The following is a 71,866-nucleotide window of genomic DNA, read 5'->3' on the forward strand; positions in this document are numbered from 1 at the left end:
AATCATATCACCATGGTGAATATGGAGGTTCAAGGCTGCTACTTTGAGGTACAGACTGTCACACAAATCCAGTTATCATTCATACTAAGATAAACACCTATTTTCTGCTGATCAATTATATTTGGGGATAGATTCTGTTAGGATATAGATATTCAGGCCTGTCGGTAAAGGCCTGTACTCGAAGAATTTAGGTGTATTCTTATCACTTGGCTAGTTATAGAGATATAAAAGAAAGAAAGAATCAAAATCACTGTCTGCTGGTATAAGGGCCGTCTCTTACTGTGACAGTCTGAGGCCCTGTTCTTAGGCTAAGGCCTTTGGCTAAGCACTAGAGGCAGCCATAAGCTGGGAAGTGTATGGTCACATCCTCACATTCCAAACTAGTCACATTGAAATAAGGTGCTATTGGGCTGTTAGGAATACAATCCTGTCCTGATAGTGTCTATCGCCTCCAGAGAAAGGGAAAATGTAAAAGGAAACTTAGTTTGATAGCATCCTGTCTGGCAAGAACTCACTTATCAATAGCTGGGATGTGAAATCCTCACTTCTGTATTGTTTTGTCATTATAGATCCCACTTTGGTATTGTTTATCTGTATAATCTCTGTCTGGTTCTGTGATTGTTCCTGTCTGCTGTATAATTAATTTTGCTGGGTGTAAACTAATTAAGGTGGTGGGATATAATTGGTTACAATATGTTAGGATCGGTTAGTTAAATTTCAGGAAAATGATTGGTTAAGGTATAGCAAAGCAGAACTCAAGTTTTACTATATAGTCTGCAGTCAGTCAGGAAGTGTGGGGCGGGAATTGGAATCATGTTTTGCTAAAGGGGGAAATGGGAACAGGGACACAGGTGTAAGGCTCTGTGGTGTCAGAGCTGGGAAGGGGGACAAAATTGGAATCATTGCTTGCTGGAAGTTCACTCCAATAAACATTGAATTGTTTGCACCTTTGGACTTCGGGTATTGTTGCTCTCTGTTCATGCGAGAAGGACCAGGGAAGTAAGCGGGTGAAGGAATAAGCCCCCTAACAGATTCACAAACTAATTTCGGTGTGGCACTGCTCAGGAAGGGGATTCCTTCACTCTCTCATATTGAAGCTGTTCCAGTGTGGATAAACAATGGAAAACTCATGGGGCTAGAGGGAAAACAAGCATAAGAATGACTGAGTAGTCGAGTGCTTGGTACACTCATCGGAAAGGTGGGAGACCTGGGATCCAGACACTCTGCTCCGATGACTTTTTAAATTATTTCTCCACAGTGGCACAGCTTCAATAAGAGTGACTGCGGGCTTTTCCCCAGATAAGGGTATCCTCAAGCCCAGTGGTTACAACACCCATGTGGAGGGTGGCAGATCCTAATTCTCCTCCCCTCTCTCAGATGGAAAGGGGAGTTGAACTGGGGATCTCCCATGCCTTAGGTGAGTACCCTAACCACTGGGCTAAAAGTCACGAGCAAGGGCCTCTGCCCCCCTCCCTGTAGTTGTTTTGTGTTAGCTTGGCTATAGGGGCCTGATCCAGTAGGCGAGCTCTGAGTATGCTGACCAGATCAAACCCCAGGCTAGTTAAGTGGAAGAACTCCTATTTTCCCGGTTCATGCATGGCTCTGGGACTTAGGCATCCAGATGCCTGGCGTGGAGCTGCAGTGCGCGGGCTCAGAAGCAGGAACATAGGTACCTAAGGAATTTTTACTGCAAAAATTCAGGCGCCAGGTGAGTTAAGGCAACTTCAGGGTTCACGAGCAGATGAGCAGAGGTTTGGTGACTCTCAGTGTGATCTGATTCTGGGATTTAGCCGCCTGAAGTGGCAATTAGGTGCCTACGTCCCTTTGTGAATCCAGCCCACATTGATTATCAGTCTCCTTTACTAAGATTGGCTATTGCTGCCAAATACTGAAGAATATTCTTCATTCCTAGTTATTGGTTACTATGGATTACTGTTTACTTACTACCAATTCTGATCAGTTATTATTAATACTGATATCTACAGCTAACTATTATTGCTATTCAGTTATAGATTCATATGCTAATTGCTTTTTGATTATTGTTTACTAACAATTATTTTGATAAGTAATTAAACGATTACTGATTTTTTGTTATTGATTACTGATTATTTATATTGATCACTGCTATTATAACCTAGTAATGATCAATTATTGCTCATTCACTAATAAGCTGGACACTGATTAGTGATTATTATAACGGATTATTAAGATGATTGCTTGCTGATTGCTGTGATGTAATACTGATTATTGTAATTGGTTATTACTATTGCTGATTATTGATGGATGATTGATTACTCCTGACTCTAATTAATAATAGTTACTATTATCAGTCGCTAAGTGGTGTGATGGGGCACATCACTGATTACTCTAGTTAATTATGGATTGCTGTCGATTGCTGGTTGCTTTGATGGTGGCTGATTCTTGATGACTGATTGGTTATTGATGGCTATTATCAATAGCTGCGATGGGGGTTGATTACTGATGGCTCGAATTGATTACTGATTACTACGGATGGCTGATTGCAGTAATGTAGAGCAGATTATTGGTGACCTATAAAGGATCGCAAAAAGAAAAGGAGTACTTGTGGAACCTTAGAGACTAACCAATTTATTTGAGCATAAGCTTTTGTGAGCTACAGCTCACTTCATCGGATGCATAAAGTGAGCTGTAGCTCATGAAAGCTTATGCTCAAATGAATTGGTTAGTCTCTAAGGTGCCACAAGTACTCCTTTTCTTTTTGCGAATACAGACTAACACAGCTGCTACTGTGAAACCTATAAAGGATCGGTTACTGACAGGGGTTGTTAGTGGTTGGTGATTGGTTACTGATTGCTGGGGATTGGCCGTTGGGGTTGTTAGTGGTTGGTGATGGGTTCCTGATTGTTGGGGACTGGCTGTTGGGGCTGTTACGGTTGGTTGTCGGTTACTGATTGCTGGCGGTTAGTTGTCGGTTGCTGATTGTTGGGGACTGGCCACTGGGGTGGTTAGTGGTTGGTTGTTGGTTAGTGATTGCTGGGGACTGTCCGGTGGCACTGTTACACTTGGTTGGTTGTCAGTTGACTGTTTACATGGTTAACATTAACAAGCCATAAGTAAATACATACAATTAGTATTACCTCTAATTCTCTAACAATACAGATTTGCACTTCAAAGCCTTAGTTCATTTAACATGGCTATGTTAACTATTTATAAGGAATAGCCCTAATTACCATTTATATACTTCTCTAACATGTCTCTAAAGGCTGAGTTTGGGTCAATTAGTTTGCTAGTTGTGTAACCCTTTCTGGTCCTGTGTCACAGAGTGGAAGTGACATCATCACTTGGCTTTTCTCCCTCCCAAATCAACACCTGGAAGAATGTCTGTCAGATAAAGCCTTTGAACTGGGGAAGAGTGGTCCCAGGTTGGAAAGGGAATCCGGTCTGTGTATTGAGGAACTGCTTGTACCATCTGTCAGGGTGAGAAAAGCTGTTCAATTCAACTCTTGCTTAGGCTAAAAGTTTAGGATTTAGAAACCATGCTTACTTTTTATGTTCTTAAGGTAACTATCTCCGACCTTTATGCCTAACCCTTATAATCACTTAAAATCTATCTTTCTGCAGTTAATAAACTTATTTTTATGTTTTATCCTTACCAGCGAGTTTGTCTAAAGTGCTTGGGGAATCTGCTCATATTGCAAAGGCTGGTGCATGTCCACTAGCCTTTGATGAAGTGGCAAACTAATTACTGTGCATTGTTTATGGAAAGGTCTTGAGCAATGTAAGATAGTACATTTCTAGGGTGCAAGGCTGTGGCTGGGGGGATTTGTTGGTGTCTTCCTGTGTATAGTTCATGAGGGGCTGTGAGAGCCTGCATGTAACTGTGGGTATGCCTTCGCAGGCTAATGGTTGTGTGAGAATGAAGCCTGAAGGGGTTGCTTGTCACTAGCAGAGCAGTATGAGAGGAACCCTGATCCAGAAAGTAAAAGGGGACATCGTGGTCCCACAGTCCAGGTTGTACCCTGTGGGTGACACAATAGCCTATGCAGGAAACTAGGCTATGGACCTGAAAGAATTGATTGCAGATATCACATGCCCTTTCATTATGTGTGCTGATCTGAGTAGTCACAGCAGATTGTGGGGAAGTAAGGAAAAGGATAACAGTGGAAAATATTTACAGAAATTCCTTGAAGAGAATAACTTTGTGACATTAAAAGATGGAGTACCTACCAGGTTCAATACGGCAGACAGAAATTTCTCATGTCTGGAACTGGGAAGAACTTCTAGCACCATAGCAAGTGAATGCAGCAGGGAAATGTACAGAGAGGAAGGACTGGGTAGTGACCACTTCCTGACATTAACTATAGATCAAGGAAATACTGAAGGCAAGGATAATATCCCCACTAAATAGGCAATTTGGAAATTCTTTAGAAGCAAAAGTGAGGAATATGTGAATGAGCAAATGCATCAGTGAAGATATTGAGGAATTCTGTAGTAATGTTACTAAGGGAATCAGAAAGACGGCCAGCCATGGGTGGTGGGTATAATATAATAATAACATTCCCTGGTGCTGCTGCAGCCGCCAAACCCCCAGTTGCTGGGTTTTGGGGGGGAAGTTTTTGATTTATTATGCCCCATGCAGGTTCCAGGGTGGCTGAGGAGGTGGTATGTGCTATTCAGCTTCAGCACATACCACCTCCTTAGCCACCCCAGAACCTGCATGAGGCTCATCAAAAGCTTCTTCTGGAGGAAAGTCTGGGAGGTGCTTTTCTTCGGGGTCTGGGGAGGGAAGGCACAGCACGATGTGGCTGCAGCTGACCCTGGACTCCTCTGAGCAGGTTGGGAGGTGATGGGATCCCCTCCTGGGGTGCAGCCTGGGCCTGTGGGACTGCTGTGCCCCCTTAACTCTCTCCAGCCTGGGCTGTCTCTCACAGTGTCTTGCTAGTGACCAGTAGCAAACCCCTCCAGGTGCTGTGATCACTCAGCACAACCGCATGTGGAACCCCACACCCAGCTAGATTGCATGAATGCTCCCAGAGCCACTCATGAATCACACAGAGAAAGGCACCAGTCAAATCCCCCCAGCTCCTGGCACTGTACCTCAAGAATATACCATTTTGCACTGCTCAAGATGGGCAGTGCAAATTTATTAATTGGTTCACCACTTCAATAATGGAAAGTGGACATACACCAGCCTTTGTTAAACCTGAGCAGATTTACCCCACGCTTCATACAAACTCACTGGTAAAGATAAACAATTAAATGAATTTATTGACTATAAACGATGGATTTTAAGTGATATTAAGTGGTAGGCAAAAAGTCAGAGTTAGTTACCAAAGGAAATAAAATGTAAGTACACAGTCTAAACTCTCAACCCTATTAGACTGGACAACATCTAGATTAAGCAGTTTTTCTCACCCCACTGGATACTGCAGTCCTTAATATACAGGTTTGTTCCTTAAATCTGGGCCAGTCTCCTCTGTTGGAGTCTTGTTTTCTTCTCAATGTCTTAGGTGCTTGCAGCATAGGTGGGGGCAGGAGAAGGGCCCAGAACATGGCTTCTGTGTCTGTTTTATGCCCTCAGTCCATGTGCTTGGAAAACATAAGTCCAGGAATATCTGGGGCATTGCTGAGTCCCCAGGTAAAGTTGAGCAATTCCCCTGGTGTGGCCTTATGCTGGTGAGTCATTGAATTGCAGCTCCCTTGCTGGATAGTGGCTGTTGATGGTTGTTTGACACCTGCCCAGGCGTTGGTTACTTTCCTTGTTGCCTCCGGGGAGCTAATATCTGGCGGATTCCTGAACTTACAGCATGTTTTAGTGACAATCATACAACACAATTCTCTTAACTTCATATGTATTAATGATATACATATATGGATAAAGAAATGGCTCTCAGCAGGTCATAACCTTTCCCCTGATACCTTACAAGACATGCTTTATATGTAAGATCACGATTATATGAATATGGGGGTTCCAGGATGGTCCCCCAAGGTATAGAATGTCACAGAGAGGATCGGGGCTTTGGCTCCTCCAGAGCTGGGGGGACTCCTCCGGCCGAGAGGGGTGTCTCAGGGCTCCTCCGGGGGAGCGGTCTGGGGGTCCCGGTGTAGTGCGAGAAACTAGCTCTAGGAATTTGCTACCTGTAGCAGTTACTCATATGTAAGGGATTGTAAAAAAATGCTATCAGATGTAGCAAATTCCTACAGGTAGCAGTTTCTCGCACTATGCTTGCTGCGGGGTGGGGAGGAGGTCTCGGGGCTCCAGCCATGGGAGGGGGGTGGAAGTGGCAGAGCCGGGGCTAGCCTCCCCAAAGGGGGGGCTCTACCCATCGCCCATGCAGCCAGATGGCTCCAGCGTCCTTCTGAAAACCTCCAGTGAAGGAGTTTCCACAACCTTCCTAGGCATCTGTTCCATTGTCCTACTGCTCTTACATTTATTTTGTGTGGTGAGCACTTTAAGGATGGTTTCTATGAATCCCGATATTCCTTCAGTAAGAGTGCCATAGCCAGCTATGATGGGTCTGCCTGGGTTCCCCTGTTTGTGTATCTTGGGAAGCACGTAGAACAGGAGTGGGCAAGAGTAACAAAGGAACGCTTGTCCAACTCAAGCTGCACGTTTTCAATGGATAAAGGGGCTAAGACGTTGCAAACGATTGCCTCAGATTTTGTACAAGCAGATGAAAACTTAGGGCTTGGCTACACTTGCAAGTTAGAGTGCATTAAAGCAGCCCCAGGTGCCCTATCTCCCAACCCGTCCACACTGGCAAGGCACTTAGAGCTCCTGAACTCTGCAGCTGGAGCGCTCCTGGTAATCCACCTCCCCAAGGAGCATAACGCTGGTTGCGCCTCGGCTGAAATGCCCCGGCGTCCGCGTGGACGAGGTGTTGCTTTACTGCGCTGCGATCGGCCTCCCGAAACACCCCATAATCCCCTTAAGTCAAGTGACTACTTTAGTCAGTGTTTTGGAGTCGGCTGGAGGAATGCGGCTATCCCCTTTCAAAGCTCCGTTTCTGACAGCCGGCTGCTTATCTGCCCCGGGACAAAGCAACTGTTAGTGTGGAATGTTGCTTGCTGTGAGGGTGTGAGAGAGGCGGGGGGAGGGGGGTCTGAACTTACAAGACAGCACGCTGACGCACTCTCAGCACCCCAAAAACCCACTCTCTCTCTCCCCCCACATACACACTCCACCCCACCCTCCACATTTTGAAAAGCATGTTGCAGCCACTTGAACGCTGGGATAGCTACCACAATGCACTGCTCTTTGTGGCATTGCAAGAGCTGCTAACGTGGCCACGCCAGTGCGCTTCCAGCTGAGAGTGTAAACACTCGGCAGCGTTTTCCCTGCTGTGGTCTCCGAAGGCTGGTTTAACTCCCAGCCCTCTACATCTGCAAGTGTAGCCATGCCCTTAGATTAGCATAGTTTCCTAATTAACTGTGATGTACAGTCACTAGAAAAAAGAAAAGGAGGACTTGTGGCACCTTAGAGACTGACAAATTTATTTGAGCATAAGCTTGAATGATGAAGCATCCGATGAAGTGAGCTGTAGCTCACGAAAGCTTATGCTCAAATAAATTGGTTAGTCTCTAAGGTGCCACAAGTCCTCCTTTTCTTTTTGCGGATACCGACTGACACGGCTGCTACTCTGAAACCAGCCACTAGAAAGGAAACCGTGTCCGTGCTGCAGAGTGGTAAGCAAACACTCCCTCACTGGCCAAAACTTTTAGTTTCTGTGTCTTGCCTCAGAAAAAATCCTGAAACACTTGGTGTTAAACACTTACTTTTACCAGCATAAGTGTGTTTCTTGCTTTGAAAGTGCTGGGTAATGTCATTTTGACCACCGTTAGCAATGGAGACGTGCTCTTCATGTTTCACATACAACTTTGCTGTTGTCTAATGTTGAAGTGTCTCTGAAACCTGTCTTTTTTTAAAAACCTGAACTGTTTTTGGAGGTCTTCATTACAATTGCACAGATGTTTCCTAGACATTTTTATAGCAAAAAATGACCACACACAAACTGTTGATTCTTCTAAGGACACAGGTATGCACAAGTCCTTCCCCCCCCCACCCCACCCGCAAAAAGAATAAAAGCATCACCTGGCAACATCATGTGACTGCAACATCATGTGACTGGTGGCAGCACTGCCTTCACAGCTGGGCAATGGAGAGCATCCGCTGCTTGCTGGCATGCCTGGCTCCGAAGACAGTGCCCCCCCAGCAGCAGCACAGAAGTAAGAGTAGCATGGTGGTATTGCCACCCTTACTTGTAACACAACCAGCCCTTGACAAAGGAGATCATATGTGTGAATGAACTGTGTGTGCTCCTTGTAGGGATGTTTTGGATACATGATGTCAGACGGGTGGCAGGTTTGTAGAAATTTTGGTGGTGCCCAGAACCTGCATCTCCCCCCCCCCCCCCAATTCCACCCCCCACCTGCCTAAGGCTCTGGGAGGGAGTTTGGGTGGGGGGAGGAGGTCTGGGGTGCAGGCCCTGGGCTGGGGATTAGCGTGCAGGAGGGCTGCAGGCCCTGGGCTGGAGTTTGGGTGCTGGGTGTAGGCTCCGGGCTGGGGCAGGGGGTGGGGGTGCAGGAGGTGCTGAGGGGTGCAGGGTCTGGGACAGTGTTTGGGGGTGGAGGGGGTACAGGCTCTGGGATGGCATTTGGGGGACGGAGGAGGTGTGTGGGAAGGGGGAGGGGTGCAGGCTCTGGGAGGGAATTTGGGGATAGGAGCAGGTTCAGGGGTGAGGGCTGTGGGGCCGAGGATGAGAGGTTTGGGGAATGGGAGAGGCTCAGGGCTGGGGCAGAGGATTAGGGTGCGGGGGGATGAGGGGTTTGGGAGGGGCTCGGGGCTGGGACAGAGGATTAGGGTGTGGGGGGATGAGGGCTCTGTCTGGGGCTGACGTTGAGGGGTTTGGGACATTGGAGAGGCTCAAGGCTAGGGCGGAAGGGCAGGGTAAGGGCAGCCTGCCCTGCCATTAATGAAAGGTGGCAGCAGCAGTTGATGCGGGGAGCCCGCAGAGCAGAGTCCGTGTGAGCTGCAGGCTCAGGGGCTGGGGCAGGTGCAGCAAGTGGGGGCTGGGAGACATTTGGGGGAGGTGCAGAAGGGCGGTTGGCAGGGCTGGGGGAGAGACCTGGCCCCAAACGTTGGTGGAGCCAGGCCCTATATATTTCTGGAGCTCAGGCACCACGAGTGTATATAACTCGCTGCCCCTAATGTCAGTCTGCCTCTGGCTGGGACCCAGCTCCTGCTAGCCCCTGTTTTGCTGAACCAATTTCTTGCTATGGGCCAAGTTAATCTCCAAGTCAAAGGGTTTACACCAGAGATCTCCATGGCCTGGTAAATCTGCTACTGAAACACCAGGGTAGAATTGATTTGCAAGTGTTCCTTCACAGGGCTTTCTCAGAACACTGGCCCAGCCCAACAGCTGAACACAGCACTCTGCCTATACGGCAGGCAGCCTGTTTGGCTCAGGGGGACTCTTAGCTACCACGAAATGTGCAATTAAAAGCTCTTCCTATTTCACACTGTCTCAACACTCCGGCTCCCAAGCGAGGCAAACACTGGAGCTGGGAAGAGACCATCTCGCTGCTTTCAGCCTGCGGCTGCAACTCAGCCAACCAGTAAAAATCAGCGTTTACAAATTGGAGCACTGCCACTAACCCCCATCGGATGACCCGCGTGCGGCACCCTTCAACCCTGCGGATGCTGACAATCCATGTAGCCATGATCTGTGCCCATCAGTTCCTACTTTCTTGGGGCTGACCTTGCACTGAGCTGATAAGAAAATTAATTTAGTGCTTCTATACAGCCTCCGGTTAAGTTGCTCAAAGCATTCTGTAGCGAGCCTCACAGTAAGGAAGGCTCAGACTCTGAGGCAGCGCAGAAGTAAGGGTGACAATACCATGTCACCCTTACTTCTCTGCTCTGCCCTGCAGCCAGCAAGTGGGGATGCTTCCCTGGGGGCCTGGTGTGAAATTAGCACCGCCTGACAGCAGCAAATTTCTCTGCTGCTGCTGGTGGTCATCGCTGCCTTCAGAGCTGCTCCCCCTGGCAGCAGCCACAGCTCTCTGCTCTCCACTCTGTCACCCTACTCTTCGTGCGTCCAACCCAAAGACCAGTCACGACTGCAGTCACTGAGCTCAGGGTGGAGTGCACCATTTTAATGTGTGCAGCACACTCATTTTACCAGAACACCAGGCTCCTTGGGAAGGGATTATACATCGCTGAGGTTCAATCCTTTTAAGTAAACTCCTCACTATCCTGTAATGCAAGCAGTGAAGAGCTGTCCTAGGTTGACCTAGCCATAATAACTGCCTGTAGTGTCCAGCGGAGAGCAGGGACTGCTGCCCAGGGGGGCAGCTCTTTGTGAAGGCAGCGCTGCCTTCACAAATCAGGGCAAATGTCCAGTTTTAGTGAAAAAGTAGGGATGGCCAGAACAGAGCTGAAAAAGGGGACTGTCCCTGCCAAAACAGGGCGTATGGTCATCCTACTACAGAAGGGGTGAGAGTGGGGCATTTTGAGGAGTGGGGAGCCATTGACACCTTGTGGAAGCTTTTGGGAATTACAAGAAATCAGAAAGGTTTCAGCTGTCAACATGCTACTCACACAAAGAGAAGGGGGAATAATGTGGTTGTTCCCGAACATCGTCCCCTGTGAAATGTGCAATGGGGCTCGTGTCTGGATGCAACTGTGTAGTATTACTGCAGGGTGTTTATACAGCACAAGGAGGGGACGGGGAAGGACTGAGGGGCCAGGACAGAGCGGGGAGTGAATTTGGGAAGGTTAGAGGGAAGCTCTCTGTATCTGTAACCTAACCCATTCCTTTCCATTAAGCAAGGCACCATCCTGCAGCTGCACTCAGTTCTGCACCTTATCTACACACTAGAAACTGTAATCATCATTTACTGGGGGCCCAGGCTGGCTGCTGCACAGACAGACATGGCCTGGTGCCCTGAGCTCAGGGTGTATTTGGCACAGACAGACAGATGGAGCCTGGTGCCCCGAGTTCAGGGGGCATTGGGTACAGACAGACAAGAACACCAGGCTTTACCAGGGTCTGGCGCATCGGGCACAGGCAGACACCCGTAGTCAGTCTCTCCCCATAGCTCATTTAAATGTTGGGATGGTCATTGTGTGGGGACGGAACTGGCTGTCCTGTGCACCTGACAATGGTTCTGCATGATGCACCACATGCTGTCTGCATGACTGGGCACAGGCTACTCAGGGATGGGCATGGGAGCTGCTGGGAGCTACACTAGGGAAAGCTGGGGGTGGGGTGGAGCAGGAGATCTTCCAGGTGAGCTGCAGGGGACAATGGAGCCAGGGGCTCCACAGGGGGAGCAGAGACTCCCAGCCCCAGCCCCCAGAGGAGCCCCATCAGCGTCCCCACAACCCAGGCAGCTGGCAGCCCTGGGACTGCTCTGTGCAGGATCCCACTGGCACGTCTCTCACTGCAGGCGGAGCCCAGCTCAGCCTGGCTTGCATGCGGCTCTCACAGCGCCATGTCTTCCCTCACCAGCCAGGTCATCTCGTTGTCGGGCTCCTCGGGGGTTTCTGGATTTGCCACTTCCTGGGTCTGGGGTGGTGTATCTGGAGCCCCCAGCTCCTCCAGATGCACATGACCTGCAAGCAAGAGGACAGGATGAAGCACTCGGGCCAATGACCTTTGCCCCTGGCACCACCTCACCCAGGTGCCAGGGCGCCTTTTAAATAGAACCTCACCGTAGGGTTGCCAACTTTTGAATCGCACAAAGCTGAACACCCCTGCCCCTCCCCTTCTCCAAGGCCATGCCCCCTCCCTCCATTGCTCACTCTCCCCCACCCTCACGCACTTTCACTTGGCTGGAGCAGGGGGTTGGGGTGCAGAAGGGGGTGTGGGCTCCAGCTGGGACTGTGGGCTCTGGGGCAGGGATGGGGATGAGGGGTTTGGAGAGCAGGAGGGGGCTGGGGCAGGAGGTTGGGATGTATGGGATGGGGGGTGCGGGTGGTACGGGCTCCAGGAGGGAGTTTGAGTGAGGGGACTCCAGGCTGGAGCAGGGGGTGGGGGTCCAGGAGGGGGTTAGAGGTGCGAGGTCCTGACACCGCTTACCGCGGCTCCCAGGAAGCAGCCACCAGGTCCTTGTGGCCCCTAGGTGCATGAGCGACCAGGGAGGGTCTATGCACTGTCTTCATGCACTGCCCCCACAGCTCCCATGGTTGCAGTTCCCGTCCAATGGGTGCTGTGGAGCAAGCATTTGGGGAGGAGGCAGCATGCGGAGACTGGCTCAGCGGGGGCCTGGGGCTGTGGCACTGACCGGAGCTGCCATGGTCATTTTTTGAACAGGCGTTCTGGTTGAAAACTGGATGCCTGGCAACCCAACCCCACTGCCAGGGCAGGGCTGTAGGGATGGGGCACCCGCAGGCCGGGACCGTGGGCCTGTGTGTGGCAGTCAGAGCAGGGTCCCCAGTAGCTGTGAGAGCAGCAGGTCCCCATGCAGGGAGGCAGCACAGGGCATGGACAGGGCACTGGGTTCCAGCTGGTGCTGTACTCCTGGGTTAGGATGGCAACCCTCATCCTAGCCCCGCTTCCTTGCAGCGCTGTGCTCCAGGTCCAGGCCTCTTACCCAGGGGGTTCCTAGCAGCTCTGCCCCGACGCCTCCTCCAGCAGAGCAGGGCCCCGCAGATCAGCACCACGACAGCACCCAGGCTGAGGAGCACGGGCCAGAGCAGCCCAGAGTCTGGGGAGAGAGCCAGGCAGTGAGCTGTGCCCCCCTCCACGGACCTGCCACAACCATGGGGCTGATCCCTGCCTCTGCCCCACAGCCCCCGAGACTGACTCTCTCCCCTCCCACAGCCCCCTGCCAAGGCTGACTCCATCCCCTCGCCTATAACCCCCCATGGCCCGACTGTCCCTACCCCACAGCCACCCCCCCCCCACGGCTGACTCCCTCCCCTGCCCCACAGTCCCTATGGAGCTGATTCTGTTCTGCCCTCCACAGCCCCCATCCTGAGGCCACCTCCCTGCCCCACCCCGCAGCCCGACCTGGGATTGAGTTTCTTGCCCTCAGAACCTTGGCTGCCAAGCCCCTGCCCTCTGCCACAGGCCCTGAGGAGGAGGGCAAAGTGTGGGGCAGTGCAGGGCCCTGCGCGGGGGATGGCTAAGGGGTTGTCAACTGTCAATCACACAAACCTAAACACTCTTGCCCCGCCCCTGCCCCTTCCCCAAGGCCTCACCCCTTCTCACTCCGTTCCCCCCTCCCTCCGTTGCTCGCTCTCCCCCACCCTCACTCACTTTCACCAGGCTGAGGCAGGGGGTTGGGTGCGGGAGGGGGTATGGGCTCTGGGAGGGAGTTTGGGTGCGGGAAGGGGCTCAGGGCTGGGCTGCCCCCAGGGAACACTCCTAGCCCAAGGAGTCTGGGGGAGGGGGATGTGTTAGAGAGAGGGTTGGGGGCACTAGCTCCCAGAGGCCTCTTCCCAGCTGCTCTCACAGGCCCTGTCCCTCAGACTCCTCCCCAGGCCCTGCCCCCCAGACTCCTCCCCAGGCCCCACAGGCTCTCTGCCCCGCAGATCTGTGCTCTGGGTTTGCCTGCAGGGGTTGCAGCCTCCAGCACCGGAGCCAGGGCTGGCAGGAGAGGGAGCCCCGTGGCAAAGGAGGCTGCTCAGAGACCCAGGAGTGGTGCCCCAGGCTGAGCAGGGCTGTCGGAACCGCTGGGACAGCCAGTATCCTCGGTGTGGTGAGCAGGAGCCCTGGCGCTGCCCCCCCGGAGCCCGGCCACCCCCTGGCATGGCCAGGGTGTCTCTCCCGCCCACCCCATGTCTGCAGGGACATGGGCATGGCTACGGCGCACAGCGCTGGTCACTCACCGGCCTGCCCAGCACACACCACGCTGGCCTCGGAGCCACGGCCACACAGCCCGGGACCCAGCCGGCTCAGCTGGCACTCAGTGATGAGAGACTCCTGGCCCAAGCAGCTCACGCCCTCCAGCCAGACGTCGCCGGCCCCGTGACCGAACTGAGCAACGCCTGGGGCTGACAGCGCCGTGCCGCAGCCCAGCTGCTTGCACACCACCCCCGCCTCCGGCAGGCCCCAGCCGGCGTCACACACGGCACCCCAGGTGTCGTTAATCAGCACCTCCACTCGCCCGGAGCAGGAGCTTGGGCCACTTGTCAGCCGCAGCCTCAGCTGGCCCTGATCTGAAACACAAAGCACAGGGCACAAGAGGCTGTTCCCTGCTGCCGGACGCCCGAACACCCGGCACCGCACGCGGATGGGGGAGTGTCTGCACAGAGCAGAGAGGAGCATTTCTATATCACCCCACCTGTGTGTGCGCACACGCACTCACAGACACACATGCGCACTGCACCCCCCCACACGCAATGCCACACAAGCAGACACACACAGAATCCCATGCACAACCCCCATACATCCCTATGCACACCCACACATTGCCTCAAACACACATACATACTGCACAGCCATACACATGCTGCTACACAAGCAGACACATACACAGAGTCCCATGCGCAACTCCCATACATCCTTATGCACACACACATTGCCTCAAATACACACATACTGCCATTAGGGTTGCCAACTGTCTAATCGCACAAACCCAAACACTCTTGCCCTGCCCCCTTCTCCGAGGTTCTACCCCCACTCACTCCATCTTCCCTTCCTCTGTCGCTCGCTATCCCCCACCCACTTTCATCTGTTTGGGGCAGGCAGTTAGGGTGCAGGAGGAGGTGTGGGGTGCAGGCTTTGGGAGGGAGTTTGGGTGCGGGAGGGGGCATGGGAGCTGCAGCCAATGGGAGCTGCGGAGTCAGCACTCAGGATCAGGCAGCGCCTAGAGACTGCCTGGCCACCCCTGTGCCTAGGAGTCAGAGGGACGTGGTGCTTGCTTCTGGGAGCCATGCGGAGCCAGGGCAGGTAGGGAGCCTGCCTTAACCCTGTTGCGCTGCTGGACTTTAGCTCCTAAAATCTCCTGGATTGGTTTCAGTAGCCTCAGAGATCAAGGCCAATTCCGGGAGACTCCAGGGCAGTCTGGGAGGGTTGGCAACCCTAACTGCCACACATGTATGCAAGTATTCATAGACTGTCCTGTGCACACCCTTTCATACACACACACACACAGATGCTGCCACAAACAGGTACAGAGACAATCACACACATACACCACCGCACCCTCTTCAGAGCCCCCACCCCACTATCAGCAGCACAGGCTCCTACCACCCTTTTTGTTACCTGAGCACACAACACTGGCATCTTCTCCAGGGTTACAGCCATGCTCTCCCCAAGGCCTAGCCTTGCATTCGGTGAGGGCAGCTTCTGTCCCTGTGCATTGAACCTCATCCAGCCACACATGGTCAGATCCTTGTCCAAAGTGAGCCCCATGTGGTGCTGATAATGCTGTCCCACAGCCCAGCTGCCTGCACACGACTTCAGCCTCGGACAAGCCCCAGGTGTCATCACACACTGTTCCCCACTGCTGGTTATGAAGCACCTCCACTCTCCCAGCGCAGCGACTCGGGCCGTTCACCAGTCGGAGCGAAGCCACTTCTGAAATGCCTGAGCCTGCAAACACCCAAGGGAATAAAGACTTAGGGAGGTTCCTGTGCATCTGATCTGTAGTGACACAGGGAACGTAGTGTCTTGAGAAACAGGACTGGCTGGAGAGGCAGACTCTGGAAATTGAGAGCGAGGAAAATGCCATCTGCTTTTGTTTTTTACTGTGTTCAGGGAAACAGGACTTTGTAAATAAACCAGACTGCACAAAAGAAACACTTGACTTGTGTAATCAATTTCTCCTCTGCCCAGAAACACCTGTCAAGGCCCCACTATGGATAATGCAACAAATGGGCAACACTCCTCATTTAGGAAGAGCAGAGGGGGCACATGGCAGTGGGGAGTGGCACCCTGACTTGCTTTACAGTTAGTGAGCACTCAACAGTGCTGGACATGGAAAGCATAGGGAACACTGTTCCCATTGAGACATGGCAAGAGGGGGTACCACTGGGATCTGCAATGCCCCCCAAATCAAAGACTAGGGTGAACAGCACTTTGAACGCCTGCTGCAATGTGTTGAAAGACACTCTGTGTTGCTCTGGGGAATCAGTGTATGGGAGCCTGCAGGGATCTTGTGCTGCCACGAGAAAAACATCCCTGGAGTTTCTAAGAATGATCAGTGATAATTTTCTAACACAACAAGTATGGCCCCTGACTCGGGCTGGCCCTACAGGAGACTGATGGATAAAGGAGAATTTAATCACAGAATTACAAATGGGAAGGTGCAGAGGTGCAAGTGATCCAGACCTGATTACACTGGCTATGTGCAAACACAAAACTGCCCTGACAGTGGTGATGGGGTGTACTAGATGTTTGCTGCCCTCTGCTGGACACCCCACCACTTTGGCACACCCTGCCCTGACAGGCTGCCCTGCTGGAAGGGAAGAGCAGCGAGTTCAGATCGCCAGGGGATGCCTTGAGAGGTCTCCCACGATCAGCTGCAGGCAGAATCAGCGAGAGTTGGTCCCTCAGCACCTGGAAGCATGGGGAGCAGAGAGAGATCAGGGCCCAGCAGGGCAGATGAAAAGGGCTGGCTCCTTCTAGAGGCCCGTTCTGGTGAAGCTGGGACAGGGAGGGCTGGTGGGCCAGTTTCCCAAAGCTGAAAACAATTATGAGCAAAATTGATTGAGAAGAAAGGTTTAAATCCAAACTGTGAATGATAATTGGAAAATGTTTAGGATGCCCTAGTGATTGCTCTGAATGATCCCAACTAACACTGCAACCCCCCCCCCCCCAGCCCCAGCTGTCAACTCCACAATCACAGAAGATGGATTAGTTGGTTAAAAAATATCCTGGTTAAGAAGGGAAGTAATGCAGCAACAAATAATGATGATTAGTAATTAAAACAATATCTAACAAACAGAAAATGAGGGAAGCTGAAAGCGAAGGCTATAAATTAGCAGTAAGGAGATGCAGACAGTTGATAAGGGAACCTAAAGTATCAGTGTATATAATCTATGGCCAGTACACTTCAGTACAGTTATGCTGGGGCTGGTGGGATTGCAGGGTTAGTTGGGATCATTCAGAGCGATCACTAGGGGCACAGAGCAAATAGGTAAGAGTCTGTGTGTAAACAGGAACTGAAGGCAGCCCTGGGTATCTGTCATCTCTACAGGGTATGAGGGGTGGGATCAAAGAAAAGCCCAAGAGATCACAGTGCACCCCCTCAGAAAGGGGAAAGGGGGAAAGGAAAACACACCAGTTGGCTCTCCAGCAAGGCCAGAACAGCCAAAAGTTGCAGAGCTAACAGCCGAGCAGATGGAGAAGAGGCCTAAATGCACAGAGGGCCCAAAGAGACGGGCTGTGGTGAGTCCAGGCTGCAGCAGGGAATGAGGGTGGGTGAGTAAGGGATGCAGAAGCTAAGATGAGGGTTGCCAACATTGTATTTAAAAATACAGGCCAGACCTCAGATGTCCCCAGTCTTGACTTGAACCCCTAGTGGCAAGTCCCTTCCCCCACCCCCGACTTCCTAGGGCTTGTCTCTCTGCAGCATCTGGAGCTGGAGAGATCCCAGGGCCTCAGATGCTGGGTCAGCAGCTGCTGCAACTCCTCTTCAGGTTCTGCGTGGGCGCCAGGTGCCGAGTTGGAGGCTGCGGTTGCTGGTCTTTGCCTGCTGCAGGGCTGTGAACCCTACGGGGGACGTTGGCAAGACTCTGCGAGCAGGGAGGCTACACCCTGGGAGTACTGACCCCCCCTGCCAGACAGAGCCCCTTCCTGACCATGGCCCTTCAGCACAGCTCCAGGGACCCAGCCCCGTTCACTCGCCCTCTTAGACGGAGCCTGCACCGGGGCCGTGCTCAAGGGCTGGAGTCAGCAGGGGCCCTGTCCAGCAGGGGTCCAGTATTCACAGGCGCATCTTTCTACTCCCCTCCCGACCCTGAGCGCAGCCATATCTGCTTTCTCTGAGAAGCACTGAAGGGTCGGGAGGGGAGTGTAAAGATGCACCTGTGAGTACTGGCTCCTGCTGTTGGAATACAGGATAAAAGGTGTCCCATGCGGACTCAGTACGGGACAGGCAATTTTCTGTTTAAATAAGCGACATCCCTTGTAATATGGGACTGTTGGCAACCCTAGATGAGACCCAGAGCAACATCTGTCAACAAATGCTTCCTTACTGGACCACATCACCCTAGGCTACACAAAGGCAGCACAGAAAAAGGGGAAGGGTCTACAGTCTGGTAAAAACAGCAGAAACAGCTCCATCTGACCCAGCTGTTTCCAAACTCCACCCCTGCAGAATGTGATTGACAGCACCCTGCGGTTGGCCACTCTGGGTAGGCAGATTGCAGAAGTTGCCTCAGGTGTAAGTCTTTCTGAGCTCAGCAATCAGAGGAGAAACAAGGGAGTGCCGTGCACTGTACAATGGGCCTGCAGCAGAGTCGTTGTCCCTCCCAGAAGCCTCACAGCTGCTCAGATGAAACCGTTCAAGACAGTGAAAGAAGAACTGGATGAGCATTTCATGCCACGCTGCACGGTGGTGTCTGAGCAGGAACAATTTCATTTATGTAAGCCAGAGAAGGGGGAGCCAGCGAATGAGTTATAAGAGCCCAGGAGCACCTAGTCGAACACTGTGGCTATTGGGAGGTGAGTGAAGAATGTATCAGAGACAGGCTCATGGTAGGGCTGAGGGTCAGCCAACTATCAGAATGACCCCAAAATGTACCCAACTAGACCGTTGCTGGTCTGAGTTCCAGAGAGTTCAGGAGAAGGAAGATGAATAGAAAACTTAGCAGAAGAGGGACTTTGACAGGGGCCACAGAGTCAAATCCTTGGGAACACCGAATCCCAGTGATCACATTGGGGTGGAAGATTCTCGAGAAAAGGGAGCAGCACTGGGATGTGCTGGGACCCCTTGATCCTACTTTGTTAGGGAATCATCTGTTGGAACTGGTGTCACAGTTTTGTAGGTTCTAAAGCCAGAAGGGACCAACGTGATCATCTATTCTCACCTCCGGTATAACACAGGCCAGAGAACTGTCCAGAAACAATTCCTAGAGCAGATGGTTTAGAAAAACGTCCAATCTTGATTAAAAAATTGCCAGCAATGGAGAATCCACCACAACCCTTGGAAAATTGTTCCAATGCTTAATTACTGTCACTGGTACAAATGTATGCTTTATTTCCAGTCTGAATTTGTCCAGCTTCATCTTCCAGCCACTGGATTGTACTATACCCTTCTCGGCTAGACTGTTTGTTCCCTATGTAGGGACTTATAGACTGTGATCAAATCACCTGTGACGGGGTGGGGGAACCCTGTCTAGTGTGGGGTGAGTGCACCCCATCCTCTGAGCTGCCTCAGATCGGTGAGGCCAAATGGCTAGAGTCAATACAATTGCCTCTGCCTCCAGTACTGTATAGCCTAGTGATCAGAGTCAATTCGGCTGCCCTTGTCCTCAGGGGTTAGAAAACCTGATGGTAAGGGTTGATATCCTTTATCCCTCAGGGCTGTGTGGCTCAATGGCCAGAGTCAATAGGACTTCCCCTGCACCTCAGAGCTGTGTGGTCCAGCCTCAAGAGGGCCATCAACTAGCGGACCAAGCTCTGGTTTGGAGGAATAGGGGTTGATAAGGAGGGCCTCCCTAGCTTTCCATGCCTTCAGCAGATTAACATGATACATGCGCATGACATCACACTGGTAGCTAGATCTCAATCTACTGGTCTGACCCGCCGAGTGACCTTGAAGGGACCTTGCCACTTAGCCAGGAGTTTGGATTCCATCGAAGGTAACAGGAGTAGAACCCGGTTTGAAACTCGGTAAGTGGGCCCCTCTGTTATATTGCTGAGCCTGGGTCCTCTGGGCCTGTGTTAAATTTTCTCTTGCAAAGGTCCCCAGCATCAGGAATCGTTCCTGCAACTGCAACACATGATGAGCCACTCCCTTCACCCTCTCGATGGATGCCAGGCCAGAAGAACCTCCGTGATACCCTCTGGAGGGTTTTTTCTCTGAGTGGGCCACATGTAAGAGGCCCCGGTACAATTTTCAAATAACCAACAGCTGTCAGAGCATTTCTTACGTCTGGGGTTCCTCCACTACCCTATAGAGGCAGTCCCATCTTGAAGTAGGGCCCCAAGAGGTCTGGGGCATACCCTCTTCCTCCTGGTCCCTAAGTGTGTCCTGTTCCCAGGCTCGACTAAGAGTCAGGTCCTCTTGTTGTTTGCGGACGAAATCACCATCACTCTCAAGTTCTGCATGTGAATCTTCTATGGGTGTGTCTGCCTGAGTGAGAGACAAGATCAGGGATCCTCACAAGCTGAGAGGGTCTTCTAGGCTGTGACTGAGGAGCTCCCTCAGTGTTGTCCCATCATTATCTGCTATTAGCGAGTAATGGGTGCATCCTTGCAAGAGTTTCCAAAACCACAGCTAGTCCCACCCCAAGATCACTGGATAGTGCAGTTTAGGGGCCACACCAACTTGAAGGGCTGCACTATGGTGGGAGATGTCTAGCGTTGCCCAGGTAGTTGGATAAGAGCGCACATCTCCGTGGATGCATTGTAATGGTATTTGGGTCTTGTTCGGCTCAGGATCTGGGATCAGTTCACCCTGGAAAAGGGTCTGGCTACATCCAGAGACAATCAGCGCCACCACGGGTGTCCCATTTACAAGCACAGGGACTCCGAGCATCCCCGGGGTCCTCTTTCAAGTGCGTGGGCTGGATACCCAAACAGTTACTATCCATATAGTGACAATCCCAGAGGAAATATCCCTGTTGGCCACACAGACAAGAACAGTCCCGGGCTTCCTCAGCTGATGGGTATGCTTTTACCAAGCCAGTCTCTGCTCAGGGGTCTTCCTCTTGCCGAGTTGAGACTCGGGTGGCCATCAATCTCCGAGTCAGGTCTGAGGTAATGCCCGGGCACCCAGATGAATGTCATGGCCCTCCAGGTTTAGTCTGGTGTGTACTTTCCCCAATGGCTTACCTCTTCCCCCCGGTCGTGTGAGATTGCTCTACACTTTCGGCTGCTAAGTAAGCTTCCAGTAGTACAACGGCATCCACAAGTGTCCCAGGCTGGTGTCACTATACCCTTTTCTTCCCTCCTGCCAGGAGGATTTGGGTGAACTGCTCAAGGTTTACAGCCTCTGCCTCCTGGGCTCCAGACCTCTTGTTGGGCTCCAGCCACCTCCAGGCATAATCTCTGAGGCATTGGGCTCCTGCACCTCGGTCTAGCCCCGGTGGGGAACCGCTCACGATGGGATCACTGCTGGTACCAGTCTGGTCAAGGATGGCCACCTTCACCTTGACATAATCCAAGGCATCCTGGTGATCCAAGTTTTGGTAAGACAGCTGGGCTGGCCCCAGGTATGGGGCTAGAAGGGTAGCCCAGTGTTCTGGAGGTCACTGAGCAGCCACGGTCACCCTTTAAAAGTCACTGGGAAAGCCTTGGGGTCATCCCCAGGCCCCATCTTGGCAAGTTGCAGTGGGAGGCCAGGCAGCATGGACCCTGGATTGGACTCTGTCAGGGTGACAGTCAAAGTCCCCCTAGGCCAGAGTAACATTGCCATCTGCTGAACTAGCCTTTGCTGCTGGCCCTGTGGCTGCACAGGCTGTTCACTCATCAGTAGCTGCTGCTAGTTAGCAATCGGTTGCAACAGCTGCGCCTGGTGCTGCTGTTGCTTGTGGTCGCTGGCTCTCAGGTAACCACTGCAAGACTTCATCAGACTCCACTTCTAATCCTAATATTCTGCCAGTGCTAACAAACACATGGAAAACCCGTCCCTGTCAGGTTTCCTAGCGTAAGCCTATCAGGAGGCTTCGATCGGTGCCCACGTTCTGCACCATGTGTGACGGGGTGAGAGAACCACAATGAATGCGGGTGAGTGCACCCCCTACTCTGAGCTGCCCTCTGCCTCAGCGCCATGAGTCCAATGGCTACGGTCGATATAATTGCCTCTGGGATGGTATGGCTGAGTGGTCAGAGTCAATTCTTCTCCCCTTGTCCTCAGGGGTAGAAAACCTAATGGTAAAGGTTGATACAGATGCCCTCTCCCTCAGGGCTGGATGGCCCAAAAGCCAGAGCCAATAGGACTGCCCGTGTCTCAGGGCTGTGTGGCCCAATGGCCAGAGTCAGCAGAGTTGCCCTCACTCGCAGGGCAGTAAGGCCTTGTGGCCAGAATCAGTAGAGTCGTCCTAATCTGCAGGGCGATAAGGTCTTGCAGTCAGTGCCAATGGGCCACCAGCTGGGGGTGTGTGTGGCAGCCAGGGTAGGAGGACCCAGGCCCACCCTGCTCCACTGGGTCCCAGCCCAGGGCCCTACCAGTGGTGGAGTGCTCCGCCACTGAGTCAGCGGAGCTCCAACCAAAATACACCAACTTCCCACAGGACTATAGCTAGTCCCCCCCGGGCCACTTCCTACCATGTCTCTTGGAGCTGCCGTCGAGATCACCAGGCTTCTCGTGCATGCAGTTCCCAGTGACTCTGATCCCTCTCGGGTGTCAGCATGCACTTGGGCATATCTCTGGTCTCGGTGCCTCCGGCATCCACAGTCAGGGGTTCCAGCTGTTCCTGGGCAGGAGCCAGCAAGGAACATCTTTCCTCCTCGGTAGTCAGCCCAAACTGAGCCTAGCTGCTCCCTTTTATACTAGGGCTGCACCTGGAGCATGCCCAGTAGGGACGTGGGGATATGACTTCCTCAGCTCACAGCAGGGAGTTAACACTTCCCCTTCCAGTATGGGGTGAGTGCACCTCCCCACATCACCCTTTAACCTTCTCTTTGTTAAACAGATTGAGCTCCTTGAGTCTACCATTACAAAGCATGTTTTTTAATGCTTTAATCATTCTCGTGGCTCTTCGCTGAACCCTCTCCAATTGATCAACATCCTTCTTTAATTCTGGACACCAGAACTGGACACAGGATTCCAGAAGCAGTCACACCAGTGCCAAGTACAGAGATAAAATTACCTCTCTGCTCCCATTTGAGATTCCCCTATTTATGCATCCCAGGATCACAATAGATCTATTGCCCATAGTGTCACACACCCTGAGCAGGGTGAGGCAGGAGATCGCTCACACTTGCTAGGCAGGGAGAGGAGGGAAATCGCTCACACTCCCTCAGCAGGCCAGGCAGGAGATTCCTCCTCTGGCACAGTAAGGCAGGAGATCATTCATACTACCTCAGGCACAGCAAGGCAATAGATCGCTCAAACTCCCTCGGGCAGGGTGAGGCAGGAGATCTCTCACACTGCCTCGGACACAGTGAGGCAGGAGATTACTCACACTCCCTAAGCAAGGCAAGGCAGGAGATCGCTCACCCTCCCTTGGGCAAAGGTGTCCTCCTCTCATCTCCCCTCCAATTGGCTAAGTCATCCTTCCATCCCCCTGGGTTCACCCTATCACAGAGCTCAACATCCTTGGCAAACTGACACACTGCAGTATTCCCCAGTTCCCATGTATGCTGCAAGAAGCTTGTCTCCCTTTTTCGTCAGACCCAATAACCTGAGTTATGTATCCAACACATGTTCTTGCTGCTCCTCTCTGCAGATATTAAGGATCTGATACTTTCCTGTCTTATCTGTCAGCAGGGAGAGGCAAAAGTCCTTTGGGAGTCATGCCCTGCCCCAACCTACTAATGGTCACACAGATGGACTTGAACAGCCCACTGCCAGAAACACTGCTTGGAAATTGGAAATAGTCACTGACCATGTACGACACTTTCCCAAAGCATGTGGTGCTGCAGTGACTGAAGGGTGAAAGGACTGAAACAGCTATGACTGCACTGATGAAACAGATAGGGTTGCAGTTCATCCCACCAGGCTGCGTCTGCAGTTATGAGGAGAAGGAATTTGTATCACGGTTACTGCACGAGGTTTGCTGAGAACTCCAGATAACCAAGGTGAGTACCCGTGTTGCCTATCCTGTGAGTAAAGGGGCAGTGGAGAGAGTAAACCACACCACTGGTTCCATTCTTACAGCCTGAGTTGATGAAGACCAACAAGATTGGGAAATGAAGATATCATTTGTTATCTTAGCACAGCCATCAATCAACTATGCCTTACTCTGCTTCTCAGATAATTTGTGGACCCTGAAAACCCGGGCTTCTCAGGGACTTGATGTTCAGCAGCAAGAACTGGCTAGGCCCCCTGCACCTACACAGGTCAGAGATACGGTGGAGTCTTAGGGCAGGTCGACACTACCAACTCATTGTAGCTGCACAGCTGTAGCGCTTCTGATGAAGACGCTCTAAGCCAGGGGGTTTCAACCTTTTTTCATTTGCGAACCTTGAAATATTTCGAATGGAGGAGGGGACCCCTTTGGAAATCTCAGAAATAGTCTGTGGTCCCCCAAGGGTTCATGGACCACAGGCTGAAAACCACGGTTCTATGGTAACGACAACCTTTTGTCACCACAGATTGAAAGCCACTGCTCTCAGTCGAGGGGAGAGCTCTCCAGTTGGCTTACTAACTCCATCTCCGTGAGAGGCAGTAGGTATGTCCACGGGAGATGCTCTCCTGCCAACATAGCACTTTCAACATGGGGAGCTGAGGTCTGTGTAGCTACGTCACTCAGGGGTGCAGATTTTTCACAGCCCTGAGCAACGTAGTTATACCGAAGTAATTGTGTAGTGTAACCCTGGCCTTGTCTCAGTGGCCTGAGGACAGCATTCCAGCAGGTGGAGGAAAAGAGGAGCCGGAAGGGAGCGTGGCAGACACGAGATTCCAGGAGAGAGGAGAATGGAATGCCCGTGTAGGAAGGACAGAAGGTGCAGCAGCGGCTACACGCCTGGAAAAAGCCTCCTGGAAAACAATCCCAAACGTACTCCTTTTTGGAGGGGATTTTACATGGTCATTAAAGGCTGAACAATTTATCCTTGCTGATACCGAAATGATGCAACTTACCTCAGCACACTGCCATCTTCTACAGACAGCCTGTCCACCACAGATAGGCCTCACCGAGAGGGCATGAGCCCTGAACTCACTGATAATCTACGTCCAGCTATGACTGATATCTCCATGAGCGAATACAGGACTTGAGCAGGCAGGGTGACAAGGAAACCTGTGTGGATGGCAGAGTACCTGGGTTCCTAGGAGTTATTGTTTTAAATTCTCATTTAACTGGCAGTGGGGAGGGGAAAGCTCTAGTGATCAGTGCAGACAGCACCAATACCAACAGATGGGGCTGATGCTGGATCTTTATCTGAGTCTTAAGTTACAGAGAATGACGCAGAGAAGGAGCAAAGAAGCCCAGACACAGCCAGAGAATCGCTGATCATGTGACCTTCTGAAACCTGCTAAGAGCCTTGGGGTCAGGGTGAGCTGAGAGAGACTTTGAACTGTGAGCAACGAAATTCTCCCCCTTAGTTTGATTTCTGCTGTGTTCAGCGAGACGGGACTTTGTACATGCTTTGTACATAACCAGGACTGCGTTGCAGAAATCCAGCAATGTTAATAACTGTCTCCCTCCTCTTACTTGATATTCCTCCACTTACACATCGCAGGATCATGTTTGCCTGCTTAGCTGCAGCATCTTCAATCTCCCCTTCTATCAGAAACAACCCACTTGATCCTGAAAATTAGCTAACTGCTCCGATCAAAAAGGAGTAACTACAGTAAAAAGTAGCATTTGCAATGTATCAGGAACAAACAGAAATCCTAGGAATGGCCTAGATCCGATGCATGGCAGGGATGGTAAAACTGTCAATAAGGATGCAGAAAAGGCAGACATGGGAGATCAGTATTTCTGTTTTGCCTTTGGGAAGAAGCAGGATTACAGGTTCAGTTGATAAATATAACAGTATTTATGTACTATATGTAAGCACGATCTGAATGAGGGAAAGGACACTTGCCCAACATACTCTGGGGTGGGTATTTGCTCATGGTCATATGCTTTTGAATGGTGGTTGTGGTGTTTTCCCAAACTAATGCGGGTTCCTTTTGCCTTTTCATTAGATATTATCTTTGCTATACGCAGAGTCAGTGCTTGCAAGTTGGCAAGTATTGCCTTTGCAAGGCGCCCGAGGTGGTGTTTAATTTTCCCAGATCAGTGGGTGGGGGCTTGAGTCGGTTCTGTTTTGCTTTGTTTTGTATTGTGTTTCTTCTGTTTTGTATGGACCCTGACCCTTGCTGCCAGCTCCACCTGCCAGAAGGTTGCCCATACTTAGACTCTGTAAGGAGTTAGATATTCTGATAAGAAACATTAACACTATACAGAACCAACATAATCCATTGGGGGGGGGGGATTGTTTCTGGTGGGGTCTCACAGGGATCTGGTCTTGATCCAGTGCTATTCAATATCTTTATCTACTCTAGAAGAGTATATCAATTCCTTGTTGGTAAAGTCTGCAGGAGACACAAAGACTAGTGGAGCAGTAAATAATGATGAGGCCAGGTCCTTTCTACACAGCGAACTGGATCACTTTGTAAGATGGACTCATTTGGACAACATGTATTTAAACACAGACAAGTGTGCGGTCACACACCTAGGAAAAAAGGCCCACGTCTTCAAGGGTATTTAGGTGCCTAAGTCCCATTGACTGCACTGGGATGTGGCTGCCTGAGTCCCTTTTGGGATATAGGCCAAATAACATAGGTCACGTGTACAGTACAGGGGACTGTAATGTGGAAAGGAATGACTCCACAAAGAATGTAGTGGTCGTGGTAGAAACCAACTGAACATGAGCTCTCTGCTCGGTGCTGTAGCTAGGAGGGCCACTGCAATCCCAGGATGTATAAATTGGAGAATGATGTTGAGTGGGATCAGGGAAGTGGTATCACCTCCATAAATGGCATTAGCGAGACCATTACTGGATATTGTATCCAGCTCTGGTGTCCACTCTTCAAACGGGATGATGACCAATTGGAAAGGGTTTAGAAAAGAGCGCCAAGTAGGGTCTGAGTTCTGGAAAACCTGCATCACAATGAAAAAAACGTAGGAAGCTCTGTCATAGAATCACAGAATATCAGGGTTGGAAGAGACCTCAGGAGGTCATCTAGTCCAATCCCCTGCTCAAAGAAGGACCAACCCCAACTAAATAATCCCAGCCACGGCTTTGTCAAGCCAGGCCTTAAAAACCTCTAAGGATGGAGATTCCACCACCTGCCTAGGTAACCCATTCCAGTGCCTCACCACCCTTCTAGTGAAATAGTGTTAAATTTGCAAATGAATTTTAGTTCTGCAGTTTCTTTTTGAAGTCTGTTTCTGAAGTTTTTTTGTTCAAGTATGGCTACTTTTAAATCTGTTATAGAATGTCCAGGAAGACTGAAGTGTTCTCCTACTGGCTTTTGTATGTTACCATTCCTGATGTCTTCTTCTTCATTTGCAAATTTAACACCATTAATTAGGGCTTGAATACGAACTGGGAGTGGCTGGCTCACTACAAAAGCAGCTTTCCCTCTCCTGGAATTGACACCTCCTTATCAATTATTGGGAGTGGACTACATCCACCCTGATCGAATTGGCCCTGTCAACACTGGTTCTCCACTTGTGAGGTAACTCCCTTCTCTTCATGTGTCAGTATATAATCCCTGCATCTCTAATTTTCACTCCATGGATCTGAAGAAGTGGGTTTTTTTACCCACAAAAGCTTATGCCTAAATAAATCTGTTAGTCTTTAAGTTGCCACTGGATGCCTTGTTGTCCTCTTCATACCAGCTGCCAACTAGACGTTGAGCTGTTGATCGCTACTCGTTGAGCCCGACGATCTAGACAGCTTTCTATCCACCTTACAGTTCATTCATCCTATTTAGTTTAATTAAGAGAAAGTTAACAGATGACTTAATTACACTCTATCAGTACCTACTGGAGGACAAAGAGGGCTCTTGAATCCAGCAGGCAAAAACAGAATGAGATCCAGTGACTGAAGCTAGATATATTCAGAAATATCAGGGCATTGATACCAGTGAGGTTAATTAATTCCTGAAACAATGTATCTAGGGACATGTGAGATCCTCTGGCACTTTAAGTCTATACAAAAAGAAAAGGAGTACGTGTGGCACCTTAGAGACTAACCAATTTATTTGAGCATGAACTTTCGTGAGCTAGCTCACGAAAGTTCATGCTCAAATAAATTGGTTAGTCTCTAAGGTGCCACACGTACTCCTTTTCTTTTTGTGAATACAGACTAACACGGCTGTTCCTCTGAAATAAGTCTATACAGGAAGAAGAAGACTGGGCGTCTTTCTTAAAAATCTGTTACAACTCAAACAGAAGTTGTGGCCTTGGCTCAAGAGAGATTCTCTCTAGCCTTGTTTTGCTGATGGCCTGACTCAATGCTCAAAACGCTCCCCTCCAGCCTTAAACTCTGTTAGTCTGAACAGGCTCCACCCACCGAGACTGCATGAGAATGGGAGAACAGGATCTCTCCTCGCCACTGAAATGAAGCCACCTCTTGGGTAGGGCCAGGCAGCTGAGAAACAGGACAGGGAAATATGGCCCAGCTGTTTAGAACAGGAAGTGGGGAAGCAGCCTGAGACCAATCATAGCTCCCGAAGAACATTACAGGTTCAGGATTAATTAACTAAGATGCAAATTGGCCACAAGAATGGGGATCCAAGACCTACTCTTGACAAAGTGACTCTCATTTCTAGTCCATGTAATTGGCTACGGGCTCAATTTGACACCATACCCAACCAGTGGGGTCTGTGATTACACAGTGCCCCATTGTGCCATAGCAGGGCAGGGGGTCATAGATTCATTGACTCCAAGGCTACAATGTACCTTTTTGAGCATCTAGTCTGATCCTAGAGCAGAGCTTTTACAGAAACATCCATTCTTGCCTTAACAATTGTCAGCAATGAAGAATCCACCACAACCTGTGGTAATTTGTGCCAGTGGTTAATTACCCTCACCATTCTAAATGTATACCTCATTTCCACTCTGAATTTGTCTAGCTTCAACTTCCAGCCATTGGATCCTGTTCTACCTTTCTCTGCTAGATGTAAGAGCCCTTTATTAAATAGGTTTCAGAGTAGCAGCTGTGTTAGTCTGTATTTGCAAAAAGAAAAGGAGTACTTGTGGCACCTTAGAGACTAACCAATTTATTTGAGCATAAGCTTTCGTGAGCTACAGCTCACTTCATCGAATGCATCTGATGAAGTGAGCTGTAGCTCATGAAAGCTCATGCTCAAATAAATTTGTTAGTCTCTAAGGTGCCACAAGTACTCCTTTTCTTTATTAAATATTTATTCCCCAGGTAGATTCTTGTAGACTGTGATCAAGTCACCTCTTACCCTTCTCTTTGTTAATAGATTGAGCTCCTTGAGCCTATCACTGTAAGGCTCTTATCCTTTAATCATTCTTGTGGCTCTTCTATGACTCTCTCCAATTTATCAACATCCTTCCTGGATTGTGGGCACCAGAACTGAATACAGAATTCCTGCAATGGCCACAGCAGTGCCAAATATACAGGTAAAATATCCTCTCTACTCCTGCTCATGATTCCTCTCTTAATACATCCCAGGATTGCATTAGCCCTTTTGACCACAGAGTCTCAGTGGGAGCTCATGCCCAGCTGATTGTCCACCTCGACCTGGAAATCTTTTTCTGAGTCACTGTTTCCCAGGATATAATCCCCCATCATGTAAACATGATCTGCATTCTTTGTTCCTAGATATAGAAATTTACATTTAAATGTATATTGTTTGCTTGCACCTAGTTTACCAAGCAATCCAGATCAGGCTGAATCAGTAACCTATGCACTTCATTATTTACCACTCCCCCAATTTGTATCGTCTGCAAATTTTAATGCCTATGATTTTATATTTTCTTCTCAGTCATTGATAAAAATGTTAAATATCATAGGTCCAAGAACCACTCCCTGCATTGTTAATTTTATACTGTTCTAAGTTTTTTAATCAAAATATTTTGCGGTACCTTACAGAAGTATAAGTCTATTTCATCCACACTATTACTTTTGTCAACCAAACTGGTAATCTCATCCAAAAAAAAAAAAAAATCAAGTTAGTCTGACAAGATCTATTTTCCATAAACCCATGTTCATTTCCATCAATTACATTATCCTCCTTTAATTCTTTATTGTTTGACTCCCATATCAGCCACTTCATTATCTTCCCTGGGATTGACGTTAGGCTGACAGGCCTTTAATTAGCCGAGTTATCCCTTTTACTCTTTTTAAAAATTGGCACAACATTAGCTTTCTTCCTGGCTGCTGGAGCTTTCCTAGTGCTCCAAGACTTATTGAAAATCAATAATAACAGTCCAGCTCCTTACTTGGCTGTTTTAAAACCCTTGGATGCAAATGATCTGGACCTGCTGATTTTAAACTATCTACCTTTTGTGGCTTCTGTTTAACATCCTCCTGATAGATCAGTGGAATGGACAGAGTATTATCATCACCATATGGTGAGACTATACGATCTCTTTTTCCCAAATACAGAACGAAAATATTTATTGAACACTTCTGCTCTTTCTGCATTGTTATTGATATTTCTCCCATTTCCATCTAAGCATGGACTGATATCATTGTCAGGATTCTTTTGGTTCTTAATATATTTTAAAAATATATTTAAATATATATTTATTTTAAAAATGTATTTAAAAATATATTTATTCTTTTGGTTCTTAATATATTTTCTTGTTGCCATTAACTCTGCTGGCCATAGATGTCTTATTCTGCCCCTTTGCTTCCCTTATCAATTTTCTACTAACTAGAACAATCAAATGGGGATGAAGGCCTCTCCACACAGCACATACACCCCTCTCTGCGGTAGAGGCTCACAGCACAGTGGTGGGGTGCTGGGGTCAGCACTAACTCAGACAGGAAAGCATGCTCTATTGAGCTTCCCAACAGGCTCTCTGCAGCATCAACAGGGCAAAGGAAGGTGAGAGTTACCTGAGCACACAACACTGGCATCTTCTGCATAATTGAAGTTATGATCTCCCCAAGGCCTAGCCCTGCATTCGGAGATGGCAGCTTCTGACCCCGTGCAGTTAACATCATTCAGCCAGGGACAGTCAGATCCATGTCCAAACCGAGCCCCATGTGGCACTGATAACGCTGTCCCACAGCCCAGCACACAACTCAAGCATCATATAAGTCCCAGTTGCCATCACACCCAGTTTCCCACTGCTGGTTATGAAACATCTTGACTCTCCCAGCCCAGCGACTGTGGCCATTCGCTAGCTGGAGCAGACATTTCTGAGATGCCTGAGCCTTCAAACACCCAAGGGAATAAACACTGAGAGATTCCTGTCCCTCTGATTGCTAGAGATGCTGGGGAACGTAGTGCTGAGGGGTCTGAATGGCCTCCGCACATAGTGACTGCCTGTCCCGGGCTGAATCACCACCACTGACATCCAGCTCGCATGGTGGTCCCTGAGCTGCTCTCTGCAGCACAGGAGCTCAGCACCACACTGGAGTATTGGGGTCAGCACTGACTGTGAGGGCAGAGTGCCCCTACTGAGTTCCCATCCCCCTCCCTGCATCATGGTGATTGATGTGGGTTACCTGAGCACATAACACTGGCATCTTTTCTGTGGTGAAAGTTATGATTTCCCCAAGGCTTAGCCATGCATTCACTGAGGGAAGCTTCTGATCCTGTGCAGTGAACATCATCCAGCCAGATGGGATCAGACCCTAGCCCAAATCAAGCCCTGCCTGGGGCTGATAGCGCCGTCCCACAGCCCAGCTGCCTCCACATGATGGCAGCTTCACATAACTGCGAGTTGTCGTCACACACGGTCCCCACTGCTGATTGTGAGGCACCTCAACTCTCCCAGCACAGGGATTTGGGCCATTCACCAGTTGGAATGGAGCAAAGCCTAGACTGACTGAACCTGTAAAAACCCCAAGGGTATAATGACTCAGAGAGATTCCTGTGCATCTGATCTCTAGTGATGCTCGGGAACTTAGCGCCTTCCGCTGACCGGTCTGAACAGCCTCTATACACAGCGCCTGCCTATCAAGGACTCACTCCCCAAATCTGACATGCAGCCACCGCTAGGATGAAACAGGGCAGCTGAGAGACCAGGCACAGAAACTCATGGGCTGTGTAGGAGAGGAAGTGAGGAAGAACCGTGTCTCCAGTCACAGCTTTAGGGGATGTTACAGGTCCAGGAGTAATTAGCTGAGATGGAAATCACCCCGAGTGATGAGGGGAGGAACCCCACACTTCATAAAGGGATCCCAGGTTTCTACTGCCCCTGAGCGGCTGCAGGCTCCATTCAACCCCACATCCCACAAATGGGATCTACGGTTACCCAGCGCCCCATTGTACTGTCGTGGGGCAGGGGGATCAGAGTGATCAGTGCCGGGACAGGGTCTCTCACTGAAGCATACGTACCGCTCCCTGCAGCGCAGGCCCTAAGTGCTGTGCTGGGGCACTGGGCTCAGCACTAACTGAGGGGAGAGCGCCCCCTACTGAGCCCACACCCCGCTCCCTGCAGCGCAGGCATGTAGAACTGTGCGGGGGAAATGGGGTCAGCACTGACACCATGGGAAGAGCAACACTTACTGTGACCCCGAACCGGGTCCCTGCAGTACAGGCCCTTAGCACCATGCTGGGGCACCGGGGTCAGCGCTGACTCAGACAGGAGAGCTGGGTCTGTGCTGAAAGCTTCCCAGCCCGATCCCTGCAGCACTGACAGTGACGTGATGGATGAAGGTTACCTGAGCACTTGACACCAGCATCTTCTCCATGGTGACAGTTATTGTCTCCCCAAGGCCGAGCCCTGCAATCGGAGAGGGCAGCTTCTGTTCCTGTGCAGTGAACGTCATCCAGCCAGATACGGTCAGAGCCTCGCCCAAACTGAGCTCTTCCAGGGGCTGATAACGCCGTCCCACAGCCCAGCTGCCTGCACACGACTCCGGCATCTGTTATGTCCCAGTTGTCATCACACACGGTTCCCCACTGCTGGTTGTGAAACACCTCGACTCTCCCAGCACAGAGACTAGAACCATCAACCAGTCGGATTGGAGCCTGCTCTGGAATGGCTGAATCTGCAAATGCGCCAAGGGAATAAACACTCAGGGAGATTCCTTTGCCTCTGATCACTAGTGACATTGGGGAACGTAGCGCCTCGGATCTGATCAGTCTCTACACATACCAATTGCCTGGCAGGGGCTCATTCTGCCCTACTAATACACAGCCACCTCTGGGGTGGGAACGGGCAGCTGAGAGACAGGCCATGAAAACTCATGGGCTATATAGGAGAGGGAGTGAGGAAGAACCCTGTCTCCAGTCACACCAGTGGGAGATGTTACAGATTGAGGGGTAATTAGCTGAGATTGAAATCACTATGATGGGGGTAGGAGCCCCACACTTTATAAAGGGACCCAGGGTTTCTACTGCCCTTGAGTGCCTGGAGGCTCCATTCGACCCCAAATCCCACAAATGGGATCTATGGTTACCCAGCGCCCCATTGTGCTGTAATGGGGCAGGGGATCAGAGTGATCAGCGACGGGGAGGGTCTCTCACTGAGGCGCACGTACTGCTCCCTGCAGTGCAGGCCCTAAGTGCTGTGCTGGGACACGGGGCTCAGCACTGACTGTGAGGGAAGAGCGCCCCCTACTGAGCCCCCATCCCGCTCCCCACAACACCCACAGTGATGGATGAGAGTTACCTGAGCACACAACACTGGCATCTTCTCCGTGGTGACAGTTATGGATTCCCCAAGGCCGAGCCCTGCATTCGGAGAGGGCAGCTTCTGTCCCTGTGCAGTGAACGTTATCCAGCCAGATGGGATCAGAGCCTCGCCCAAATTGAGACCTGCCTGGGGCTGATAATGCCGTCCCACAGCCCAGCTGCCAGCACACGACTCTGGCCTCAGTTAAATCCCAGCTGTCATCACATACGGTTCCCCACTGCTGGCTGTGAAACACCTCGACTCTCCCAGCGCAGCGACTCGGGCCATTCACGAGTCGGAGCTGAGTCTGCTCTGAAATGTCTGAGTCTGCAAACACCCCAAGGGAATAAACACTCAAGTAAGTTGCTGTGCATCTGATCACTAGTGACCCTGGGGAAAGTAGCACCTCCCACTGACGGCTGTGAACCACCTCTGCAACTGCCTGTCAGGGCTTCACTCCCCACCACTGACATTCAGCCACCTTTGGAGTGGGACAGGACTGCTGAGAGACCAGGCACAGAAACTCATGGGCTATGTAGGAGAGGGAGTGAGGAAGAACCCTGTCTCCAGTCACAGCAGTGGGGGATATAACAGGTTCAAGGGTAATTAGCTGAGATGGAAACCACCTGGAGTGACGGGGGAAGGAGCCCCACTCTTCATAAAGGGATCCCAGGTTTCTACTGCCTCTGAGCAGCTGCAGGCTCCATTCACCCCCAAATCCCACAAATGGGATCTACAGTTACCCAGCGCCCCATTGTGCTGTCATGGGCCAGGGGGATCAGAGCGATCAGTGACGAGGAGGGTCTCTCACTGAGGCACACGTACTGCTCCCTGCAGCGCAGGCCCTAAGTGCTGTGCTGCGGCACTGGGCTCAGCACTGACTGCGAGGGGAGAGCGCCCCCTACTGAGCCCCCACCCCGCTCCCTGCAGTACAGGCCCTAAGAGCTGTGCTGGGGCACTGGGGCCAGCACTGCCTGCAATGGGAGGACGTTATTCTTGAAACCGCCACCCTGCCTCCTACAGCACAACAGCCGTCAGCACCCTGGGACACTGGGGTCAGCACGAACTCCAGAGGGAAAGGCCCCCTTGTGTGGTCCCCAAACAGCTCCCTACAGCACAGTACCTTCACCCACATGGGGGCCAGCACTGACTGCGAGGGCAGAGCAGTCTCTCAGGAACCCGCACGCTTTCCCTACAGCACGGGCCCCTGGCACAGTGCTGTTACATTGGGATCTGAACTGACTGCCCCGTATTGAGCTCCTACCCCACTCCCTGCAGCATCCACCAGGATAGCGGAGGGTTACCTGAGCACACAACACCGGCATCTTCTCTGTGGTGACAGTTATTGTCTCCCCAAGGCCGAGCCCTGCATTCGGTGAGGGCAGCTTCTGTCCCTGTGCAGTGAACGTCATCCAGCCAGATGGGGTCAGAGCCTCGCCCATAGTGAGCACTGCCTGGGGCTGATAACGCCGTCCCACAGCCCAGCTGCCTGCACACGACTCTGGCATTCTGTAGGTTCCAGTCATCATCACACACAGTTCCCCACTGCTGGTTGTGAAGCACCTCGACTCTCCCAGTGCAGCGATTTGGGCCGTTCACCAGTCGGAGCGAAGTCTGCTCTGAAATGTCTGAGTCTGCAAATGCCCCAAAGGAATAAACACTCAGGTAGGTTCCTGTGCATCTTATTGCTAGTAATGCTGTGGAACTTAGGGCCTCCCACTGATAGGTCTGAACAGCCTCTAAACAGAGCACCTGCCTTTCAAGGACTCACTCCCCACCTCTGATATGCAGCCACCGCTGGGGTGGAACAAGGCTGCTGAGAGACAGAGCACAGAAACTCCTGGGCTGTGTAGGAGAGGAAGTGAGGAAGAACCCAGTCTCCAGTCACAGCTGTGTGGGGCGTTACAGGTTCAGGCAAATTAGTTGAGACGGAAATCACCCGGAGTGATGGTGGTAGGAACCCTACACTTTAAAAAGGGGACCATGTGTGGCTGCAGGCGCCATTGGACACCAAATCCTGCAAATGGGATCCACGGTTACCGAGCGCCCCATTGTGCTGTAGCGGGGCAGGTGGCTGCGAGGGCAGAGCGAGGTTGGCTGACTGCGAGGGCAGAGCGCCCCCTACTGAGCCGCCATCCAGCTCCCTGGAGCGCAGGCATGTAGAACTGTGTGGGGAAAATGGGGTCAGTGCTGACAACATTGGAAGAGCGACATTTACTGTGACCCTCAACAGGCTCCCTGCAATACAGGCCCTTAGCACCATGCTGGGGCACTGGGGTCAGTGCTGACTCAGACAGGAGAGCTGGGTCTGTGCTGAAAGCTTCCCAGCCCAATCCCTGCACCACCCACAGTGAAGTGATGGAGGAGGGTTACCTGAGCACACAACACTGGCATCTTCTTCGTGGGTACAGTTACTGTCTCCCCAAGGCGTAGTCCTGCATTGGGAGAGGGCAGCTTCTGTCCCTGTGCAGCTGACATTACCCAGCCAGATATGATTAGATCCTTGCCCAAAGTGAGCCCCGGTGGGGGCTGATAACGCCGTCCCACAGCCCAGCTGCCTGCACACAACTCCAGCATCCTGTAGGTCCCAGCTGTCATTACACACGGTTCCCCACTTCTTGTTATGAAACACCTCGACTCTCCCAGCGCAGCGACTCGAACCATTCACCAATCGCAGCTGAGCCACTTCTGAGATGCCAGAGTCTGCAAACACCCAAGGGAATAAACACTCAGGGAGGTTCCTGGGCATCTGATCTCTCGTGTCACTGGGGAATGTAGCGCCTCCTGCCAATGGATCTGACCGGTCTCTGCACACAACCACTGCCTGTCAAGGGCTCCCCACCACTGACCAGGCTAATCACTGGGGCAATGTTGAAGTTTGTCCACTCCCCTCCCAGCCAGCTCTCACCTAGTTAGGCAGACTGGACTGCAGTCTGACCTACTGCTCCCACTAGAGCACTTAATGAAAAAGATCATCTCCCACACTACTGGCAGGAACCTCCTGGGGAGCAGATTTACACCCTCACTCCTGGTGCTGATATTCCCTCCAGTGGGATACTGTGCAGTGCTGCAGGGCAGATGCTGTCATAAGCACCTTGGTGATTGGGAGATGAACACAGTCACCCATGTCATTAGTGGCTGCCTTAGCCTGACATCAGCATCGAATTTACATGTGTTGGCTCCATAGCTCCCTGAAAACGTCACACAGAGTCCAGGAACAAACCATCCCAATGTGTAGAAAGAACATTAAATATGGCAGGCGACCTGCTTGGCTTAACAGTGAAATCCTTGCTGATCTTAAACACAAAAGAGAAGCTTACAAGAAGGGGAAGATTGGACAAATGACCAGGGAGGAGTACAAAAATATTGCTCAGGCATGCAGGAGTGAAATCAGGAAGGCCAAATCACAATTGGAGTTACAGTTAGTAAGAGATGTTAAGAGTAACAAGAAGGGTTTCCATAGGTATGTTAGCAACAAGAAGATCTGGGAAAGTGTGGGTCCCTTACTGAACGGGGGAGGCAGAGAATGTGGAAAAAGCTAATGTACTCAATGCTTTTTTTCCCTCTGTCTTCACGAACAAGGTCAGCTCCCAGATTACTGCACTGGGCAGCACAGCATGGGGAGGAGGTGACCAGCCCTCTGTGGAGAAAGAAGTGGTTCAGGACTATTTAGAAAAGCTGGACAAGCACAAGTCCATGGGGCCAGATGTGCTGCATCCAAGAATGCTAAAGGAGTTTGCGGATGTGATTGCAGAGCCATTTGGGGTTCCAAAGAGGATGGATCTAGACTGTTCTCAGTGGTAGCAGATGACAGAATGAGAAAGAATGGTCTCAAGTTGCAGTGGGGGAGGTCTAGGATAGATATTAGGAAAAACTTTTTCACTAGGAGGGTGGTGAAACACTGGAATGCGTTACCAAGGGAGGTGGTGGAATCTCCTTCCTTAGAAGTTTTTAAGGTCAGGCTTGACAAAGCCCTGGCTGGGATGATTTGGTTGAGGATTGGTCCTGCTTTGAGCAGGGGGTTGGACTAGATACCTCCTGAGGTCCCTTCCAACCCTGATATTCTATGATTCTATGATCCCCCGTGAGAACTGACTGGAGCGCAGTGACGGCTGGCAGCAACCTGCTGCGCTCCAGGCTGACAAGGGTTGCGCCCAGTGCAGAGGCAATGCACACTTCCTCCAAGCAGATCGGACCCCTCCTGAAGGAAACACCTGCCCCGTGATTCCTCCTGACTTGCCACGACTGACTTGGCAACATCGTTTTGTGGCAGCTATTGCTGCACTCATGTCTAGTGCTGCCAGACCAGGACCAGTCTCAGATGAATGACGGCAGAGCTGGGCTGAGAAGCTGTGTCCTCACAGAGGGGCGGCAACTCTGGGATACAGAGACTGGCTTGCTGATGAATTTCAGAAGCCCTAACTTCTATCTTCCTATTTGCAACCTGGGACACATATCCTGGACTAGGCTTCACGGGCCCCTGACAGGACTGGCCAGAGGGACTGCTGCAATGCAGAGTTTTGGCTTAGCCTGATCTTCTCAAGCAGCCGTTACATCTTCAAAGAGCGACTGGAATTCAAATTAGAAATAATAATACAACAAGTAGAAGTGCCTGGGTTCTAGCCCAGGCTGTTCCATGGGCTCACAAAGTGATCTGGGGCAATCCTCTGTGTTTGGGTTCCTTCTTCTGTTAAGCATGGATAATAGCTACCCACCATTTCATAAAGGTGTTGTTTTAAAATTAAGGTTTGCATAGAGCAGGGGAAAGGTAAATTGTTCTGGTAAGTGATAGGCAGCTTTTTTTAATAGTGGCAGAAGCTGTAAAAAGAATGGTAAGGAGTGACCAGGGAACAGAGTGGGAGGACGAGAGAGAGCAAAGGTTAATGAAACAAGAGGTGGGGCAGCAATACAGATGGTCACACGTGATGGAGGAGAGCCCCGTTAGAAGACTGGACCTTGAGGATGCACAGTCAGATGGCTGAACAAGCTAGAGCAGGGATCGGCAACCTTTGGCATGCGGCCCGTCAGAGAAATCTGCTGGCGGGCCAGGATGGTGTGTTTACCTGCAGCATCTGCAGATTCGGCCGATCGCAGCTCCCACTGGCCGCGGTTCGCCGTTCCAGGCCAATGGGGGCTGCAGGAAGTGGCACGGGCCGAGGGATGTGCTGACAGCCTCTTCCCGCAGCCCCCATTGGCCTGGAATAGCAAACCGCGGCCAGTGGGAGCTGCGATTGGCCAAACCTGCAGACGCTGCAGGTAAACAAACCAGCCCGGCCCGCCAGCGGCTTTCCCTGATGGGCCGCGTACCAAAGGTTGCCAATCCCTTAGCTAGAGGTAAGCAAGGTTGGAATGAGCTATCCCCTGACAGCTAGTGATGAGCTGGGGAGAGGAAAAGGCTTCAGGACCAGACTGTATTTACATGGACACACCCACTCTGCCTAGGTATCCAGCAGAAAGAGCTGTGTTGCCTGGTGTTGGGTTACAAATCACTGTAGTACTGAATACAGGCGCAATGAAATGTTACCCTGATTGTGTGAGTAAAGGGCAGCACAACTGTGCTTAGCTTGCCCTGACTGAGGGGGTCACCCACAACTGAACTGAACTCACTAACCAGGGGGCTCAGACACCAGACCCCTATCAAGAGTGAGAGGGAGTGAAGATGGGTTTTTCTTCTGAGGGCTCTGTCTAAGAGGTCTAGGCATGGTTCAATCTGCTACCCCACCCCCTTCAAAGGTATAGCTAATTAAGGCTCTATTAGGAGTCTTTTTGGTTTAAATGATCACTAGAGCTGAAATCACCTGCTGCGAGACAGTGTTTCTGCTCAGCCTGCTTCAGCACCAAGGTCTCTCCACTAAGAGCTGACAGTCACTGAGAGCTGGGTAAAGACTCAAGAGCTAGACCTGCAGAGGTCACAGTAGAGAGGCCGGGGGCAGCAGGAGGTGAGGGCGAGCACAGTGGTGAGTGGCTGGCAGGGCAGCTGCCACCAGAGCAAGCACCCAGACAGCAGAGCGAGCCAGGCGCTCTCCTCCCCACCCCCATGGTGGGAGCTGAACTCACACAGGTGCACCTCTGCATCTTCACTAACTAAGGACAACCACTGTGAGTGGGGTGTGGTGGAGAGAGAAGGGAGGGGCATGTTAAAGGAACTTTTGGTTGCTGGACTAAAGAACCTGAGGCAAGACACTGTCCAATGTACTCTGGGATAGGTGGTTTGGTCATGATTAAACCTATTTCCAGCGTTTTGTCAAGTTAACGCTGGGTTACTTCCCTCCTTTTATTAAAAAGTTTCTTTTCTGCACTGAGACTCTGTGCTTGTGAGCGGGGAAGCTTTGCCTCATAGAAGCACCCAGGGGGTGGTGTGTAATTGTCCCAGGTTACTGGATGGGAACTCAAGCCAGTTCTGTGGTATTGCTGAAAAGGAACCCCTAGATATTGAATTCAGCCCTGATCGCTGCTGACTCCACCTCGCAGAAGGGTTACATAGATATTGACTTGTGAAATATGCAATAGAAGAAGACTCCCCCCACTGACATGCAGCCAGTTCTGGGGTAGGACAAGGCAGCTGAGAAACAGGACAGGGAAATATTTAGGCTGTGTAGGACAGGAAGTGTCCTATATCCAGCTGTTGGGGAAGTTACAGGTTCTGGGCTAATTTCCTGAGATGCAAATCCTTCGGAACACAGTGATTATAGATATTGGTTCTTGAGAAATTGGCCCTGGATTTTTAGTTTGAGTGAGCAGCTGCAGGCTCCATTGACACCAAATCCAACCAGTGGAAGCTATAGTTACCCAGCCCCCCACTGTGCTGCAGGGGGGTCTGGCCCAGGGATAACTAGATGCCAACTGGCAGAGGGCATAGGGATGCCTAGAGTTATACGGGGATCCCCTGGGTGAGATATATGTACAATAGATCATCAAAGGTGGCATGTGAGGTCTCTACCAAGAGCCAGCAGCCCACTCGTCACCCTAATGGGGGCAAGATGTTTGTATGGGACATAGCTGAAGAGAGATGTAAAATGTGGAATATGAGGCTGCAGAAGTGCTGAAGTGAAGCTTGTCACCTGCGCCATGGCAATCCCTTCGGCTGAGCCAATCAGCACACAGAACAAAGCACAGCCATGGAGACAGGCTATATTCACTGTCTGGACCCAGTGGGGGCCTGAGAATTTACAAAGACAAAGAGCCCCAGGATATGTCTCCGAAGAGAGACCTCCTCTGGGAAGAGACAATGGTCTGTACCTACAAAGAAAGAGGAGAGGGGACAAGAGCTCCCTTTCACTCAGGGGGCGGCTGACAGTGTTTGTCTCAGGAACAGGAGATCACAGCCAAGCCTGGAGTAAAACCCTGGAAGGACTGTGGGGTAAGCGTTGCTCTACCAGACAGAAAAGTATCTCGTTCAGTGAGTCTAGGCACTAGTCAAGGTGGTTTGATTTTATTGGCCATGGAACCATTTCTTTCCAACCCTTCTCCTTGCTACTCCTCGAATCTCTACTCTCTGTGAAATCACTTGGCCTTGTCACTATGAAGTGAACTAGGGCTGTGCATTGATTGGGGAAGAGATGGGAGGTGGAGGTGGAGCTGGTCAGCTGGGGGCCCTGTTCCTTTGGGAGCAGCGGATCTGTGACTGCTGTGAATGCCCAGTGGGACAGGGGCTGGGAGCTTTAGGGGGACACTCGGAGGGCTGGGGGCTGGAGTGTGCCTATTGCCAACCTGGAGAGAGGCCATGCCTCAACGCCTAGAGGGCACAGCTTGTGTGGCCTATGGCTGAGTGAGTTGGAGCGCTGCCCCCCAGCGGGCACAGACAAGGCTTCCTCATGCTAGGGGCCCATGGCACTGCACTGGGGCATTAGGGCAAGCACAACTGCAAGGGGAGAGCGCTCCCTACTGACACCCAGGCCTCCTCCCTGCAGCACAGGCCCCTTGTCACTGCACTGGGGCACAGGGGCCAGCACTGACTTCACGGGGAGAGCACCCCCTACTGAGCCCCATGTCGCTCCCTGCAGCACAGGCCTATAGATCCGTAGAGGGGAATTAGGGTCACCACAGCGTGTGAGAGGAGAGTGTCCCCTACTGGAACCACCATACAGCTCCCTGAAGCACAGGCCTCAAGCACCATGCTGGGGTTAGTAATGGCTGTGAGGGGACAATGCCCTGTAATGAGCTTCCCACCCTGCTCCCTGCAACACGCACTGTGAAATGAGGATTACCTGTGCAAACAACACCAGCATCTTCTCCGTGGTGACAGTTATTGTCTCCCCAAGGCCGAGCTCTGCATTCGGAAAGGCCAATTTCTGTCCCTTTGCACTGAACATCGTCCAGCCATATACGGTCAGATCCTCGCCCAAATTGAGCCCTTCCTGGGGCTGATAACGCCGTCCCACAGCCCAGCTGCCTGCACACGACTCTGGCCTCAGTTAAATCCCAGCTGTCATCACACACGGTTCCCCACTGCTGGTTGTGAAGCACCTCGACTCTCCCAGCGCAGCGACTTGGGCCGTTCACCAGTCGGAGCTGAGCCACTTCTGAGATATCGGAGTCTGCAGACACCCCAATGGAATAAACACTCAGGGAGGTTCCTGTGCATCTGATCAGTAGTGATGCTGGGGAACGTAGAGCCTCCCACTGACAGGTCTGAACAGCCTCCACACACAGCTACCACCTATCAGGGTCTCACTCCTCACCACAGATATGCAGCCACCACCAGGGTGCAGCTGAGAAACAGGCGAGAGAAATCTGGCCGTCATTTAGAGAGGACATGGGGAAGAATTCTGCATCCAGTCACCATAGTGCCAAAAGTTAAAAGTTCATGGCTCATCAGCTAAGATGCTAATTGGCCAGGGCAATGGGATTAAGAGCCTGATGCTTGACAAAGTATCCCAGGGTTCCTACTCCTTGTGAATGGCTGCAGGTTCCATCTGACACTGAATCTGATCAGTGGGATTCATACATCCCAAGACCCAAAGTGCCCACTGTGACCACTTAGTCTGACCTCCTGTGTAGCACAGGCCAGAGACCTGCCCTGGAGTAATTCCTCAGGCAGATCTTTGAGAAACAGCCAATCTTGATTTAAAAATTACCAGGGAGGGAGGATCCCCCACAGCCCTTGGTAAGATGTTCCAACAATTAATAATCCTCATCGTTACAAATTTATACTTTATTTGTAATCTAAATTTCTCTCTTCAACTTCCAGCCATCGGATCTTATTAATCACTTGCCTGTAAGATTGAAGAGTCCTTTATTATCACATTTCTGTTCCCCATGATGGTAATTATAGACTGTGATCAAGTGGTCCCTTCACCTTCTCTTTGTTAAACTAAACAGATTGAGCTCCTTGCGGCTGTCACCACAAAACAGGTTTTCTAATCCTTTGATCATTCTCATGGTTCTTCTCTGAACCTTCTTAAATTTATCAGCATCCTTCTTGAATTGTGGGCAAGAGAACTGGACACAAGATTCCCGCATTGGTTGCACCAGCACCAACTACAGAGGTAAAATAACCTCTATACAGCTACTCGAGATTCCCCTGTAAGTGCATCCCAGGATTGCACTAGCCATTTTGGTCACAGAGTCATAGTGGGAGCTCCTGTTCAGCTGATTATCCACCACCCACTCCCAAGTCTTTCTCAGAGTTAGGGCTTCCCAGGGGAGAGTCCCCCCTCCTGTAAGTACAGCCTGCATTCTGTGTTTCTAGATGTATAATTTTACATTCGGTCATGCTAAAAGGCATCTTGTTTGCTTGCACCCAGCTTACCTAGTGATTTAGATCACTCTGTGTCAGGGACCTGTCCTCTTCACTATTTACCAGTCTCCCAAATTTTGTGTCATCTGCAAACTTTCTTAGTGATGTTTTTATGTTTTTCTCTAGTCCCTTGATAAAATTGTTAAATAGTGTAGAGCCAAGAAGTGATCCCTCAGGACCCCAGTCAAACACATTTGCTCGATGATGATTCCCCATTCACAATTACATTTTGAGACCAGGAAGTTGGCCAGTTTTTAATTGATTTATCATGTACAATGTCGATTTTGCATCGTTCTCGTGCAGTGCCAAGACAAAAGCCTTACAGGAATCTAGAGCAGGAGTGGGCAAACTACGGCCCGTGGGCCGGATCTGGCCCCTCAGGGCTTTGGATCCAGCCTGCGGGATTGCCACCCCTGTGGCGCCGTGGGCGCCGCGCTGCTCCCGGAAGCAGCCAGCACCACGTCCCTGCAGCCCCTGGGTCGGGGGAAAGGTGGCAGAGGACTCCGTGCACAGCCCTCACCTGTGGGTTCCAAACCCCAAGCTCCCATTGGCTGCAGTTCCCCATTCCCGAGAGTGGCGCAGGGCCAGGGCAGGCAGGGAGCCTGCCTTAGTGGTGCCGCACCACTGCCACCCTGGAGCTGCTCCAGGTAAGCGGCACTGGGCCAGAGCCCGCACCCCAAACCCTCCTGCATCCCACACCCCAATCCCTACCCTGAGCCTGCTGCCGCACCCCACACCGCTCCTGCACCCCAACCCCCTACCCCCTGCCCTGAGCCCCCTCCCATACTCTGCACCGCTCCCCTCACCCCAACCCCCTGCCCTGAGCCCCCTCTTACACCCCTCATCCACCCCAACCCCTTGCCCTGAGCCCCTTCCTGCACACCGCACCCCTCCCACACCCTGCACTCCCTCCCGCACCCCAGCCCTACATTCATGGCCGTGCATGCAATTTCCCCACCCAGCTGTGGCCCTTGGGCCAAAAAGTTTGCCCACCCCGATCTAGAGAGATGAGGTGAGTGAGGTAATGTCTTTTATTGGACCAGCTTCTGTTGGTGAGAGAGACAAGCTTTGGAGCTTACTCTTCAGGTCTGGGCTCTGTGTGGCTCGAAAGCTTGTCTCTCTCACCAAGAGAAGTTGAGCCAGCAAAAGACATTTCCTCACCCACCTTGTCTCTCTTGTATCCTGGGACCAACATGGCTGCAACTACACTGCATACAAAAATGGCAGATGTCTAAGCAGGGCACATCAGGGCTATGCCCTGAAGCAACCAAACCTCTCATCTCATCAGAATAAGACAGCAAGTGAGTCTGACGAGAACTCACTGGTCACAGAGCGCCCATAGGGCTGGAGTTGGGTGGGGGGATCAGAGTGAGCAGACATGGCAGAGGGACACTCACAGCGATGTATACACCTCAGCCTGCAGCACGGTGCCCTAGCACCATGCTGGGGCATTGGGCTCAGCACTGACTCAGAGAGAGAGCAGCCCCCTCCTGTCATCCCCAAACTGCCCCCTGCAGCAAGGCCCTTAGACACGACCTGGGGCTTTGTGGTAACGCAGGAGTCTGCAGGGAGAGCAGCCTCCGCTGAGCCCCAGCCCAGCATTTTGCATCAGGGTCAGAACTCACTGTGAGGGGAGAGCGCCCCAGTGAGTCCCCGAACTGCTTCTCGCAGCACTTACAGGGGCATGACAAAGGAGGGTTACCTGAGCACACAACGCCGGCATCTTCTCCGTGGTGACAGTTATGGTCTCCCCAAGACTTAGTCCTGCATTCGGAGAGGGCAGCTTCTGACCCTGCGCAGTTAACCTCAGCCAGCCAAATTGGCCCAGATCCTTGTCCAAATTGAGCCCTCCCTGGGGCTGATAACGCCGTCCCACAGCCCAGCTGCCTGCACACGACGCCGGCATCAGTTATGTTCCAGCCGTCATCACACACTGTTCCCCACTGCTGGTTGTGAAACACCTCGACTCTCCCAGCACAGCGACTTGGGCTGTCCAGCAGTCGCACCTCAGCCAGGTGTGGAAGGGCTGAGTCTGCAAACATCCCAAGGGTGTAGTCAGAAAGATTCCTGTGCATCTTAACATTAGCAATGCCAGGGAACGCAGCGCCTCCCACTGATGGGTCTAAACAGCATAAGCACACAGCGACTGACCATCAAGGGCTCACTCCCCACCACAGACATGCTACCACCTCTGGGGTGGAACAGGGCAGATGAGAGAGTGTACGGAAAGCTGGCCCAGTAGTTTAGGCAGGAAGTGGGGAAGAATTATGTCTTTCTTAGTTACTGCAGGTTTGAAAATTAGGCCTATGAGATTGCCCAACTAGAGCATAATGCATCACTACAGCCAATGGCCCTCCAGCAGAGGCCACAACTGCTGACTTACCATGGTCAGGTAACTAGCTGCAGACTGTTGATTAGACATCTCCAGGTATAAAGATTCCTGTTCCCATCTTACCCCTTATCTGAACAACCCATTGCTAGGTGGCTGCTGACCAGATCCCTGGGACCTGCCCCAGTTCCTTATCCTTGTTCCTGACTCATGCTTCCTCACCCCGTTCCTGTTCCTTGCTCCTGTTACCGTCCCTTGCTTCTGGCGCCTGTTTCCTGGCCCAGGGAGCGGTGTATGTCTCACAGGGAAACAGCACACCCTGCAGCACAGCCCCCCAGCACCTCGCTGAGACACTGGGGTCAGCACTGGCTCAGACAGGAAAGCAGGGACTGTGCTGAAAGCTTCCCAGCCTGTTCCAGGCAGCACCCCCAGTGACATGACAGAGGAGGGTTACCTGAGCACACAACACTGGCATCTTCTCCGTGGTGACAGTTACTCTTTCCCCAAGAGCTAGCCCTGCATTCGGTGAGGGCAGCTTCTGTCCCTGTGCAGTTAACCTCATCCAGCCAGATACGGTCATATCCCCTCTCAAAGTGAGCCCGCCCTGGGGCTGATAACGCCGTCCCACAGCCCAGCTGCCTGCACACGACTCCAGCATCAGTTAAGTCCCAGCCGTCATCACACACGGTTCCCCACTGATGGTTGTGAAGCACCTCGACTCTCCCAGCGCAGCGATTGGGGCCATTCACCAGTTGGAGAGGACCTAGGTCTGGAATGACCGAGTCTGCAAATGCAATAAATACTCAAGGAGATTCCTGTGCATCTGGAAAGGAGTACTTGTGGCACCTTAGAGACTAACCAATTTATTTGAGCATGAGCTTTCGTGAGCTACAGCTCACTTCATCGGATGCATACCGTGGAAACTGCAGCAGACTTTATATACACACAGAGAATATGAAACAATACCTCCTCCCAGCCCACTGTCCTGCTGGTAATAGCTTATCTAAAGTGATCATCAGGTTGGGCCATTTCCAGCACAAATCCAGGTTTTCTCACCCTCCACCCCCCCACACAAATTCACTCTCCTGCTGGTGATAGCCCATCCAAAGTGACAACTCTTTACACAATGTGCATGATAATCAAGTTGGGCCATTTCCTGCACAAATCCAGGTTCTCTCACCCCCTCACCCCCCTCCCAAAAACCACACACACAAACTCACTCTCCTGCTGGTAATAGCTCATCCAAACTGACCACTCTCCAAGTTTAAATCCAAGTTAAACCAGAACATCTGGGGGGGGGGGGGGGCGGGGGATAGGAAAAAACAAGGGGAAATAGGCTACCTTGCATAATGACTTAGCCACTCCCAGTCTCTATTTAAGCCTAAATTAATAGTATCCAATTTGCAAATGAATTTCAATTCAGCAGTTTCTCGCTAGAGTCTGGATTTGAAGTTTTTTTGTTTTAAGATAGCGACCTTCATGTCTGTGATTGCGTGACCAGAGAGATTGAAGTGTTCTCCAACTGGTTTATGAATGTTATAATTCTTGATATCTGATTTGTGTCCATTTATTCTTTTACGTAGAGACTGTCCAGTTTGACCAATGTAAATGGCAGAGGGGCATTGTTGGCACATGATGGCATATATCACATTCGTGGATGTGCAAGTGAACGAGCCTCTGATAGTGTGGCTGATGTTACTAGGCCCTGTGATGGTGTCCCCTGAATAGATATGTGGGCACAGTTGGCAACGGGCTTTGTTGCAAGGATAGGTTCCTGGGTTAGTGGTTCTGTTGTGTGGTATGTGGTTGTTGGTGAGTATTTGCTTCAGGTTGCGGGGCTGTCTGTAGGCAAGGACTGGCCTGTCTCCCAAGACTTGTGAGAGTGTTGGGTCATCCTTTAGGATAGGTTGTAGATCCTTAATAATGCGTTGGAGGGGATTTAGTTGGGGGCTGAAGGTGACGGCTAGTGGCGTTCTGTTATTTTCTTTGTTAGGCCTGTCCTGTAGTAGGTAACTTCTGGGAACTCTTCTGGCTCTATCAATCTGTTTCTTTACTTCCGCAGGTGGGTATTGTAGTTGTAAGAAAGCTTGACAGAGATCTTGTAGGTGTTTGTCTCTGTCTGAGGGGTTGGAGCAAATGCGGTTGTATCGCAGAACTTGGCTGTAGACGATGGATCGTGTGGTGTGGTCAGGGTGAAAGCTGGAAGCATGCAGGTAGGAATAGCGGTCAGTAGGTTTCCGGTATAGGGTGGTGTTTATGTGACCATTGTTTATTAGCACTGTAGTGTCCAGGAAGTGGATCTCTTGTGTGGACTGGACCAGGCTGAGGTTGATGGTGGGATGGAAATTGTTGAAATCATGGTGGAATTCCTCAAGGGCTTCTTTTCCATGGGTCCAGATGATGAAGATGTCATCAATATAGCGCAAGTAGAGTAGGGGCTTCAGGGGACGAGAGCTGAGGAAGCGTTGTTCTAAATCAGCCATAATAATGTTGGCATACTGTGGGGCCATGCGGGTACCCATAGCAGTGCCACTGATCTGAAGGTATACATTGTCCCCAAATGTGAAATAGTTATGGGTAAGGACAAAGTCACAAAGTTCAGCCACCAGGTTAGCCGTGACATTATCGGGGATAGTGTTCCTGACGGCTTGTAGTCCATCTTTGTGTGGAATGTTGTCAGCCTGGTCCAGTCCACACAAGAGATCCACTTCCTGGACACTACAGTGCTAATAAACAATGGTCACATAAACACCACCCTATACCGGAAACCTACTGACCGCTATTCCTACCTGCATGCCTCCAGCTTTCACCCTGACCACACCACACGATCCATCGTCTACAGCCAAGCTCTGCGATACAACCGCATTTGCTCCAACCCCTCAGACAGAGACAAACACCTACAAGATCTCTGTCAAGCTTTCTTACAACTACAATACCCACCTGCGGAAGTAAAGAAACAGATTGATAGAGCCAGAAGAGTTCCCAGAAGTTACCTACTACAGGACAGGCCTAACAAAGAAAATAACAGAACGCCACTAGCGGTCACCTTCAGCCCCCAACTAAAACCCCTCCAACGCATTATTAAGGATCTACAACCTATCCTAAAGGATGACCCAACACTCTCACAAATCTTGGGAGACAGGCCAGTCCTTGCCTACAGACAGCCCCCCAACCTGAAGCAAATACTCACCAACAACCACATACCACACAACAGAACCACTAACCCAGGAACTTATCCTTGCCACAAAGCCCGTTGCCAATTGTGCCCACATATCTATTCAGGGGACACCATCACAGGGCCTAATAACATCAGCCACACTATCAGAGGCTCGTTCACCTGCACATCCACCAATGTGATATATGCCATCATGTGCCAGCAATGCCCCTCTGCCATTTACATTGGTCAAACTGGACAGTCTCTACGTAAAAGAATAAATGGACACAAATCAGATGTCAAGAATTATAACATTCATAAACCAGTCGGAGAACACTTCAATCTCTCTGGTCACGCAATCACAGACATGAAGGTCGCTATCTTAAAACAAAAAAACTTCAAATCCAGACTCCAGCGAGAAACTGCTGAATTGGAATTCATTTGCAAATTGGATACTATTAATTTAAGCTTAAATAGAGACTGGGAGTGGCTAAGTCATTATGCAAGGTAGCCTATTTCCCCTTGTTTTTTCCTATCCCCCGCCCCCCCCCCCCCCCAGATGTTCTGGTTTAACTTGGATTTAAACTTGGAGAGTGGTCAGTTTGGATGAGCTATTACCAGCAGGAGAGTGAGTTTGTGTGTGTGGTTTTTGGGAGGGGGGTGAGGGGGTGAGAGAACCTGGATTTGTGCAGGAAATGGCCCAACTTGATTATCATGCACATTGTGTAAAGAGAAAAGGAGTACTTGTGGCACCTTAGAGACTAACCAATTTATTTGAGCATGAGCTTTCGTGAGCTACAGCTCACTTCATCAGATGTTCACATCTGATGAAGTGAGCTGTAGCTCACGAAAGCTCATGCTCAAATAAATTGGTTAGTCTCTAAGGTGCCACAAGTACTCCTTTTCTTTTTGCGAATACAGACTAACACGGCTGTTCCTCTGAAACCTGTCATTGTGTAAAGAGTTGTCACTTTGGATGGGCTATCACCAGCAGGAGAGTGAATTTGTGTGGGGGGGTGGAGGGTGAGAAAACCTGGATTTGTGCTGGAAATGGCCCAACCTGATGATCACTTTAGATAAGCTATTACCAGCAGGACAGTGGGCTGGGAGGAGGTATTGTTTCATATTCTCTGTGTGTATATAAAGTCTGCTGCAGTTTCCACGGTATGCATCCGATGAAGTGAGCTGTAGCTCACGAAAGCTCATGCTGAAATAACTCTGAAACCTGTGCATCCGATCACAAGTGATGCTGATGACTGTATCACCTACCACGGATGGGTGTGACTGGCCTCCTCACACAGCCACTCCATTCCAAGGGCTCAGTCCCCACTGCTGACATGCTGCCACTTCGGGGTGGCACAGGGCAGCTGAGAGTCAGGGCACAGAAATATGGTGACTGTGCAGACAGGAAGTTGGGGGAAATGTTTGTCCAGTCAGAGCTGCGGGGGACGTTACAGTTTCAGGGCTAATTGTTTGTGGTGCAAATTGTCCAGCATGGCTGAGTTAGGAGCCCAACTCTTGTCAAAGTGACCCTGGGTTTCTAGTCCCCAGGAGCGACTGCAAGCTCTGTTTGACACCAAGTCCCACAGCTGGGATCCATGCTTACCCAGCACCCCCCATTGTGCCAGGGAGGGCGGGGGATCAGAGCGATCAGAGCGGGGAGAGGGCCTCTCACTGTGCCCCACACTCCACCCTCTGCAGCTCATGCCCCCTAGCGCCGCTCTGGGGAACTGTGAGCGTCGCTGACTGTGAGGCGAGAGCCCCATACCCTGCAGCACAGACCTTTTGTCAGCCAGCGGGAGGACTGGGGTCAGCCCAGACTGCTAGGGGAGAGCACCCCCTCCTGTGTTCCCAGTCTGCTCCCTTCAGTACAGGCCCATAGCGCTGCGCTGGGGCACGGGAACTCAGATGGGGAACCAGGGGCTGGGCTGAAAGCTTCCTAATCCACTCCCTGCAGCACCCACCGTGACAGAAGAGATGAGGCTTACCTGAGCACACAACACTGGCATCTTCCACATGGTTACAGTTATGCTCTCCCCAAGGCCGAGCCTTGCATTCGGAGAGGGCAGCTTCTGTCCCTGTGCAGTTAACCTCATCCAGCCAGATACGGTCAGTTCCCTGTCCAAACCGAGACCCGCGTGGGGCTGATAACGCCATCCCACAGCCCAGCTGCCTGCACACGACTCTGGCCTCAGTTAAATCCCAGCCGTCATCACACACGGTTCCCCACTGCTTGTCGTGAAGCACCTCGACTCTCCCAGCACAGCGACTCGGGCCATTCACCAGTCGGAGCTGAGCCACTTCTGAAATGCCAGAGTCTGCAAACACCCCAAGGGGATAAACACTCAGGGAGTTTCCTGTGCATCGGATCACTAGTGACACTGGAGAATGTAGTGCTTCCCACGTACGGGTCCACACAGCGAATACCCATCACGGGCTCACTCCCCACCACTGACATGCTCCCACTTCTGGGGTGAATCAGGGCAGCTGAGAGACAAGCTCGGCAAAGTTGGCTGAGCTGTTTATGCAGGAAATGGGAAAGAATTAGGCACCTCCCATGCACTACAGGGCTCAAGCCCAGATCCACGAGCTTGCTGAACTGCAGCCTTACCTCTCACATCACCGGGAGATGAGGGAATTGTAGCTAATGGGCCACCAGCAGAGGCCCACCCACCACGAGCAGGTGACGAGAAGCAGACTGCTGATTGGACACCTCCAGCTGTAAAGCTCCCTGTTCCCATCCTACCCTTTGTCTGAGCAACTCCTTGCTAAGGCTGCTGCTGGCCAGACCCCAGGGACCAGATTCCTGCCACCTCACACGATTCCTGCTCCTTGCTCCCGTTACCACCCCTAGTTCCTGGCTCCAGCTGCCTGGCCCGGCCAGTTCCTCCTCCTTGCTCCCGTTACCACCCCTAGTTCCTGGCTCCAGCTGCCTGGCCCGGCCAGTTCCTCCTCCTTGCTCCCGTTACCACCCCTAGTTCCTGGCTCCAGCTGCCTGGCCCGGGCCAGTTCCTCCTCCTTGTTCCCATTACCACCCCTTGTTCCTGGCTCCTGCTGCCTGGCCCGGGCCAGTTCTTCCTCCTTGTTCCCATTACCACCCCTTGTTCCTGGCTCCTGATGCTTGGCCCAGGACAGTTCCTCCTCCTTGTTCCTGTTACCACACCTTGTTCCTGGCTCCTGTTGCCTGGCCCTGTGCCTGCTCCTTGCTCCCATTACTGCCCCTTTTTCCTGCTTCCTCACCCTAACTCCAGGGACCAATTCTGACTGCAGCTTGACCTTGGGCAAGGCTTCGGACTCTGTTTCTGGCTTTCACCTTTTGTGTAACGTCCAGCCGTGATCCTGATGCCATCCTGGCTCTGGCCACTAGGCAACACCACCTTGTTACTGGACCTGACAGTGTCCAATCCCGTCTGCCCAAGGATAACATTAGTTAAGTTGCCAATTTCCCGGGACAATGGAGTCAGGAGCATGATGCTCAGCAAAGTGATGCAGGGTTCCCAGTCCCAGTGAACAGCTATAGGCTCCAGCTGACACTGAATCTGACTGGAAGGAACAATGGCGACGGAGTGCCAGATTGTGCCATAGCTTGGAATGGAACTGGAGCAAGCAGAGACGGGGGAAGGTTTCTCAGAGGGACACATACACACCTCCCTGCAGCACAGCCCCCAGCACCTTGCTGAGACACTGGGGTCAGCACTGGCTCAGACAGGAAAGCAGGGACTGTGCTGAAAGCTTCCCAGCCTGTTCCAGGCAGCACCCCCAGTGACGTGACAGAGGAGGGTTACCTGAGCACACAACACTGGCATCTTCTCCGTGGTGACAGTTACTCTTTCCCCAAGAGCTAGCCCTGCATTCGGTGAGGGCAGCTTCTGTCCCTGTGCAGTTAACCTCACCCAGCCAGATACGGTCATATCCTCTCTCAAAGTGAGCCCGCCCTGGGGCTGATAACGCTTTCCCACAGCCCAGCTGCCTGCACACGACTCCAGCATCAGTTAAGTCCCAGCCGTCATCACACACGGTTCCCCACTGATGGTTGTGAAGCACCTCGACTCTCCCAGCGCAGCGATTGGGGCCATTCACCAGTTGGAGAGGACCTGGGTCTGGAATGACCGAGTCTGCAAATGCAATAAATACTCAAGGAGATTCCTGTGCATCTGATCACAAGTGATGCTGATGACTGTATCGCCTACCACGGATGGGTGTGACTGGCCTCCTCACACAGCCACTCCATTCCAAGGGCTCAGTCCCCACTGCTGACATGCTGCCACTTCGGGGTGGCACAGGGCAGCTGAGAGTCAGGGCACAGAAATATGGTGACTGTGCAGACAGGAAGTTGGGGGAAATGTTTGTCCAGTCAGAGCTGCGGGGCACGTTACAGGTTCACGGCTAATTGTTTGTGGTGCAAATTGTCCAGCATGGCTGAGTTAGGAGCCCAATTCTTGTCAAAGTGACCCTGGGTTTCTATCCCCAGGAGCGACTGCAAGCTCTGTTTGACACCAAGTCCCACAGCTGGGATCCATGCTTACCCAGCGCCCCATTGTGCCAGGGAGGGCGGGGGATCAGAGCGATCAGAGCAGGGAGAGGGCCTCTCACTGTGCCCCACACTCCACCCTCTGCAGCTCATGCCCCCTAGCGCCGCTCTGGGGAACTGTGAGCGTCGCTGACTGTGAGGCGAGAGCCCCATACCCTGCAGCACAGACCTTTTGTTAGCCAGCGGGAGGACTGGGGTCATCCCAGACTACTAGGGGAGAGCACCCCCTCCTGTGTTCCCAGCCTGCTCCCTTCAGTACAGGCCCATAGCGCTGCGCTGGGGCACGGGAACTCAGATGGGGAACCAGGGGCTGGGCTGAAAGCTTCCTAATCCACTCCCTGCAGCACCCACCGTGACAGAAGAGATGAGGCTTACCTGAGCACACAACACTGGCATCTTCCACGTGGTTACAGTTATGCTCTCCCCAAGGCCGAGCCTTGCATTCGGAGAGGGCAGCTTCTGTCCCTGTGCAGTTAACCTCATCCAGCCAGATACGGTCAGTTCCCTGTCCAAACCGAGACACGCATGGGGCTGATAATGCCATCCCACAGCCCAGCTGCCTGCACACGACTCTGGCCTCAGTTAAATCCCAGCCGTCATCACACACGGTTCCCCACTGCTCGTCGTGAAGCACCTCGACTCTCCCAGCACAGCGACTCGGGCCGTTCACCAGTCGGAGCTGAGCCACTTCTGAAATGCCAGAGTCTGCAAACACCCCAAGGGGATAAACACTCAGGGATGGGCTAAAGGAAAGGAATATGGGGCTTGTTCCCTATCGTTTGCTCTGGCTCCCATTCAGTCTCAGTGTGGCAGACTGGCTTGCTCCGGGGGGCTGAGAATGGGACACTGGGGGGTTCCTCTCTGGAGGTCACCAGCTCTGATCCAGCCCCAGGCACGGTGGAATGGCTGACTCGTGGGATGGAGGATGGGACACAGGGTCTTTCCCCCAGGGGACTCTGGCTCCAGTACAGTCTGTGCGAGGAGGATGAGGTGACACAGTACATTGGGGGAAGGAGACCTGAAGCTTTTCCCCTGGAGGGCACCGGTTCCCGTTTGGCCCCAGCTCAGGCAGGGGCTGTGGCTGGCTTGGGGGGAACAGGCACTGCACTTTCACGTCTTGGGGCCCTGGGTCCAAGCTGGTAGTGAGTGGAAGTTGCAGCCATTGCAGCTCTCTGATGCCCAAAATGTGAAATGAGCTGCTGGGGTTAATTCCCCTCCATGACAGGACAGGTGTGTGCAGCCCAGCCCAGCCCTCAGTCCAAGCGACTCCCAGCCGAGGGGCAAAGGGCGTAACTGGTCAGGAGACTGAACTGCCCTTTGCCCCTGCCCGAGCCCCCTCCCCGTCTGCGCCCCGACGCCCCCGTCTACCAGAGCCAATAGCAGCAGCCTCACGGGGCTGTAGTTCTGCTCCCCGAAAGCCTCCACTGGGGTTGACTCAGCTCCTCTATATTCCACAGTATCCACATAGACAGGGCCAGCCCCATGCTGAACTGAGCACTGTCCTGGTGCTGAGGGTGCCACAGCAGCCCAGCTCCTGGCACACCACCGCTGCCTCCTGCAGGCCCCAGCTGGTGTCACTCACGGCACCTCCACTCCCCCAGTGCAGGGATTGGGGCCATGCACCAGCTACAGCCAGAGCTGAGCTAAAATGGCTCTAACAATAACTAAAGGCAAAAATATCTCTTGGGGCAGATCCTATTCCAGGGGAAATCTGGGCCACCCCAGACTTAAGCGGCTCAGCCAGGCGCTGCCACAGCCCAAATGTAACTCGGACTTGCTAGGCAAGGCTGAGTTCTCGAGATGCTGGGTGGCCTGAGTATTTCCACAGGGACCCAATAGCCAGGATGCCCTTCACTCTGCCACACAGTCCACCTTGTTAACAATGCACTGGTGGGGAAACTGAGGCACGTAGCGAGGCAGTGATAGGCTGAGTCCACAGGGTGAGTCTGGCAGAGGCAGGATTTGAACCCAGGTCTCCAGTTCTACATTTGAACCACTAGATTAAATCATCTTAACTCTGCCCTTCCCCACCCCGATTTATAAGCCAGCTGCACAAAGAGCTGCACCTTGCAGCATGCACCCCACATACACCCCGCACCCTCTGCCTATGTTCGTATTTACCTGCCAAGGGGAATCCTGTCATGGAAGCTGAAAGAAAGCAAAGGGATGAGGTAAGTCTCTGTCTCCATGATTGGACATTTCAGGGATCTCCAAACACTGGCTGATATAAGTAGTGGCCCGAGTAAGCTCTTCCGTGCTATCTGTTGATGCACTGAGAGAAAAGGTCTCAGCTGCATGTTATATTTCAGTGACCCTAGCTACTGACTCTCAGGGAGGTGGATTGCCTACACTGATGGGAGAACCTCTTCTGTCAGCGTTGGTAGCATCTACGCTGTAATGTTTCCAGTGCAGGGGAGCCCTAAGTAGCAGACAAAATACAAGATGTGGTGAGCGACATCAGAACCAAAAAGAAAAGGAGTACTTGTGGCACCTTAGAGACTAACCAATTTATTTGAGCATGAGCTTTCATGAGCTACAGCGAAAGCTCATGCTCAAATAAATTGGTTAGTCTCTAAGGTGCCACAGGTACTCCTTTTCTTTTTGCGAATACAGACTAACACGGCTGTTACTCTGAAATCAGAACCAATGACACTGCACCCGCCCTTCCAAACCGAGCCACCTGCTTTCAAACTGCCTGCATCACTGAAGGTCCCACACACGCTGCTCCCCCTAGGCCTTACTGGGGCTAGTATCCCCTGACCCTGGAGTGAAACCCCACACACCTTGTAATGGAATGCAAAAGTGTATTATACTGTTCAGCCACTAGATGGTGATGTGTGTAAAATACCTTATTTTAAGCTGATCTCAGCCATTCCTGGCAGAGCATTAAAGGATCGTGGTATGTAAAAGCAAGCTCTGTGATCAGTCCATGTCTGGTACAGAAGAACATGACATAGTGTGTGGAGTAACATAAGAACATAAACAGAAGGAACAAAGCTACACAGGTTGCAGGATCTCAACACCATGCCACTCTTTAGTGCCCTAGAGAACTTTAGCTTTCACAAACTTCACCATGGATAGACTGGAAACAAGATTTCACATTGCTGCCAAGTTGCAAGGAAACTGGAGATATGCAGGTATCGTCTTTAATGTAGGCTGTGGGAAGGAGGCAGAGCATATCTTTAAATCCTTTGACTTTACTGAAGACAGTCACAAAGGTGACTATGAAAGGGATCTGGCTCTGTTTGATGCATACATTATATCTCAGAGAAATGTAGCTTATGAAAAAGCTTCTTTCCACCAGAGAACTCAAGAACCAGGGGAAAGTTTGGAATGTTTTATAAGAGCTCCACATATATTGGGAGAAAACTGTGATTTTGGGAATGCAAAGGTTGAAAATAACCCAATAATCAGCCTCTGTGTGCTAACAGATAAAAAAATTTCTGTGTGCTAACAGATAAAAAAATTTCACAGCAGCTACAACTGAGGAGAGATTTAACTCTAGCCACAGCTATTCAAATAGCAAACCAGTCTGAATTAGTCAAACAACAGAACAAAAGGCAGGAGCAAATTGAGAAACCTGAAACTAGCTATGGTTTAGCTTAGGCTATGTCTACACTAGCACTTGCTGTGGTATAACTTATGTCACTCAGAAATGTGAAAAAGCCACCCCCTGAGCAATGTAAGTTACACCGACCTAAGCACCAATATGGACAGCGCTATGTGGGCAGAAGAAGCTGTCCTACCAACATAGCTACTGCCACTCATGGAGCTGGAGTAGTGAAACCGACTGGAGAGCTCTCCTGTCAGCTTAGGGCATGGCTACACTTGCAGATGTAGAGGGCTGAGAGTCAAACCAGCCTTCGGGAACCGCAGCAGGGAAAACGCTGCCGAGTGTTTACACTCTCAGCTGGAAGCGCACTGGCGTGGCCACATTAACATCTCTTGAAACGCCACAAAGAGCAGTGCATTGTGGTAGCTATCCCAGCGTTCAAGTGGCTGCAACATGCTTTTCAAATGCGGGGGGCGGGGGGGGGGGGGGTGGAGTGTGACAGAGAGTGTGCTGTGTGTATGTGGGGGGAGAGAGAGTGGGTTTTTGGGGTGCTGAGAGTGCGTCAGTGTGCTGTCTTGTTAGTTCAGACCCCCCTCCCCACCACCTCTCTCTCACACATTCACAGCAAGTAACATTCCACACTAACAGTTGCTTTGTCCCGGAACAGATAAGCAGCTGGCTGTCAGAAACGGAGCTTTGAAAGGGCATATCCGCATTCCTACAGCCGATTCCAAAACAATGGCAAGAGTGGCCACTTGACTTAAGGGGATTATGGGGTGTTTCGGGAGGCCGATCGCAGCGCAGTAAAGCAACACCTCGTTCACAATGATGCTGGGGTGTTTCAGCGGAGGCACAACAAGCGTTATACTTCTCGTGGAGGTGGATTACCAGGAGCGCTCCAGCTGCAGAGTCCAGGCGCTCTAAGTGCCTTGCCAGTGTGGACGGGTCGGGAGTTAGGGCGCCTGGGGCTGCTTTAATGCACTCTAACTTGCAAGTGTAGCCAAGCCCTTAGGCCATGGCTACACTTGCAAATGTAGAGCACTTTGAGTTAAACCAGCCTTCGTAGAGTGCAGTAGGGAAAGTGCTGCAGTCTGTCCACACTGACAGCTGCAAGCGCACTGGCGTGTCCACTTTTGTGGCACTTGCAGTGGCATTGGGAGCAGTGCATTGTGGGCAGCTATCCCACAGAGCACCTCTTCCCATTCTGGTGCTGTGGCTTGTGGGAAGGAGGCGGGGGGTGCAGGGCATTCTGTGTCCTGTCCCAATGCCCCGTGATGCATTGGTTCACATCCCAGCAATCCCTCTGCTTCCATCCACAATTGACGCCATCTTTCAATGGTTTTTGTACTGCACGCTCTGTCTTCCCTTTTGGTCTGTGGGAATGGAGCCCGAACTGCTGAGGAATATGCTGACGAGTCTCGCCAGCACATCACGTTTGGCAGTCAAGTTACTCCTTAAGATCCAAGTGACAGTGAGGACTCCGACAATGATATTGATGTGAGTAATGCATACAACACGAGATTGCTTGTGGTATTCATGGACATGCTCACCACCACGGAACAGTGCTGTACCCTCCATAACATTTGTGAAGGGAAGGGTGAAAGATTCACTCAGGCATGGAACTCGGAGGTTCAACACCTGGAGGCTGAATTTGAACAGCCAGAGAGCAGGGCTATTAAAGGGGCCCAGCGTGGGGCTGCAAGGATTAGGGATGCCTCGAGGAAGCAATTTGAGGCTGAATGCCACCAGTAATGTCTGGTGCCCTGCACGGGAGTGAAGTGCAGTGGTTCCAATGTTAGTAGGAATCTGTGTTTGCTACGTATGATACACTGACTTGCAGTGCCTGTTGCTTTCCTGGGCTAAGGTATCTTTTATGTTATGCAATAATAAAGAATGTTTTCAAAGCAAAAAAATCCATTTAATGAAAAGAAAATGTATTTATTGAAAAGAAACACAACTGCTTGGGAAACACAAAGGGCAAAGGGGTGGGGTGGTGAATGGTTCAATCACAGGTTTGCGTATGTCCTGTTATCATACTCAGCCTTCCTGTCTGGAGTGCTGTGCAATGAGTGCTGCACTTCAGGATGGCTCTACTGCATGGTGCTGGGGGTTGAGTGCACTAGGGTCCTAGTTTTCAGGGCTAGGTGGTGAAACTACAGGTGTTAGAGGCAGCTGATTGCAAATATGAACTCGGATGTTGGGGAAAGTGGGTTGGAGGTGATATGGGGGCACAAGGGAAAGAGTTTTGGGACAAGGGCTGCCGTGGGGTTGGGCGCAGAAGTGCTCCACCTGCATGGCTACAAGCACCTGGATTGAGTCTTCTTGGTGCTCCATGATGCTTATCAGCTGCTCTGTGCTTTGGTGCCGGTGATCCGCATTCTGCTGGAGAACCCTCCTTTCACTCTCCCGCTGCTCCTGCACTTTTTGATTTTCATTAAGGGAGTGCTGCATGACTTCATGCAGCATGTCCTCTTTGCTTCTACTCAAGGGAGACTGATTCTTTCATGGCTGTACTGTCCTCTGGGTTTCTGTGTCTTGGGGAGAGCCAACAGCTGCAGGGGGCACCTATGCTGAACACTGTCCTCACATTTTCCACAGGAGTTCGTCCTAAAAGATATCTCGTTGCTGAGGGTGACTTGGGAAGCAAGGGAGGGTCTTCTACTACAATCCAGCTTCTGCCCTGGCCCATAAGCAGCTTGCCTGTGTGCAGCAATGGCCCTCCCGCCCCTCATGGCACAGTGACGCAGACATGTTAGCCTGACTGGGACAAGGACCACAGTGACTCTCCCATGAAACCTGCTTAAGTGCATTGCCCAAGTTCTGGATGAGACCTTTGAAGAGATCACTGAAGCCGATTACCACGATGTGAGAGAGCACATCAATGCCGTATTCCGCATCTAGGCATGCATGCAGTCCTAACCCTCCTTGCCCCAAGAGCCTGCACTGAATAACTTCCTTCCCAAAATAAAAGCCGCTTACCGGGAACCTCCTCTGGTGTTTGTCCTTCCCCAAGCACCGTCTGCCGCTCCTGGCTACCTTCCTCCTGGCTTCAGAACAGCTCCTGGCTGCAAGCATCTAGGGATGCCGGGGTGTCTTCCTCCTCCTGTGCACCCTCGCTCCTGCTTTGCTCCTCCTCCTCCTCCTGCCTTGTTGGACTGTGCTCTGAGGTGTCCATGGTGGTACTCGGAGTGGAGGTGGGGTCGCCCCCAAGTATCATGTGCAGCTCTTTGTAGACATGGCAGGTTGCAGGACCAGCACCGGAGCGGCTGTTTGCCTTGCAGGCTTTGTGGTAGGCATTCCGCAGCTCCTTCACTTTAACCCTACACTGCAGAGCGTCCTGGTCATGGCCCCTTTCCATCATGTCCCTTGATATCTGCCCAAAGGTATCGTAATTCCTACGGCTGGAGTGAAGCTGGGACTGGACAGCTTCCTCCCCACAAACACGGATGATGTTCATCAGTGGGGATCTGCTTGATACATGCTGACTGCTGTAGGGACAATGGCTAGTCCTTCCCTGGGCTACTTCCTACTGTGACTCCTGTAGTCTTGGTCTAGACATCTTCTGGGTCTCCAGTCTCCCTAGGCTGTGCTGCTCCCGGTGGCTCCAACCTCTGAGTGGTGTCCTCAGGTACCTGGGCATGTGCCTGAGTCTTGGCACCTCTGGCTTGCACAGTCTGGGGCTTCGACAGCTCCCGGGCTGGAGCCTGGGGCGTGAGTCCTTCGTCTCCAGCAGTCTGCCCTCACTGAGCTGTGCTGCTCCCTTTTATAGAAGCGCTACCCTTGGTGCATGCCTGGTAGGGACATGGGGGTGTGGCCTCTTCTACCCACAGTGAGGAATTAACCCTTCCCCATCCAGTTTGGGGTAAGTGCACCCTGTCACATCCTCCCATAGCTGAAGTCACCTGAGGGCTGTGACTAGCCCTGGAGGTACTCTTAAATGCATGGGCCAGTTCACCACAGAAATGGCTTACTAAGACAAAAGCTTTGCATTCAGAGTGCATGTGATCAAAGAACCACAGAACATCAACCTTCTCAGCAGCAGCCTATCAACCACCATGGGCCTAGTGAGAAAGGTGGAAGAACTCACTGGAGGATTTGATGATATAACACAAAATCAACCTGTGGAACGCTTTGTGGGCAGATGTTGTGAAGGTCCAAACTATAACATGGTTCAAAAGTTAGTGAAGCTCATGGAGGATAGGTCCACCAAAGACTATTAGCCAGGAGGGGCAGGCATGGTATCCATAGCCTCTTTTTGTCAGAAGCTGGGAATGGGTGACAGGGGATGGATCACTTGATGATTACCTGTTTTGTTCATTCCCTCTGGGGCACCTGGCATTGGCCACTGTTGGAAGACAAGATACTGGGCTAGATGGACCACTGCTGTGATCTAGTATGGCCATTCTTATATTCTTATGATACTGAGGTTTTGAAAGGAGATCCAGTACAGATCAATTTAAGAGACAGTGCTGAACTGTACAGTGTACAAACATTTCAACTCTTGAAGAGACTAGCTGCAGATTTATGGAAATTCAGAGGCTGTCATTACCCAGTCATCATGTACTATTTTCCCAGGTATATAGAGATAATGTACTTGAAAGACATATCATAGTGTTATGGAGAAACCGAAGTGCACTTTTGCTCACTTTGGTAATCCAGAGCAACTAGTGAGAGACAACAGATCACAATTCAGAGCAGCAGAATTTGTCATTCCAAACTAAATATGATTTTGATCTTATTGTGAGCCTCCCACATTACCCCAAGTGAACGGAGAAGCTGAAAGAGCTGTACAGACAGCCAAGAAAATCCTACAGCAGGAAGTCCCATTCTTTGTTCTTCCGAGTTACAGATCAACGCCGATAGCAGCTGCTGGATATAGTCCTGCACAACTCCTGATGGGAAAACAACTCAGAACAGGCTCTTTCCAAAGTTGGACCAATCTCCAAAGGGGCCAGACATGAAGAGATTTGCCAAATCGGATAAAAAGGCAAAACTGAGATTATTGTAATGTCATTACGGGTGGGGTATTGTAAAATGGGACCTGTCAGGGTTTCCTCCCCACTCTGAACTCTGGGGTACAGATGTGGGGATCCGCATGAAAGACCCCCTAAGCTTATACTCCACCAGTTTAGGTTAAAAACTTCCTCAAGGCACAAATTCCTTGTCCTTGGATGGTATTGCTGCCACCACCAAGTGATTTAAACAAACATTTAGGGAGGGGCCACTTGGAGCCCTATCCCCCCCAAAATATCCCCCCAAACCCTTCACCCCCTTTCCTGGGGAGGCTTAAGAATAACATACCAACCAAATAGGTAAACAAGGTGAGCACAGACCAGACCCTTGGGTTTTTAGGATACTAAAAACTAATCAGGTTCTTAAAAGCAGAACTTTATTATAAAGAAAAAAAGTAAAAGAAGCACCTCTCTAAAATCAGGATGAAAGGTAATTTTACAGGGTAATAAACAGATTTAAAACACAGAGGATTCCCCTCTAGGCTCAACTTCAAAGTTACAAAACAGGAATAAACCTCCCTCTTAGCACAGGGAAAATTCACAAGCTAAAACAAAAGATAATCTAACACATTTCCTTGCTATTACTTACAATTTCTGTAATGTTAGATATATCATTTCAGTAGGAGCTGGATTACCTGCTTGGTCTCTCTCTTTGTCTCAAGAGGGAACACAAAGAGAGCACAAACAGAACCTTCCCCCTCCCCCCAGATTTGAAAGTATCTTCTTTCCCCACTGGTCCTTCTGGTCAGGTGCCAACTAGGTTATTTGAACTGATTAACCCCTTACAGGTAAGTGATTCTGTACCTCTGGCCAAGAGGGATTTTATATTACTGCATACATAAAGGTTGTTACCCTTCCCTTTATATTTATGACAGGACCCTACTCCACCCTAAGTTATCTCGGTGAGAAGCAACCCATCTCTTACCAACCCTAGTGTTACCCAGAGGAACAGGCTGGGCATGGTGCACAGTCCTTGGGAAGGGGAGGGACACTAGTAACTCCAGGGGACTTCCTTCCCCCAATTTACCTAGCAAGGCTACACCAGCAGGGCCTTGCCTACTGGGACCCGAGAACACCCTGGGATTGGGTTTAAGGCTGCAACCCAATTACCAGTCATTCTCCCTCTTGTGGGACCTCACAGCTACTTGTGAGACCTCAGGACTGAATCTGAACAACGGAAACTATTGCACAGGGGGTTCCAAATTCCACAATACCTCCTCCCCAGCTTCTCCTTTTATCCATGTCGGGTCTATCTGCGAGCTGGAGTGCTCCTGCCTGGCTACTAGATAGATTCCCAATAAATAACATTCCCCTAACTGGGGTAGTAGGTTTATCCACACCTAAGCTGTTAAAAGGGGAACACACACAAAACGCCAACTCAAATACAATAGATTAATCTCTCTCAGGAACAGCCTGAAACTGGGAAAAAACTTATTAGCAGGTTTCAGAATATACTAAGCAGCTGAAAGGCTTAAAATATACTAAAACCATCATCACACTACGACCTACACCTGGATGGGAAGCATACCGAACTATTTACTCTGTATGTACACATACAAACCAACATACTTTTAACAGTAACAGTGTCTTCTCTGGGGTGCTGAAATTTCTCTGTTCAGTTTGCTAGTGCCAGAAAGGGGTGTGATGAGGGTGAAGTCCCATTCCCTGGGTTAGGGCTTCCTTCGACGTTCCACAGAAATGATCACAGCAGTGTCCAGACTTTCCCCCTTTTTTTCTCTTTTTGTGCTAGCCCCACATCTTCCCCCCAACAGAGAGCCTAGTTCGGATGGTCACTAGATATTGTTCCCCAGTAGCTTTTGTGAGTGACAAAGGCCCATCTCCCACATGGTGAATGCCCCAGCCAAGTACGCACTGCGGGATCAGACCACTCAGCCCCTGAGGCCAAGGATCAACTGAAAAGGAGAGAAATCAAGAAAAGAAAAACCCGTCCTCCTCTGAGCCACGGACTCCCTGACCTGCTGTGAGGTGGGGCTGCCTTAGTCCAGGCCGTGCATGGCTAACGCAGGGGCCTTGCCTCAGGACCAGATCAGAGAAGTCTCTGCAGAGCTGACTGCAGTCATCAGCCTGGCTCAAGGGCTGCCAGAAACCCCTCAGGCCAGGGTAGTCATGGCTCACTACATGGCAAGTCTCAGGGCAGTAAGGGGGACTGGCAGTTTCTAGGATACCACAGCTCAGCCCTCTCTGCTGCCCACTCACTCCCCCTCGCTAGGTCTCTGCCTGTCTCCTGCTCCTTCACAGCAAGGTCATGATGCCCCAGGCTCCCCTGCAGCCCCGTCTCTGCTGCTTGGTTCGCTCCCCTCCATAGGGTCCTGCCAGGCTGGGCCTGTCACCATGTCACGGTGGGGCCCCGTCCACTCACAAACTGTCATCCCACCCCCCTCACAAACCCTCATCCCACTCCTCGCTGAACCTCACCCCACTCCTCACCCTGCCACCTGACTGATCCTGGCCCTGCCACCCCACCACCTCTCACCCCACTTGGCAACTCTTGCCCCACTCACAGGACATGCCCCACTCACCAACCCTGGCTCCAACCCCCCTCACCAACCCTCACCCTACCCTTCTCACTGACCCTGGCCCGGCTCCCCCGTGAACTCTCGCCCTGCCCCCCAAACCAACTCTCACCCTGCTCACTGGCCCCACTCCCTGCCCCACCTCCAGACCCTGATCAACCCTCACCCTGCCCCCTTGCTGCCCCACCCTCTGAATGTCCCTGACCCCGCCCCTCACTGACCTGTGACACCGCCCCTCAGCAATCCTGGTCCTGTCCCCTCACTGTTCATGACCACATTCACTGGCCCCACCTCCCTAGCTGACTCTGGCTCCACTCCCCTCAGTGACCATGACCCCATCCCCTCACACATCCTGCCTCCCTCACTGACCTTCACCCTGCCCTCCGACCAACCCTGGCCCCACCCCCTCACCAACCTTGGTGCTGTCCCCATCACTGACCCTCGCCGGACGCACTGACCCCAGCCCAGCCCCGCCCCACTTGCCAGCTCCCTCATGTGTTACTAGGTCTTTACTCAGCCCCACCCAGTCCCCGGCCTCTCCCTGGCCCCACCCCAGCTCCTCCCCGGTGGCTGCTCTCGCTGTCTCCTTCCCCAACATGCATGAAGGCTAGATCTGAGCTGGGCTCCCTGATTGGCCTGGTTGCCTGGTCAATCAGACTGACTTGGGGTGATGGCTACTGCCCATTGGCCCTACTCCACAGTTCTCTGATTGGCCAGAGGTCCTCTCAATCCCAGGGTCCCAAATCCACCTTGTCCCCTCCCCTCTCTCCTGGCATGGGGAGAGGGCAGCCGAACAACCCACCCAGTGCCAGTGAGGGCAGCTGGTCCCTACACGATAAGACACGTTTACAAGAGCCATCACTCTGTTTGAGATCTGCCGGGTCTGGGACCCGGTGACCGTGTTCACATCGAATTGGAAGAAGAAAAAGGATGGATGACTCCAGCGGTCGTCAAGGGAAAGAATGCAGTGCTCAGATTACGTGTGACTGAGGGTATGTCTACACTACGGAATAAGGTCGAATTTATAGAAGTCGGTTTTTTAGAAATCGGTTTTATATATTCGAGTGTGTGTGTCCCCACAGAAAATGCTCTAAGTGCATTAAGTGCATTAACTCGGCGGAGCGCTTCCACAGTACCGAGGCTAGAGTCGACTTCCGGAGCGTTGCACTGTGGGTAGCTATCCCACAGTTCCCGCAGTCTCCGCTGCCCATTGGAATTCTGGGTTGAGATCCCAATGCCTGATGGGGCTAAAACATTGTCGCGGGTGGTTCTGGGTACATATCGTCAGGCCCCCCGTTCCCTCCCTCCCTCCATGAAAGCAAGGGCAGACAATCGTTTCGCGCCTTTTTTCCTGAGTTACCTGTGTAGACGCCATACCACAGCAAGCATGGAGCCCGCTCAGGTAACCGTCACCCTATGTCTCCTGGGTGCTGGCAGACGCGGTACGGCATTGCTACACAGTAGCAGCAACCCCTTGCCTTGTGGCAGCAGACGGTACAGTACGACTGGTAGCCGTCATCGTCATGTCCGAGGTGCTCCTGGCCACGTCAGCTGGGAGCGCCTGGGCAGACATGGGTGCAGGGACTAAATTTGGAGTGACTTGACCAGGTCATTCTCTTTAGTCCTGCAGTCAGTCCTATTGAACCGTCTTATGGTGAGCGGGCAGGCGATACGGACTGCTAGCAGTCGTACTGTACCATCTTCTGCCGAGCAGCCATGAGATGTGGATGGCATGCAGTCCTTCTGCACCGTCTGCTGCCAGCCAAAGATGTAAAAGATAGATGGAGTGGATCAAAACAAGAAATAGACCAGATTTGTTTTGTACTCATTTGCTTCCCCCCATCCCCTGTCTAGGGGACTCATTCTTCTAGGTCACACTGCAGTCACTCACAGAGAAGGTGCAGCGAGGTAAATCTAGCCATGTATCAATCAGAGGCCAGGCTAACCTTCTTGTTCCAATAAGAACGATAACTTAGGTGCACCATTTCTTATTGGAACCCTCCATGAAGTCCTGCCTGAAATACTCCTAGATGTAAAGCCACCCCCTTTGTTGATTTTAGCTCCCTGAAGCCAACCCTGTAAGCCGTGTCCTCAGTCGCCCCTCCCGGCGTCAGAGCAACGGCAAACAATCGGGCATCTGAGAGTGCTGTCCAGAGCAGTCACAATGGAGCACTCTGATGGGGCTAAAACATTGTCGCGGGTGGTTCTGGGTACGTATCGTCAGGCCCCCGTTCCCTCCCTCCCTCCGTGAAAGCAAGGGCAGACAATCATTTCGCGCCTTTTTTCCTGAGTTACCTGTGCAGACGCCATACCACGGCAAGCATGGAGCCCGCTCAGGTAACTGTCACCCTATGTCTCCTGGGTGCTGGCAGACGCGGTACGGCTTTGCTGCACAGTAGCAGCAACCCATTGCCTTCTGGCAGCAGACGGTGCAATACGATTGGTAGTCGTCCTCGTCGTGTCCGAGGTGCTCCTGGCCACGTCGGCTGGGAGCGCCTGGGCAGACATGGGCGCAGGGACTAAATTTGGAGTGACTTGACCAGGTCATTCTCTTTAGTCCTGCAGTCAGTCCTATTGAACCGTCTTATGGTGAGCGGGCAGGCGATACGGACTGCTAGCAGTCGTACTGTACCATCTTCTGCCAGGCAGGCAAGAGATGAGGATTGCTAGTAGTCGTATTGTACCATCTTCTGCCAGGCAGGCAAGAGATGAGGATGGCTAGCAGTCGTACTGTACCGTCTTCTGCCGAGCAGCCATGAGATGTGGATGGCATGCAGTCCTTCTGCACCGTCTGCTGCCAGCCAAAGATGTAAAAGATAGATGGAGTGGGTCAAAACAAGAAATAGACCAGATTTGTTTTGTACTCATTTGCCTCCTCCCCTGTCTAGGGGACTCATTCCTCTAGGTCACACTGCAGTCACTCACAGAGAAGGTGCAGCGAGATAAATCTAGCCATGTATCAATCAGAGGCCAGGCTAACCTCCTTGTTCCAATAAGAACGATAACTTAGGTGCACCATTTCTTATTGGAACCCTCCGTGAATTCCTGCCTGAAATACTCCTTGATGTACAGGCACCCCCTTTGTTGATTTTAGCTCCCTGAAGCCAACCCTGTAAGCCGTGTCGTCAGTCGCCCCTCCCTCCGTCAGAGCAACGGCAGACAATCGTTCCGCACCTTTTTTCTGTGCGGACGCCATACCAAGGCAAACATGGAGGCCGCTCAGCTCACTTTGGCAATTAGGAGCACATTAAACACCATACGCATTATCCAGCAGTATATGCAGCACCAGAACCTGGCAAAGCGATACCGGGCGAGGAGGCGACGTCAGCGCGGTCACGTGAGTGATCAGGACATGGACACAGATTTCTCTGAAAGCATGGGCCCTGCCAATGCATGCATCATGGTGCTAATGGGGCAGGTTCATGCTGTGGAACGCCAATTCTGGGCTCGGGAAACAAGCACAGACTGGTGGGACCGCATAGTGTTGCAGGTCTGGGACGATTCCCAGTGGCTGCGAAACTTTCGCATGCGTAAGGGCACTTTCATGGAACTTTGTGACTTGCTTTCCCCTGCCCTGAGGCGCATGAATACCAAGATGAGAGCAGCCCTCACAGTTGAGAAGCGAGTGGCGATAGCCCTGTGGAAGCTTGCAACGCCAGACAGCTACCGGTCAGTTGGGAATCAATTTGGAGTGGGCAAATCTACTGTGGGGGCTGCTGTGATGCAAGTAGCCCACGCAATCAAAGATCTGCTGATATCAAGGGTAGTGACCCTGGGAAATGTGCAGGTCATAGTGGATGGCTTTGCTGCAATGGGATTCCCTAACGTGGTGGGGCCATAGACGGAATCCATATCCCTATCTTGGCACCGGAGCACCAAGCCGCCGAGTACATAAACCGCAAGGGGTACTTTTCGATAGTGCTGCAAGCTCTGGTGGATCACAAGGGACGTTTCACCAACATCAACGTGGGATGGCCGGGAAAGGTGCATGATGCTCGCATCTTCAGGAACTCTGGTCTGTTTCAAAAGCTGCAGGAAGGGACTTTATTCCCAGACCAGAAAATAACTGTTGGGGATGTTGAAATGCCTATATGTATCCTTGGGGACCCAGCCTACCCCTTAATGCCATGGCTCATGAAGCCGTACACAGGCAGCCTGGACAGTAGTCAGGAGCTGTTCAACTACAGGCTGAGCAAGTGCAGAATGGTGGTAGAATGTGCATTTGGATGTTTAAAGGCGCGCTGGCGCAGTTTACTGACTCGCTTAGACCTCAGCGAAACCAATATTCCCACTGTTATTACTGCTTGCTGTGTGCTCCACAATATCTGTGAGAGTAAGGGGGAGACGTTTATGGCGGGGTGGGAGGTTGAGGCAAATCGCCTGGCTGCTGGTTACGCGCAGCCAGACACCAGGGCGGTTAGAAGAGCACAGGAGGGCGCGGTACGCATCAGAGAAGCTTTGAAAACCAGTTTCATGACTGGCCAGGCTACGGTGTGAAAGTTCTGTTTGTTTCTCCTTGATGAAACCCCCCGCCCCTTGGTTCACTCTACTTCCCTGTAAGCTAACCACCCGCCCCTCCTCCCTTCAATCACCGCTTGCAGAGGCAATAAAGTCATTGTTGCTTCACATTCATGCATTCTTTATTCATTCATCACACAAATAGGGGGATGACTACCAAGGTAGCTCAGGAGGGGTGGTGGAGGAGGGAAGGAAAATGCCACACAGCACTTTAAGCACAGCACTTTAAAAGTTTACAACTTTAAAATTTATTGAATGACAGCCTTCTTTTTTTTGGGCAATCCTCTGTGGTGGAGTGGCTGGTTGGCCGGAGGCCCCCCCACCGCGTTCTTGGGCGTCTGGGTGTGGAGGCTATGGAACTTGGGGAGGAGGGCGGTTGGTTACAGAGGGGCTGCAGTGGCAGTCTGTGCTCCAGCTGCCTTTGCTGCAGCTCAACCATACACTGGAGCATACTGGTTTGGTCCTGCAGCAGCCTCAGCATTGAATCCTGCCTCCTCTCATCACGCTGCCGCCACATTTGAGCTTCAGCCCTGTCTTCAGCCCGCCACTTACTCTCTTCAGCCCGCCACTTACTCTCTTCAGCCCGCCACCTCTCCTCCCGGTCATTTTGTGCTTTCCTGCACCCTGACATTATTTGCCTCCACGCATTCGTCTGTGCTCTGTCAGTGTGGGAGGACAGCATGAGCTCGGAGAACATTTCATCGCGAGTGCGTTTTTTTTTCTTTCTAAGCTTCACTAGCCTCTGGGAAGGAGAAGATCCTGTGATCATTGAAACACATGCAGCTGGTGGAGAAAAAAAAAGGGACAGCGGTATTTAAAAAGACACATTTTATAAAACAGTGGCTACACTCTTTCAGGGTAAACCTTGCTGTTAACATTACATACATAGCACATGTGCTTTCGTTACAAGGTCGCATTTTGCCTCCTCCCACCGCGTGACTACCCCCTCAACCTTCCCCCCTCCCTGTGGCTAACAGCGGGGAACATTTCTGTTTAGCCACAGGCAAACAGCCCAGCAGGAATGGGCTCCTCTGAGTGTCCCCTGAAGAAAAGCACTCTATTTCAACCAGGTGACCATGAATTATATCTCACTCTCCTGAGGATAACACAGAGAGATAAAGAACGGATGTTGTTTGAATGCCAGAAAACATACACTGCAATGCTTTGTTCTACAATATTCCCGAGTACATGTTACTGGCCTGGAGTGGTAAAGTGTCCTACCATGAAGGACACAATAAGGCTGCCCTCCCCAGAAACCTTTTGCAAAGGCTTTAGGACTACATCTAGGAGAACCGCAAATGCCAGGGCAAAGTAATCCTTTCACATGCTTGCTTTTAAACCATGTATAGTATTTTAAAAGGTACACTCACCAGAGGTCCCTTCTCCGCCTGCTGGGTCCAGGAGGCAGCCTTGGGTGGGTTCGGGGGGTACTGGCTCCAGGTCTAGGGTGAGAAACAGTTCCTGGCTGTCGGGAAAACCGGTTTCTCCGCTTGCTTGCTGTGAGCTATCTACAACCTCCTCCTCATCATCATCTTCTTCGTCCCCAAAACCTGCTTCCGTATTGCCTCCATCTCCATTGAAGGAGTCAAACAACACGGCTGGGGTAGTGGTGGCTGAACCCCCTAAAATGGCATGCAGCTCATCATAGAAGCAGCATGTTTGGGGCTCTGACCCAGAGCGGCTGTTCGCCTCTCTGGTTTTCTGGTAGGCTTGCCTCAGCTCCTTCAGTTTCACGTGGCACTGCTTCGGGTCCCTGTTATGGCCTCTGTCCTTCATGCCCTGGGAGATTTTGACAAAGGTTTTGGCATTTCGAAAACTGGAACGGAGTTCTGATAGCACGGATTCCTCTCCCCAAACAGCGATCAGATCCCGTACCTCCCGTTCGGTCCATGCTGGAGCTCTTTTGCGATTCTGGGACTCCATCATGGTCACCTGTGCTGATGAGCTCTGCATGGTCACCTGCAGCTTGCCACGCTGGCCAAACAGGAAATGAGATTCAAAAGTTCGTGGTTCTTTTCCTGTCTACCTGGCCAGTGCATCTGAGTTGAGAGTGCTGTCCAGAGCGGTCATAATGGAGCACTCTGGGATAGCTCCCGGAGGCCAATACCATCGAATTGTGTCCACAGTACCCCAAATTCGAGCCGGCAACGTCGACTTAAGCGCTAATCCACTTGTCAGGGGTGGAGTAAGGAAATCGATTTTAAGAGCCCTTTAAGTCGAAATAAAGGGCTTCATTGTGTGGACGGGTGCAGGTTTACATCGATTTAACGCTGCTAAATTCGACCTAAAGTCCTAGTGTAGACCAGGGCTGAGACTGACAGGGGAGAATCCAACAGAAACCATCCGCAGCTACAGTTAGTTCCTCAGAAGGAACAATCCACAGAGCAAACCTGACAAACGGTAGATGCAGAACAAATAGCCAACAACTCAAGGATTCCAAAACTACTCCAAGCAGTCATTGCAACTAATGGCCAGCCAGATGGCCAAGCTGCTACACATTGGCATTTTACAGTTAGGAACCCAGGACGGTTTAGAGACACTGGGCAGACTGATCTGTCCTGAACTTCACAGCCAGTGTGACAGTGTGAATAAATGGCAGGAGCATGGAACTTAATGGGGGAGATGGACTGGGATGTTAACCTGTAGTGCTCGCTCAGCCACTGGGTGGCGCTGTGTGTAACATCCCTTATGGAGCCGAACCTCAGCCATACTTGGCAGGGCATTAAAGGATCTAACGATGAATTCAGCTGGGGTGGGCGAACAAGTTCTGTAGTCAGACCACATCTGGAAGAGGAGCATGACACGCCCTGTTCCCCCCACGTCTGGCCAGGCCTTGCACTCTCCCTAGTGTGTGTGTGTGGGGCAGTTACATAGAATCATAGAATCATAGAATATAAGGGTTGGAAGGGACCCCAGAAGGTCATCTAGTCCAACCCCCTGCTCAAAGCAGGACCAATTCCCAGTTAA

The 71,866-nt window shown here is 51.5% G+C and overlaps 1 protein-coding gene across 1 annotated transcript; it reads right to left on the minus strand.

Annotated features, from left to right (window-relative positions):
* Window positions 1–9,031: 9,031 nt before the first annotated feature.
* On the minus strand, window positions 9,032–55,425 carry LOC125629385 (scavenger receptor cysteine-rich domain-containing protein DMBT1). Its single transcript, XM_075122682.1, is given in 20 exon segments — window positions 9,032–11,596; window positions 12,577–12,690; window positions 13,817–14,146; window positions 15,195–15,518; window positions 30,798–30,977; window positions 30,980–31,120; window positions 31,413–31,646; window positions 31,649–31,735; window positions 31,879–31,887; window positions 32,574–32,903; window positions 33,527–33,850; window positions 34,834–35,157; window positions 35,903–36,232; window positions 41,737–42,066; window positions 44,971–45,300; window positions 46,052–46,360; window positions 50,722–51,069; window positions 52,537–52,845; window positions 53,640–53,987; window positions 55,404–55,425. Coding segments are annotated over 20 exon segments (4,854 nt in total). The 3' UTR covers window positions 9,032–11,465.
* Between the last annotated feature and the right edge of the window lie 16,441 nt (window positions 55,426–71,866).

This window comes from Caretta caretta, chromosome 23, assembly GCF_965140235.1.
Source record: "Caretta caretta isolate rCarCar2 chromosome 23, rCarCar1.hap1, whole genome shotgun sequence".
Lineage (NCBI taxonomy): Eukaryota > Metazoa > Chordata > Testudines > Cheloniidae > Caretta > Caretta caretta.